At 34.9% G+C, this 71057-nt stretch overlaps 7 protein-coding genes and 4 long non-coding RNA genes across 21 annotated transcripts; 6 read left to right on the top strand and 5 right to left on the bottom strand.

Annotated features, from left to right (window-relative positions):
- Positions 1-16926: 16926 nt before the first annotated feature.
- LOC141046156 (uncharacterized) lies at positions 16927-18052 on the bottom strand. Its single transcript, XR_012218883.2, has 2 exons — positions 17579-18052; positions 16927-17360 (listed from the first exon to the last, which is right to left on the bottom strand). It is a non-coding gene; the product is annotated as an uncharacterized LOC141046156 (long non-coding RNA).
- Positions 18053-18646: 594 nt separating this feature from the next.
- Positions 18647-19289, top strand: LOC149987876 (uncharacterized). The gene is made up of 2 exons (XR_016506419.1): positions 18647-18788; positions 18879-19289. It is a non-coding gene; the product is annotated as an uncharacterized LOC149987876 (long non-coding RNA).
- Positions 19290-21263: 1974 nt separating this feature from the next.
- Positions 21264-23107, bottom strand: LOC149987875 (uncharacterized). Its single transcript, XR_016506418.1, has 3 exons — positions 22939-23107; positions 22717-22802; positions 21264-22215 (listed from the first exon to the last, which is right to left on the bottom strand). It is a non-coding gene; the product is annotated as an uncharacterized LOC149987875 (long non-coding RNA).
- A 4557-nt stretch (positions 23108-27664) lies between these two features.
- Positions 27665-31134, top strand: LOC112291428 (protein DETOXIFICATION 54). The gene is made up of 2 exons (XM_024538791.3): positions 27665-29013; positions 29138-31134. The coding sequence occupies exons 1-2, from the start codon at positions 28903-28905 to the stop codon at positions 30665-30667; spliced, it is 1641 nt and encodes a 546-aa protein (XP_024394559.1). The 5' UTR covers positions 27665-28902; the 3' UTR covers positions 30668-31134.
- Positions 31135-31626: 492 nt separating this feature from the next.
- Positions 31627-34615, bottom strand: LOC141046190 (uncharacterized). 3 transcript variants are annotated; one of them, XM_073538810.1, is made up of 4 exons: positions 34474-34615; positions 33839-34101; positions 33151-33579; positions 31627-32953 (listed from the first exon to the last, which is right to left on the bottom strand). In XM_073538810.1, exon 4 carries the CDS (start codon positions 32503-32505, stop codon positions 31969-31971), a length of 537 nt encoding a protein of 178 aa, XP_073394911.1. In that variant the 5' UTR covers positions 32506-32953; positions 33151-33579; positions 33839-34101; positions 34474-34615; the 3' UTR covers positions 31627-31968. The 3 variants fall into 3 exon arrangements, with proteins under 3 accessions (XP_073394911.1, XP_073394912.1, XP_073394913.1); XM_073538811.1 differs by having other exon boundaries at positions 33151-33583; positions 33927-34101; XM_073538812.1 differs by having other exon boundaries at positions 33151-33583; positions 34036-34101.
- A 979-nt stretch (positions 34616-35594) lies between these two features.
- Positions 35595-38201, top strand: LOC112291430 (uncharacterized). Of its 9 annotated transcripts, none has more exons than XM_024538801.3 (3): positions 36636-36778; positions 36983-37068; positions 37166-38201. In XM_024538801.3, the coding sequence occupies exon 3, from the start codon at positions 37169-37171 to the stop codon at positions 37859-37861; it is 693 nt and encodes a 230-aa protein (XP_024394569.1). In that variant the 5' UTR covers positions 36636-36778; positions 36983-37068; positions 37166-37168; the 3' UTR covers positions 37862-38201. The 9 variants fall into 9 exon arrangements, with proteins under 9 accessions (XP_024394572.1, XP_024394569.1, XP_024394564.1 ...); XM_024538796.3 differs by having other exon boundaries at positions 36638-36778; positions 36969-37068; XM_024538800.3 differs by having other exon boundaries at positions 36640-36778; positions 36980-37068.
- A 133-nt stretch (positions 38202-38334) lies between these two features.
- LOC141046191 (uncharacterized) lies at positions 38335-40140 on the bottom strand. The gene is made up of 5 exons (XR_012218942.2): positions 39931-40140; positions 39464-39620; positions 38994-39047; positions 38866-38902; positions 38335-38448 (listed from the first exon to the last, which is right to left on the bottom strand). It is a non-coding gene; the product is annotated as an uncharacterized LOC141046191 (long non-coding RNA).
- A 29-nt stretch (positions 40141-40169) lies between these two features.
- On the top strand, positions 40170-43303 carry LOC112291196 (proteasome subunit alpha type-5-A). The gene is made up of 8 exons (XM_024538306.3): positions 40170-40800; positions 41366-41447; positions 41812-41892; positions 42008-42121; positions 42245-42343; positions 42540-42598; positions 42745-42847; positions 42962-43303. Exons 1-8 carry the CDS (start codon positions 40787-40789, stop codon positions 43118-43120), a joined length of 711 nt encoding a protein of 236 aa, XP_024394074.1. The 5' UTR covers positions 40170-40786; the 3' UTR covers positions 43121-43303.
- Positions 43304-44978: 1675 nt separating this feature from the next.
- LOC112291467 (large ribosomal subunit protein eL15z) lies at positions 44979-47280 on the top strand. Its single transcript, XM_024538893.3, has 4 exons — positions 44979-45027; positions 45344-45510; positions 46319-46516; positions 46953-47280. Exons 1-4 carry the CDS (start codon positions 45024-45026, stop codon positions 47196-47198), a joined length of 615 nt encoding a protein of 204 aa, XP_024394661.1. The 5' UTR covers positions 44979-45023; the 3' UTR covers positions 47199-47280.
- A 943-nt stretch (positions 47281-48223) lies between these two features.
- On the top strand, positions 48224-50650 carry LOC112291466 (uncharacterized). Its single transcript, XM_024538892.3, has 4 exons — positions 48224-48583; positions 48936-49124; positions 49279-49354; positions 49515-50650. Exons 1-4 carry the CDS (start codon positions 48566-48568, stop codon positions 50282-50284), a joined length of 1053 nt encoding a protein of 350 aa, XP_024394660.1. The 5' UTR covers positions 48224-48565; the 3' UTR covers positions 50285-50650.
- A 3993-nt stretch (positions 50651-54643) lies between these two features.
- Positions 54644-57404, bottom strand: LOC112291798 (NADPH--cytochrome P450 reductase 1). Its single transcript, XM_024539700.3, has one exon. It carries the CDS (start codon positions 57036-57038, stop codon positions 55017-55019), a length of 2022 nt encoding a protein of 673 aa, XP_024395468.1. The 5' UTR covers positions 57039-57404; the 3' UTR covers positions 54644-55016.
- Positions 57405-71057: the final 13653 nt, after the last annotated feature.

The raw sequence follows: 71057 nt of genomic DNA, 5'->3' as shown, positions 1-71057 counted from the left end.
ACAACAACCAGGTTCCTTTCGTTCCGCTCAACCTGCCCTTTGTTTTACAATCCCTTTGCTTATTGGCCCTCAGAAACTGAGAACCTTAGCATTATTAGATTCAGGAGCATCTGCTTGTTTTTTAGACAAAGAATTTGCAAAGCGTCATAAGATCCCTTTAGTACAAAAATCCAAACCTATTCACGTTGAGGTCATAGATGGACGACCTTTATTGTCTGGTAGTGTCATCCATGAATCAGAACCTATAGAAGTGACGTTTAAGGACCATAGTAGTCATATTATTTTCAATATTATTAGAACTCCATCAAATCTTGTTATTCTTGGTCTTTCCTGGTTGGAAAAGCATAACCCATCCATAGATTGGAAGTTGCGGAAGATGACCTTTCCCACAAAACCACCCAAGAGCAAGCCTAGTAGAAAACCCCGAATAGAGAAATCCTTATTTATTGGAGCAAGAGTATTTATAAGATTGTCCAAGGGAGGCACACCGTTTGTCATTTATGCGACTCCAACTACCGGGGAGAAGATCTCGACAGCAAGTATACTGGAGTAATATAAGGATTTTAAAGACGTGTTTCAAAAGAAAAATGCCGACATGCTACCGGAACACAGACCATATAATTGCTCCATAGACTTATAGGAAGGAGCATAACCGCCTTTTGGCCCAATCTACAATCTATCGCAGATGGAGTTGGCGGAGTTGCGGAAGTACATCGACAAGAATCTAGCCAAGAACTTCATCCGTCATTCAAAATCATCAGTTGGAGCACCCATCTTATTTGTGAAGAAGAAAGATGGCTCGTTGCGGATGTGCGTGGACTATCGAGGCCTCAACAAGGTAACAAAGAAGAATCATTATCCCGTATCCTTGATTTTTGATCTCTTAGAACAACTTGGACGTGCAAGGATCTTTACAAAAATTGATCTAAGGGGAGCTTAAAACCTCATACGAATCAAGGAAGGAGATGAGTGGAAGACAGCGTTCCGTATAAGGTATGGCCATTTTGAGTATAATGTCATGCCCTTTGGTCTTACCAATGCTCCAGCGGTCTTTCAACATATGATGAATGACATTTTTTGAGATCACCTTGATGATTTTGTTATCATCTATTTGGATGATATTTTGATATTCTCCAAAAATGAGGAAGAGCATAAAAAGCATGTTCGTTTGGTCTTAGAGAAACTATGCGAGCGAGGACTATATGCCAAGTTGGAGAAGTGTTTATTTCACCAAATAGAGATAGAGTTTCTGGGATTCGTTGCGACTACAGAAGGCTTGAAGATGGACCCCAAGAAGGTGGAAGCAATCGTGTCCTGGGAGGTTTCGAAGACGGTTAGAGACATGCAATGCTTTCTTAGTTTTGTCAACTTTTATCAGATCTTCATCAAGAATTACTCTCAAGTTGCTGCTCCTCTCACTCGATTGACATGCAAGGATAAGCTGGAATGGAGACTTCTAGCGGAGAAGGCATTTCAAGACCTGAAGATCGCATTTACTACGGCTCCAATCTTGGTACATCCAGACTTTACAAAGGCCTTTTATTTAGAAATTGATACTTCGGATTTTGCTTTGAGAGTTGTACTTTCACAAATGGGAGAAGACAAGGAGCTCCATCTGGTTGCACTCTATTCTCGAAAGTTCTCTGCTGCTGAAATCAATTATGAGATCCACGATAAAGAACTTCTTGCTATAGTGGATTCTTTCCAAGAATGGTGTCACTTTCTTGAAGGAGCTGCATATCCAGTGACCGTATACACAGATCACAAGAATTTGGAGTATTTCATGTCGGCTTGAGTTCTAAATCGACGTCAAGCTCGATGGAGTATGTTGCTATCTAGGTTCGATTTTATTATCACTTATCGACCTGAAAAGCAGCAAGGACTATCTGATGCCTTATCAAGGAGATCGTATCTTGTACCAAAGGCTAGAGAAGCAGCGTTTGATCAACAATGTACGACATTGTTGAAGCCAGAGCAATTTCAGCTTTGCGCTACTATTATGCCAATTGATGCTGACTTCCTGAATCAGGTATGTGTCGTAACCATTGAAGATTCAGTAGCCATTGATATTAAGCAGCATGCCAATGACGACAAGTTCAAGGTAGAGGCAGATATTTTATACTTTGAAGAGTGGTTATATATCCCAAAAGAACCGGCACGACTTCGAGTTCTTCAATCTCGCCATGATTTTCCAGCTGTGGGACATTTTGGATTCAACAAGACCTTGGAGCTTATTTCTCGAGATTTTTGGTGGTCCCAAATGTGGAAGGATGTGAAAGATTTTGTCCTCTCCTACGACATCTGTTCAAGATCCAAGAATCCTCAACATCGCCCTTATGGACTCCTACAGCCATTGCCGATTCCACGTCGACCATGGTCTTCAATTTCCATGGACTTCATGACGGACCTGCCATCATCGAACTCATTTGACAGCATCTTTGTCGTGGTAGATCGGCTTACAAAAATGACACACTTTGTCCCTTGCAAGAAGACATCGTCCTGTGAAGTCACAGCAAGGCTCTTTCTCGATAATGTGTATTGATTTCATGGACTACCAGATGATATCCTATCAGATCAAAGAACCCAGTTTGTATCAAAGTTTTGGAGATCTCTCTTTGAGATACTAAAGGTGGATATCAAGCTTTCTTCGACTTTTCATCCTCAAACTGACAACCAAACGGAACGGGTGAACCAAATCTTGGAACAATACTTATGATGCAGCATCAACTATCAGCAAGACGATTGAACCACATATCTATCGCTAGCCGAGTTTACATATAACAACACCCTCCATGCGTCGACTCAATACACACCATTCTTTTCCAACTATGGGTATCATCCAAAGCTTGATTTATTGAGTCCGTCAACAAATAACAATCCAGCAACTGAAGGATTTGCAAAACAACTATCAGAGCTTCAAAATACATTGAAGCTTCAATTACAATCCGCTCAAGAATCCTACAAGGCATCTGCAAATAGATTTCGGAATCAAGCACCTACTTTCAAAATTGGAGATAAAGCATGGCTTCTTCGACGGAATATCAAGACCAAGCGACTATGTGATAAGTTGGACTATCGAAGATTGGGACTATTTATCATCCAGAAGTAAATCAATCCAGTGGCGTACCGTCTAGAATTACCGGCTTCTATGAAGGTACATCTAGTCTTTCATATTTCTCTGTTGGAGACTTATCGAGAGTCGTCTTTTCCTGGAAGAGTGCAATGTCCGCCACCTATTATTGAGATCGAGAACCACAAGGAATACGAGATTGAAAAGGTGCTAAATTCACGATGAAGATAGGGCAAGTTGGAGTATCTTGTTCATTGGTGCGGCTACGATATTAATGAGCGAACGTGAAAGCCAGCTGAAAATCTCACCAATGCGTTGCAAAAGGTACAGGAATTTCATCAACAACATCCTCATAAACCTAAGCCGGTTTGACGATAACTTCCTTTTGAAGCTTGTTCACCCAAGAATATAAGAAAAGGGAAGAGCACGAGCAAAATTCGTAGTTGATGTAGTTATTTTTTCCAAGATAATATAGAATTTTTTCAATAGCCATAGTTTGGTCTTCTGATATGGATAGCCAAGAGATAGATACTATGCCAGTCAGATTATCTCAACTGACTAGCTCACGAAGGTGACCCCAAGATAAAGAATCGCCTATACCACGATGACGACGGAGGATACCGAATAACCGATGACTGGTGATTGTATTTGAGTCCGAGCCTGCTTACGATGGTCAGCCAGAAGACTTGTTTGCTAGACAATTTCACAATGAGGATACGAAAGTTCATGCTTGGTCAGAAGTTGAAGGAGTGGGCCACTACCGTTGGCTTCAAGGGCCGATGAACCACTTGCCTCATGAACAACAGTTGAAGTTCATAGCAGACGTTATGCGACAGATCTTCATTTTCTTGCGTTGGTACTGATTAACAACAACATTGCTTCTCAGAGACCTCGAAGCTAAAGGAGAGGGTGATGTTAGGGACATAGTCCTTAGAACCTTCTAGAGACAAGTTTCTAGAACCTTCTAGAAGCCAGTCTTTGGAACCTTTTAGAAGCTTCTTAGTTGGTAGAAGATGTTAGGGACATAGTCCTTAGAACCTTCTAGAGATAAGTTTCTAGAACCTTCTAGAAGCAAGTCTCTGGAACCTTCTAGAAGCTTTCTAGTTAGTAGAAGTTGCTTAAGAAGCTTCCTAAATAGGAGTATATATTAGAATCGAGGCTGAAGAGTTCTTCAATCTCGACAACACATCTCTTGAAGCTCTAGCTCACCTCTCTGGTGTTGTTCTTATATTCATCTGATTAATCTAGTTCTTGCCAGTTCTTTTTGAACTTCTTGTTAGATCTCAAGTCTGTATTTCTGTATCCGTGACACCTTGTTGGATATTATCATTATTTTATTCAATAATTTGCTTACATTGCTACTTCATTGATAAACCTATTAGAAAGTGATATTTGATTTGAATAGAAATTTAAGTAGCAAAGCACTTTTGATAGATTGAAGGAAGTACTCATTACTGCTTTAATACTACAATTGTATAATCTCAACCTTCCTTGTATGCTTGACATTGATACTTCTAACTTTGCTATTAGAAGGGTCCTTCAACAAGACTTTGGTAGGAACTTTCAACTTATGGCGTATAAATTATGCAAGCTTAGAAGGGCAAAGCATAATTATTCTATATGTATTTGAGAGCAATTAGTGATTGTATATGTCACAAAGGTGTAGTGATACTATTTGTTGGAGAAACTAGTAGTTGTTCGAATTGACCATCAACCCTTATTACAAAATTTGCATTTAAAAAATATGAAATCACAACATCATTATTGAAAAGAATAGTTGCAACATTTTTATATTCAGCTTGAGTACAAGCAAGGGCAACAACATACTGTGCCATATAACTTATTGTAGAGACCAGACTTGAAGAACAAATTGAAAGATAAGACATAGGTCGCTACCATTACTAGTGTCATTTCAAATCTAACCAAAGAGGCAGAATAAAAAAAAACTATGTATCGGGATGCTTATTTTAAGATGATTAGCAATTGATTGAAGATGAGAAATATACAATATCAAGTTTACAATGTTAGTGATGGCTTGCTCTATTTCAAAAAGAAAATTTATATATCCAACAATGCTATATTCTGAACGCACATACTTCAAGAGGAACATGACATTCCAATATCTAGATATCTATGGTGAGAGAAGACTGTAGAACGGATCTCAAAGACATGATTTTGGGCAAATTTGGATTATAATTTTTGAGCTTTTATATACTCCTATAAATCATTTCAACATATTAAAGCATGCAATACAATGTCTCCTAGATTATTGTAGCCAATTCTATTACTTACGGTACATTAGAAGTAAGTGACTATGAATCTCATTACATATTTGTTATAAATGCCTAATAATCAAATTGCAATCGCTGTCATTATGGATCAAGTCTTGAAGCAACTTCATTTGGCTATGGTGCATTTGGATATTGATGCTTCAATGCTAGCACAAGTACTCTTTGATATTATCTTTTGTCACCATGGATTACCTTAAGTCATTGTTTTAGATCAAGATTCATGCTTCATGAGAAGTTTTTGGCAAGCCTTATTCAAACTTCCATGCACACGACTTGCCATCTCTATAGTCTTCTATTTCCAAACAAATGGACAAACAAAGCATGAAAATCGGACCTTGGAAGATATGTTGTGGGCATTTGTGGTGGTTCATCATAATAATTGAGATGAATATTTGACGTCCTTGGAGTTTGCTTACAATGATAGTATTCAAGCAAATACCGATCATTCGCCATTTTTTTTAATATTAGTTAGTATTCAATTATGCTACTAATTTTTTATTGTCTTATTAACACCAACAACCTAATCATGGAGGAATTTATACAAAAACTTACAACGACCTTACAAGAGACATGGCACCACCTTCTTGCCACATAAATTTGATAGAAGCAGTATATGGATAACCACTAGCAACATAAGATCTTTCGGGAGGGTGATTAGGTGTTACTCTCCAATGCCAACTTGCCACTTGCTACATTAATCAAAATCCATAAACTAACACCTCAGTGGCTTGGACCTTTTTGCATTTCTATAATAATTTTTGATATCGAATACCACCTCTGCTTTTGCCACATATTTGAGTCCATCTAGTCTTCTATGTTTTGCAACTGAAGAAATTTCATACTTAGCCGAAGCGCTTTTCAAATTGATATCAACCACCATGACTACCAATAGTAGTTGATGACCAACAAGAGTATGAAGTGGACAACATTTTGGAGCATTGCTACCTTCACCATGGCAGTGGACGTCCATAACTTCAGTACAAAGTTTTTTGGAAAGATTATCTCATCCATGATACAACATAAAAACCTGCACAAAACCTCACCCATTGCCAAGAGATGATTTGAAGATATCATTGGGAGCAAAATGAGGACGTTCCACATTAGTAGAAGAAGATTAACTATAACAGAGTAGAAATAAGATGTTTATATTATTGATACATAGGGATAGATAATTAGAATCATGTTTGAGAAGTTATAGAAGTTTCTAAAATTGGAGTTAGGTTAGTGGATCAAGTAGGATCCATCATAGAACATTCTAAAAAGAGTTTAAGGCACTTATACAGGTGGACCTACCATAGAACCTTCTAAAAAAAACTTAAGATGATTATCTAGATAGGGCCTATCATAGAACCTTTTAGAAGGAGTTTAAGGCGGTTATGTAAGTAAGGTCCATCATCTAGGAATATTCTATAAAGTTTAAGGTAGAAAACAAAGTATAAATAGGACTAGCCAGGGCCTTTTGAGGTATTTGGTCACATACAGCTTTAGACCTTCTTTCTTAATATAATTTGATTTTATATCTTCTTGTTTTGTTTTGTTCTTTTTTAATTTTGATTGCTCACTTTTGTCTTCCGTGTCCCATTCTGTTTAGTTTTGTTCAGTTTTGTTTTGGTTCAGGTTGTCTTATCTTATGATGAGATTTTATGTTGTTGTAAATTAGAAGGGTCTTACACTATTGAGACAAACCAATCCTATTTCATTATCTTCACAACTTCAAATACAACTTCAATTTTTTTTCCACATAATTTTGTCTTTGTAAGTCAAAAATATAAGTAAAGTTACAATTTGAAAAACAAATTGACAAAAATCCAATAATAATTAATTTTTCAAAAATATATTAGACATATTTTATTATTTATAAAATCTTCTAATATATAATAGTTTAATCTTTTTTAGGATCTATTATAAGATCATTATTTGTAATAATATATTTTAAAAAATTAACTTCAATTTCATAAAATATATATTTTTTTATCTTAGTATATTGTCTTACATTTCTAAGTTTTTTTAACACATAACAAATATAAAGTTTATATTATTTTATTTTCTTAAATTAGATTAAAATTATTTTTAGATAATAAACAATAAAATCTCTTAAAATTTCTTTAAAAATATTTTTTATTAAATATTAAATATTTATTGATATATTTGTAAGTTCAAAAAGTATGACATTATATTCAAAATACCTATATTTGATTCAAAACATAGCTTTTTTAGTTATTTCCTTCTTTAATACATGTAAAGTTGTATACTATTCATAGTTTTATTTTTATATAGTTATTTATTTTATTTAATTGTTAAATAAATTTTAAAATAAAAAATAGAAGATTCTTATTTTTTATGGTGATTTTATTGAATCCTTCATACTTGATATACATTCATATTAATCCGTCATTTTTTTCACAAACAAAATAAAAATTTATGTTAAAACTTTTGAATGACATATGAACTATTTGACAAGGTTTTTATTGATGTACTTATATAATACAATTAATTTATTTTACAATAAGCTATAGATTGATCCAAATGGTGGTTGAGTTACTTCTTAAAGATCAATTGAGCAATTATAAAAACAATACTTTGAAGAATTATCCACATTTTTCTTCTCTAAGATATTTTAATAATCTTTATATTGACTTGGAATGTTTTTTGAAGTCTTTTCACCATCAAAAATAAGTATGGCATAAATATCAAAAATTGATTCTACTTTTGAAATATATATAAAAGCTCTTGTACGTATCAATAAGAATTTTGATGAATCGGACTTATAACTTTCAATTTGAATAACAAAAGTTTAGATTTTACTATAGGAAAAATTTAAAATTTAATTTATTTGAAAATTATACTTTTTTAATAAAAATTAATCTAAAATGATTAGATTTGAAGAAGATTTAATAATATTAAATATTATCAAGCTATTATGACCATTAATTGTTATATCTATAAGAATAGATTTGTAGATAATATCTCTAAATGATAACAAATAACTATCTATGATTTCTATATGCGCAAGCTTATTTTTCTTTATTAAAAATATTTTATATTTTCTAATTAAGTCTTTATCTATAAAACAAGCTAAGGCCTCTAAATTTAATAAAGCAAAAACTTTGTAATTTTTTGATCCTAAACAAACATCTATTGTAAAATAAAGTAAAGGATCTAAAGAAAGAATAAGATCTTTACAAGGTATTATATAAGATTTCAATTGCATAGTTCTTATTATAATTGGATCAACTTGTTTTTGGACATATTATCTTCTTTTGCAATCATACTCCTCATTGTATTATTATGTTGCTTCTTTGGATGATGTATAATAGTGTGATTAGGTTTATTTCAATATAAGCACAATCCTTCCTCATGATATTAAGTTTTTTTATTGCTTAGATTTCTCACAATACAAGAACAATCCTTCTTAATAATATTAAATTTTTTATTGTTTAATAAGAAATTTAAAACATATTATATTAATTTGCTTAGGTTTTAGTCTTGATAAAAAAAAATAATAATTTATGAGTTATTTTCATGACTTGATTTGCTCCTTTCAAATCAAATCTTTTTTTTTGCTATTTTTTAAAAAATCAATTATTGCTTGTAATAGCATGAATAATAAAACTATTTTAATGATTTTTTTTAGCTTTGTCAATAATAATTCTATGATATTATCTATATATTTAAATAAAATTTCATTTATAAAGATTTTATTATTTCAATCTATATTACAAGCAAGATTTTAGAACTTAATAATAAAAATGGTAGCTGAATATCATTTTTTTAGTAAAGATAGAAATTTGAACTTTGCTATTATTTTTTTATTAATTTCTCCAAATGTGGCCATAAACACTTTTAAAAATATATATATAGATTATAAAAGAATTGTAAATCTTTTTCTATCAAATGTGCAAATCAAGAGAAAACACTTTCAAATATAAATGCATTCATGAATCCAACTTAAGTTAATCTATGAAGGTATTAGGAAAGATACAACCTTTGATAGAGCTTAACTTATTGTAAAAATCCTAAAAATATTGATTTTGTTCCATCAAACTTCTCTAACATATTAATCCTTACCTTTCTCATATAAAACCTTCAATACATGTCTATTTTAAAAAAACATGCATACAGCCTGAAAGCCAAGTTTTTTATATATGCATCATATGGCCAACATATACAATATGTGGCCAACTTATTGGCTAAGTTTTTAATCTACCAATCACCTATAAACATATATGAAATCAAATTTGTGTCTGTAAAACTTTTAAAAAGTTCTTTCATAAATTATTATTAAATTTATTTACTTCTACTTTATTCTATCTAATTTCTCTAATCTAGGTAAATATAAATATTTGTGGTATTATATTTTTATAAGCCTTGTCTTATAATTTTATTCGAATTTGACCTAGATTAATTTTTAAAAAATTAGTATTTTTTTAACATTTTATTAATATTTTTCTAAAAACTTAAAATTTCTATAGAATTTTCTTGGAATTTTTTAGGATTTAAAAGAGTTTAGATTTTTAGATGATGTAATATAGGTTCTAAGATTTATAGAAAAGAGGATTTAGAAATAATAGGATTTAGGATACAAGATAAACGATTATTTAGAATTAAGTTTTTTGAAAGAATTAAAGTTTTTAATAAGTTTATTTCTCAACACTTCATTCATTTTATTATAAGAAAATTACAAGATATACATGGTTTTTATTCTACAATTAGATGCATGAATTATTTTTATAAAAAATTGAATAAAATAATGAAGATAAAAATTCATTTCATAAAAAATTGATTTTGTATCAATTAATAAATATAAGAAGAAAAAAACCTATATATTTACAGTATTACGATTCAAAGATATTTTTATAAAAAAAATAATAAATTTATATTTATATTTAAAAAATTATGGATTTGAATTATATAAAATATTCAGATATAAAATATCAACATACATTTTTATTTTTTATATTAATATACCAATTTTTAATATTTTGCAAAAAAAAAATTCTAACTTAAAATTGTAATCTGAAAAAAAAATTAAAATATCAATAAAAAAATACGTATAAATTTTAATATCTAAAATAATTAAAAATATATATATTATCTAGAACTCTGATTTAAAAGGTTTTTTTAAAAATAAAACTAAAAAACTAACTAATATTTAATTAGAAAAATAATAGAAGATATAATGATTATTATAAAATACAACTTTTAAAGCTCCAACTAGCTATAATTGTGACAAAACATCCATAAATATTAAATTTAGATAGAATAAAATAGCCCATATTATTCTTGTAAAGATAAAATCATAAAAATATGGATAAAGAAATAAAATTTTAGTCAAAGAACTTTGTTCTTTTCTTTTACTATAGTCAATTAGATTTAGATTTTTGTGAAAGTTAATATACATACTTTCTTTTGAATTAATCAGTTTTTTTCTAAATTTTAAAATATAAATTTTATCTATTATAAAAAATTACTATATTAACAAAAAAATATAAAGTAAAAAAATTAAATTTATAAAAAAAATGCTACAAATCTTATTTCTATTTAATTCTACCAAAAATGAATCCAAGTTATCTAATATATGATTTTATTTTTCTAAAAATAATGAGAAAGAAGAAAGAAAAAATCTATTGAATAATATTACAATATACTTAAGAAACCATTGTTGTATTACATAAAGCCTTGCTTAAGAAGCAACAGGAACTTAGTTGTAGAAGATAAATTGGAAATTGTAATAACAAGGTTCTAACAACTATGATAAAATCCAAAATAAATCCCAATTAAAGCTTAAAAATCTTAATAAAACTTTAATCAAATCCAAAAGAAATATTAAATAAATTATAAAAGAAATATAAAGAATTCCTGAAGATTTTTAAAACAAATTATAAAGAATTTTATAAAATTCTAAAGAAACATCAAAAATAAAAATCCTAAATAAATACTAAAAATAAAAATCATAAGAGAATTCTAACCAAATTCTAATCAAACCTTAATAAAATCTTAAATAAATCTTAAACCATATCCTAAATAAACCATAAATCAAATCTTAATCAAATCTAAATCAAATTCTAATCAATTCTTAAATTTAAATTAAATACTAATAAAACCCTAATAAAATTCTAATAAAATCCTGATAAAATCTTAAATCCTAAACCGAATCCTTATCAAATCTTAATCAAACCTTAAATCCTAAACAAAATCTAAATCAATCCTATAACAAATTAAATCCTCAATAATTAATAATTGAACCATAAATTTGAACTCTAAATTTACACACTTTTTATTTATTTAATCAACAAAAAGTGAAAATAATTTGAAGATGATCAAATTTACTATATAGAAGAGAATTCCTATAATATGCTCAAGTATTGACTAGTCTCTTTCTTTAAACTTGATGCTAATATTTTAATATAAATATCTCTTGATTCTATTGTTTATTTGCTCTTAAACTTTGCATAGTTGTTAAAAAACAAGTTTATTACTTGTATACAAAATTTTAATTCAATCCACCAAGCAAATTGTTGCAAATCTTAGAAATCCTTGCTAGTCCTCTAAATTTTAATTTTCTAGACTTAATAATTTTGAACTTTATTAGCCTTAAAATAAAAAATTCAATCAAGCTCAAACTTATAACACACATTCAATATAAAAATAATTATTAAATTTTTAAAACAATCCTTGTAAATTACCTACCAATCTTATAAAAACTTTTAAAGTATTAACTCTTTATGTTTCTCAAAAACCTAAAGTCATCTCTAAATATTTTTGACCTTGTAAAGCCTTTACAAATTCATTGTAAACTCAAATCACTTAAAATCAACTCCCAAAGAACTTTTTCTTAGTCTGCAATCAAATCCCATTCTTTGATTAATCAAGAAACTTGTGAATTGTCATAGGTGCACAATATTATGCCTTGGGATTTGATTTTCATTCATGTTTACAATTGGTCTTTTTGAGGTATAAATTTTTACTTTTTCAAAGTAATTTTTACTTTTTCAAAGTAATTTTTATTACAAACTACTCTTAGTTCTTTTAAAAAGATATATATATATATAAATTTTCTTATTTATTTAATTTTTGTCTCGTTTATAGCCATACAAAGTAAGTAGAAGCCCATTTTGCAAAGAGGCAATATTAGCACTTATTAGTTTTATTATCTTCTTGACTATTATCTACACTTTGAAAATAAGTTGCTACAATATTTTTAATTGAGCTCTTCTATAATATTATCTTTTATTTATTTATTTTACCTAATAGTTGTATTATAATATAATATTGTTAAAACAAATTAATATATAATAATTACATAAAAATTATATAAATTTTTGTTACATTTAATTTAAAAAAGAGAAAATATAAAAAAATAAAAATTTCATAATCCATTATATATGAATCTTTCATTATAAATTTATTCTAATTATTTTTAATATAAATAAATATTTTTTTGTATGCAAAGAAGTATATGGCTTAAAAAGATATCTATGCAATATATATATATATATATATATATATATATATATATCCACCTTGTTTGAATAAAACATTGTACCATAATATTTGTTGTGGTGGTAAATTTAATTGATGTATTACAAAAAAAAAGAAAGAGGGAAAAAAAAAAAAAAAAAAAAAAAAAAAACATTTTTAAAAAAGATAATCTATAATTTCAAAAGCATTTTGATGCCTTTAAGAAAAAAAATAAAATCTATTGTTTATTCAAAAAGATTAAGCTTTGATATTATAAATATTAATTTTCTTAAATTTTTGAAGATATAAATCTTAACAAAACTCTAAAAATATTAAATTTTTAACTTATTTTAAAAATAAAAAATAAATAAAGAGAAAAGAAATAGTTATAATATAAAGAAGAACTAGAATGTCTTTTGCCAAATACAAAGAAGCTAAGGAGTTATAAATTGAAGACTAGAAAATATATATATATATATATATATATATATAAGGATAAAGATGACTTCACTTTTATTTCTATACATATTAGGTAGCAAGAAAGCCTTGTAAAAGCTTTCTACAAACCATAAGATATGTAGGTTAAGTGTCAAGTTGTAGGTTCCTTCAAACACAATTTTTTAAAAAATAAGAAAATTAAAAAATAAGTTTCAATAGCCATAAGACATATCTATATAAATCTAAGTATTTAATTTATGTCTATGAAACTTCTTCAAAGCTTTTTGATGAAGATATCATCTATTTAACATGTTCTACCTACTTCTACTCCTATTTACTTAAATAATATAAACATCTGCTACAAAAACAATTTAAAGTACATTGACAACCTAAGTAAAAAATATCAAATTTTTAGAAACATCCACAAAATGTGTGTAAAACAAATTTAAGACAATGATATTAAAAATTAACAAAAGACTATAGAAATGAAACAAAATAAAAAAGAAAAAGAATCATAAACTATCAATGTACAAAACCTCTACCCAATATATGTCAAATATTGACTCAAAAAAGGGATACATGAAAAACTCCTATCATAGTGATACTAGTTGAATAATTTCTACAAACTATATAAAAGACAAAAGAATCATAAACTAGAAAGAATTTGCAGCATGCTGACTACAATTTACCTTCTGGAGATGAATTCAGCTCTTCACCATTGACGACGCCCACCCAAGAGGAAGTTATGCATGCTTCTCGAAGTCATGCAAATTTGTTTTCATGTGGGCACTGAATAATCTGTAAAACCTTTATACCGAGGTCCGGATCTTGAAAGTTTTGAAGAAACAACCTTTGAGGAAATATCGAGTGATTACACTTCTTTGTTTCAGACTATTTTATGTCTTAAATGTGACACCTTCATGTTTAAGTTCCGGGATGTGACCTCGATCGTTACGAGGTATTACCCAATGAAGAGTAAGACGGCGATAGTTTGCAGGTAAAGATTGAAAGAACAAGGAATTCACTGGCAGATGCTATTGACGGGTTGTAAGCTTTTTGCATTGTTGAAATGTGTTGCAAAGAATGCAAGGAAAGGAGTGTTGCGGTTGTAAGGGTGCCAGATGTTACTGTAGGGGTGATGAAGGTCTTAGCTAGCAAACAACGATGTGACGGAATGAGTTTCCACGACACTTGAAGTGGGTATCGTCTTTGAGCCTTAGTAGCGATCGAAATGTAACGTTCATTCTTGTGTGGATCTCTTGCATCTACATTTCTAGAAGTAATGGAAGACAAGGCATGAACTACATCAACTAATCGGAAAGTTTTAAGGTGTATTTGTTTGGCAGCGACAGGAATCGAGCGAGAGTGAAAAATGTGCAAGCAGTATTCGAGACCTCTACAGTGGTCATGGAAGATGGGGGTATCTTGGAAGTTGATAACAGGGGGGGGGGGGGGGGGGGGGAGCTATTTCGCAGCTGGGTCTGTGCACTCTGGTATCAACATTCCTGCCTCTTATCAAGGTTAGAATCTGGCTTTAACCTCCAAAATAATCACAGGAATGAGAGGATTCGCACTATCTGCACATTAAGCTTTCACTTCATCTTGTGAGGTGCATAATATTCGTTCATCAACCAGACAAAGAGGATTTAAGCTTTGGGAACTGATCTCTATGAACCCTAACACAGATTATAAAATCTGAATAGATACGATGAAAGATCATAAAAGAGACATCTATAGAATATGTAAAGCAGAGAAACCGCAGATATTGTTGCGTAAACTAATTTGGCATTGCCAGCCGATCCAAAGCAGAATCCAATCTGCCGGAGGTATTCTCACCAACCGATTAGATTTAATCGGCACTGAATGGAGTGCAACACAATCTATGTATTGTGTTGAATTCAGGTAAGTAAACAAGGAAACTGAGTGTGGCCAAGGCTGTTGTGCAAGTCATGCTCTGACAATCTATGTATTGTGTTGAATTCAGGTAAGTAAACAAGGAAACTGAGTGTGGCCAAGGCTGTTGTGCAAGTCATGCTCTGTTGTGTGCTCTTCATTTCATTACTCGAGGTTAAACAGATTTCCATGTTCCTTGTTCACCCTACAGAATATTCATAGCAGAACTGCAGAAATTGAGAAGGCTGCAAATTACGTGCGACATCATGCGTGAGCATCGCGTTTATCCAACTCGAAAAGCAGTGTTGCAGGGGTGCGGACGATCACAATTTGCAACATCACCATAAGGGAGAATAGATAATCCATCGCGTGTTTCCAAATCCGGTTCTGGTGGACTGGAGGAGAATCCATCTTTATTAATCGCTAAGAGCTTGAAGTATTTGTAACCCAATTGCTAAAGTCATCGTTCAAAATCATTACAAGTCTCAATGTGTAAGGTTCATGAGAATAGATGATAATCCCGTTGGGTGCTTCGTAACCATCACCCAGATTCCTAAGATGTGTATCTTGGACCTCATGATTTGCTTTTCGAGTCACGGTAACTTCGGAAGCCTGAATCATGTGACTGAGGGCTTCTACGATCGTCAGGGAGAACCTATGAACCAGCTTTAGTACCGAGGAAACTTATGGATTCATTGTCTGTGTGTGTCAAAGGCGCAGAAATGTGGCCACACGAGGAGTTGCAGAATCCAGCAAAGTGGGTGAAATGGTTGCTTTACGTGAGTGACCTTCAGAACAGGGTGAGGATCACCCATACGCAAACTAAACTGTTGTTTCTGGTGCTATAACGCATATCAGTTCGATGTCAACGATAGTCTCATTCAAGGTGCATCGAGTTCGTCAGTCTACTATTGGGGCAATGCGATCACCTTTTCGTTCACCATTTGCTGGAAACTTCACGATTCTTTGGGTATACTTCTTGGTGTTGGCCGCACGGTCCTAAGGGATATTCTTGCCACTCACAGGTTCTGGTTTGTCAAGAGATGGTAGTCCTCTATACGGGAAGAGTGAGGATGATTCTGAAGGTAATACTCCCTGTCTCGATCAAGGTAAGGCATCAAGAGGACGCACTAAATGTACAATGCGTGGTCACAGCCAATGCCAAGCAGCGAAGCTCCTGTGCACTAACTGAGGGGTTCAATTCAGTGGGCAGTTCAGAGCTCGAGTAGGACAACAATGGGCCATGCTCAGGAAGAATGTTAGACAGGGCAGCAGGTTGGGGACTGATCTGCACGCGAATAAAGCTTGCAGACATATCATTTTTTCTTAAAAAACTGTATGTTTATACAGGGGTTTGTCATCGTGTTCCATTTTGTGGCGTGAGATGGTAAGATTTTCACGTTAAGAAAACCATAAGATGACTTTGGTATGTTTTATATCTGTTCCTTTTGGCAACGTGAATGTTGAAGGCATGGAATAGGAGAACGAACGACGCAGTCGACAAGGCTACAGACCTCACCTTGGTGGACTTGCAAATCACATGCTTCACGTTGTACATATCGCGCCGTAATCGTGATGGAGATAAGTGTTCATTTGATGGGAAGTATTCAGGAAGAGCAGGCTGTATTTCAGTGACTAATGGAGATGTCAATGCAGATTGGAATGGCTCCATCTCATAAGGCTGCGATGGAATTGGAGAGCATGGAGGTCAGGAAGGTTGAATCCCATCTTCAATGACAAACGAGTTGATATACGATTTGCTGAAAAAAATAATTCATAACGTGTTGTTTTATTACAGTATTAGTAACGAATTTATTTACATGTTTATGTCAACAACGAAGTTGTTACTGGAAGATCGAAGGCACTCGTAGACATACTTAGATTCATTGTAGGTAAATCTAGCTTGAAGAGGACAATGCATGTACAAGACCTAGTCAATTTTGTCGCCTTGCCCACTCTAATCCCTCTATGTGGGCTACTTGATCGTTCAATACCCTTTAAATTTGAGCTACATATATACATTCTACCCCTTGTGTAGTAGCATCTGAAAATGATAGCACATGCTTATGTTTATGAATCACTCGTTTGAGCTTCTTCAATTTTGTACAGTGAACAGTTAAACTTTCATTATCTACCTAATTGGAGTTGACACCTCTGTGCCCTCAACAAAAGCTCTTGGCTGCAACAAGCGGAGTGCCTCTACATACCTGAAACACTATTTGGAAAAATCACAAACTAGAGAACACCTGACCCTGATGACTAGGGAGCCAAAAACGAGCCTTTCTAAAGCCTTGTGCAAACTTCAACATTGTATGGTGATTTAAAATAAGCAAGGAAAAAGACAAAACAGCACAGTAACACACCTCTTTGGAAATGCACTTAAATAACAAAGAACTTGAAATACAATAACCTCATGTGTATGTACCTCTGGAAACAAAATCATGGGCCCATGTATTGCAAGCACCTCTTTTCAGTAATCCTCTTGGAATTGTTCAAACCCTCTATTTTTGAATCAAGTGCCTTCATTAGGGTTCTGTGGCAAACCATAAACAACACAGTGACAAGTTTTTGAAGCACACAGCGAGGCACAATTGATTCTGCCTTGAGAGAGAGAGCACTGACTGAGCTTGTGGTAGGGTTTTGGTTGCAAAAACACACAACTGGCAAACACTAATTCTTGTGTTCTAATTTTATTTTTTTTAAATAATCTTAGGAAAATCAAATCGCCACTGCACTACTGAATCTATGCTAGCAACATGGGCTAGTTCCGCTTCTTCAACGTCTAGTGGGGGCAATGCGCCAACCAAAGAGGATTGTGAGTTTGTTAGGGCACACAAAACAGACAGAGGATCACGTCCTGGAGATCAACTGTCTGCAGTCAGGATTTGAACAGTTTTCAAGCCACCTCCTGTATTGTGTTACAATGTCTCTCTAGCTATCTCTCTGAGGTATCCAAAACCTTAGTGCCCCTTCAGCAACATTAGCACACTCCTGGCAAACTCTGCACAACTCAGCTGTACAACTCTGCAGTAAGTTAAATAGGAAAGTACTTGGAAACATGGGAAAGCTCTGAAGCCGACCACAGGGGCTTGTTTCTGTCTTATACTGTCCATGTGAAGACTGCTAAGCTCTGCTCAGTGCCGTTTTTCCAAGAGCCCAAATATTTTGAAATTTTTTATACTATCCTTTTTTCTTGTTTGCTTCTGCTTCTGTTTGTATTTTATTTTTAATTTTGCATTTTTTTCCTTCTCCCTTCTGGAAAGTGCAAACTGAGCCCTCTACAGCACAATCAGCTACATTCCAACAACTCCAACATTGGATTCTCAGGAGGTCAAGACTGAGTTGGACAGAGCCTAGTTTGGTAAAACGCGGTCCACCGTGTTCAAATGAGAGCTATTTTTTGTATTCGTGAGAAGAAAGCCAGCAAAGCTCTGGTGAAAAGCTGCACTTCCTAGTGTTGTCTGAAACTTAGGCCTGTCTATGCACACAGTGAGCTCATAGCTCCCAACCCTAAAACTCAGCAAGACTTTTACATCACTTTTCGTGCTGCAGCTCAAGCAGCTCAACAAGACAGTTGCTCCGTGGAGATGATCAATGCCAGCATCTATCACCCATTCTGTGCTTCTTAACAAATGGTAAGCAGGAAGTGTGTTTTATTTTAGGGTTGAAATTGGTTGAATTACAAGTACCTTAATTTTGCAACTACTGGAACTGGAGGGGGGCAGTTGTAGGGAGACAGAGCATTGAAATAGGGCAACAAGGAGGGGGAAGCTACCTGGTGAAAGATCATCAAAAGCTGCAATGCCCTAATAAATACAAAACTGAATAAACAATTTGGCAATTTGAGTAGAAGTTGAAGCTGAAGCAGTACTTGGTTTCACTGCAATCAGATTTACCCAAATTTATGGGGAACAGGCTGTTTCAGATCTGATTCAACATATCAACTTAGATGTTTGCCAAATTGCCAAATCTTGAACAATCAAAACCCTAAAAGCCAGAAGAAAAAAATATACATATGTATAAAAATATACGATGCACTAAACAATTGTGTCAGTGCAAACTGTCACCCATTCTTCTTCTTTATTTTTTTTTATGTGTGCTTCGTTTTTATTCATTTGGTCCTCACAAGCAAGCACGACTTTGCCTCAGATCTGTCTCCAAGGCCTGTGATACAATCCATATCATTTTTTCAAATGGTGTTTCTAAACCCTAAACCCCAGGCAATGCTGCCCTCTGCCATGTCTACAGCCGCCTCCTTTCAATAAAGAGGAGTTTTTATTTTATTTTTTCGAGTTGTTGGTTTGTTTTATTTTATTTTTCGTATGGATTTCCGTCTTTTGTTAGTTTCTGAAATATGGGTTGTATATATATATAGAGATATATCCTGATGGCTCAACTCTCAAATGGTGGTGACAGAGCTGGTCTGGTCTGGTTGTGTACATCCCATGCAAGGGACATTCTCATTTGTGAGGCTGCAAAGCAGGGTACCTGTACCAAATTCATGGCTTCAAAGCTTCAAAGACTCTATGCCTATGAGAGCACTAAGTTAGAGAATACCAAAGATCCTTGGGAGGGAGGGTCCTTGTTTGTGCAGACAGACACTGAATCTCAAAAGACAGGTTTGCTAGATACTTATTTTGTGTCACTACCCACACAGATAGATGGATATGGGCTTCTATAGGACAATAAATATATATATATTTATTTATTTATTTATTTATTTATTTTTATTTTGAGAAATTAATTAATAACAAAAGCCAAAAGCAGAAACATGACAGGGTCAGCACCCAAATTCAATTATAGCCCTGAAGGAACAAAGTTTTTTTTTTTTTTTTTTTTTTTTTTTTTGTTTTTCGTTTTGAATGGATATGTCAAGATACAAAATGCTGAGATATGAATTTTTAAAACCAACAATAATAATTTAAAGTAAGATTTGAGAACAGTTAACAAAACTGGGCTATGTTGGTGTTTTGTGGCTTAGTTCAAAGATGACTTAAACATGTTATACAAATGCATTAAAAAAAATTCACAAAAAACTTAGAAATAACATATGTATACACATGCCAACTTAGTACCAATTCATAGATGTCAATCTTAGTACCAATCTATGCATGCCAACTTGGTATCAACCCACACATGCTTTGCACATGCTTTTTCAGTACTCTAAACTAATTTTGGTTGCTATAAGATGTTTTCATTGAAAAAATTATAATTTTTTTCAAAGGCCATAAATATTTTTATATACATGTGTAAGGCCCTATAATGAAAAGAAAAGAAAAGAAACTTTATTAGAATTATATTTTTCTAAGTATTGTTTCTATCCAAACATTTTTTTTTTCAAGTAGCAATGCTACTTCTGTATGACTCTCTATGATCCTTTGATTATTTTTCTTAATATGAATCATTGACCTTTCTTAGATATGTGGAGGAACTTTCAGGTTATTTTTAAAACTTCTTCACAGTATCATAAAATATCATCAAACACTTCTAACATTCTACTTTTAGACTCCAAAAATTGCCATAGGGAGTTTTTCCTACAAGTACTCTATAAAAACACAACAAAATTTTGGTTTACAACCTTCTCCAAAGTCACCAGTAAAAACCATATTTTTTTATTTATTCTAATGTAAATAAAAATATTATCTAATATATTTAGACTCGAGATAAAAAAAAATTGGTCTATTTCATGGCCTCTTCTTATTTTATCTATATTCAAAACCCAAAGATTCTAAAAGAAGACTTTTCTTTACCAAGTAGAAAACCTTGGTAAGACTTTTGAATTATGAATTTTTAAAGTAGGCTTCTCACACAAAGACTTGTTAATACCCAAAAAGTTTACAAACATATTTTTGCAACTCTTCTATGCATATATAGATACCAAACTATATATATATATATATTCTCTTGTCTATGCAAAATCAAATAATTAAATGGACCATAATAAGAATTGGATATTTATTAATAAAGACATATTTAGTTTAATATTCATAATTATGATTTTTTCATTGATATTCATAATTTAAAATAAATAATTCAAATTTCTTCTATTGAAGCTTTAAAATTATTCTTGTGGTTTTATAATTCATAGGTATTCTGAATTTGTTACCATGTCTAACAGATTGTTAAATATAATTGTCACACCATTGGTAGTTGATAAGACATATAAACAAGCCTATACGAATGGTATATGATTGCATCAAAGACATAAAAGTATATAAATATATTTTATTTATCTATTTAAATTTATTCTTGATACACATTTCAATTGTATGTGTGCATATATATATATATATATATATATATAATTTCATTCATACACAACCAATAGAATCTTCTTGAGTTAAAAATAAATGTTTTTAATTACATCAACAACAAGATTTTGCATATTCTAATATTCATTGAACTCTAATATTTTCAAGTTACTTCAGAACATATTAATTTTAATTTTTAATATTTAAATTTGAAATTCTATTAAACATACACTCTTTAGTCATGTGTGATCTTTCACCTCATGCAAGCATTTTTTTGATTTTTTATTTTGCACATATAAATTTGTTATTTACATACACATTTTTTTCGCTTCCATGCATTAATGACTATTTTTAGTTTGACTCATTATTGTTTATCTTTCCAATCCAAAATATCCAAAATACCCAAATTTTCATAAAAACTCCTATGTATGTAAATGACATTGAATTTTGTTACCCATCCAAAGAGTCTATACCCGCCCATAGATAATATCTGCCAAAGTACTCCGACTGCGTGGTTTCAAAGAAACATTAAGCAAGTAGATAAGGTGCTATTACAAGGCTGCCAAAATTAACAAGAACGTAATAAGGTAGAAGGATATTTAAGGGTTGAGAAAGTACAATAAGGTAGTTGAGAATTAGCATAATACTTAGTGGATCCTGAGCAGTAATACCATGAATTAGGATAGTGTTAAGCCAGAAGTTGTGTGATTTTGACTAAGAAATTAAGAATGCCTTGCTTTCTTTTCAATCATGGTGTGATGCATTTGGTCTCATAGGGTCTTGTCTCATGCTTGCTTGTAATCCGGAAAGCCTGAGTAACAAATTTATTTAGAGTTGAAGCACAATTTTAAGGTTCAAATGTATATGCAATCATGAATAGAAATCATTTTAGCATTAGAAAACAAAGAATCTAAGTGAAATTTCAAAAGAATAGGTTTGCAGTTGTAAGATGAAAACACAATTTTTTTTTAGTGAAAATAATAAACAAGAGGAAACTAAGAACCTTGAAAACCAATCAATAATTATTTGATTATTCGATTATTTTGAAATTCAAGGATTTAATTCATATTCATCTTCTCATTTTGTAAACAAGTTCATGACAAAATAAAAAAATACTTATTCATAACTGCAACTTAATATGTTCATGCCAAATGGATCACATACAGAAAGATAAAAGCTTGCATGAATGCACATATGTATGCTCTAGTTACACATTTTGTACTCAATTTTCATTTCAATATCTACAGTTCCTCTTTCTTGTTTACTTGAAGAATACAACAAATAGATTGATTTGTGACACACAACAAATCACCTTCTGACAATATAACTTTCAAACATCCTCTCAAAGAGCATCTGCTTCTTTGGCCTCTGATTCTCTTCCCTCTCAACTATGAATCCCTGTACATTCCACGCTGTAAAGCATTCTATTTTCAAAATTTTACATGAGAAGATGTTTTTTGGTTATAAATCACAAAACCTCATTTTGAAAAGAAATCAAATAAATTTATGTAGGCTTGAGTTTAAAGAATCTTACATGTCCAAACATTATCATCAAAATTTGATTATTATTATTTTTTAAATCAACATAATTAGCAGTATTTTTATTTTTTTTATTTTTTGCTAAATATAAAAAAGATAAATTTTAACATTTCTGTAATTGGTTTAATGTGACCAATGTTTTAAGTTGCCATAGCCAATCGTACATATATGAATCTACATATATATATATATATATATATATATGTACACTTTACAGTGTTATTACCTCATGATAGACTTAATTACTTTGTGTTGCATTTTTAATTCAAAAATTTAAAAAACATGTTATAAAGTGACTTTCTATTAACCTCAACAATTAATCTTTAGAAACCAAGGTCCATTGCCTGGTCAAGATGGCAAGGTTCAATTGAACCCTATGCCAAAAAGATCCTATACCAAAACCAACACTTTGCTCTAATTTTTGTAGTTTATTTTATTCAACATTTATTTTTCTCTCTCTTGCTCTCCTATGCCCACTACTAATGAATGTTTTAAACACTTTTTTTTTTTTTTTTTTTTTTTTCCTTCTTTTCTTTTCTTTGAGAAAAATCATCCACTTTTCCTAATAGATTCTTTTTTGAAGAATTAAGTGTATATATAAATATATTTAAAAAAGGGGGCACGCCATTAAAGCTCTCCACTGCACATTCACTTGGACAGCACCAGAACTGACACAATCCAGTTGGGGACCGGTCAGTCTTCCATGCATCGATCGATCCATGCCCGCACTCAGTCTCACATACACACCCACAAATACACACTCAATCAATCAATCAATCAATCACTGTGCCATTATAAACCCCGCACCATTAGATAAATTCACGCTAGGAGGGGACCCCAAGTGTTAGGAATTAGAATGTAGTAGCAGCAGCAGCAGAAGCATGGAGCCTCGCTGATGAGCATTGATGATTGCGGAATGATCAGAAGGAGCAGCAGAGCGGACCCAGACCGGCAACGGCGCAGGAGGAGAAAAGGGAAAGAGAGTTAAAGCTGATGGCTAATCAGGAACTGAAGCCCATTCCACGCGGTCAGCCACGGTTTCAACGCGGCATGAGGAACGACGCCTTGCTTGCTTGGGTTGGAGAAAGGAAGCAAGAGCCGCCGGATCCACTCAAACAAGAAAAAAATGTCGCCTCATGAATGAATGAACGAATGAATGCATGAATGGTGCATTCCGCCGCATGGCTGCGAGTCCCGCATGTCCAGCCAGGAAGGATCATAGCAAATGGGTGCATCGTCGTCTTTGTGGTGGTGGTGGGTGTCGGTTGTGGGCCCTGTTCGGTATGCCGCCAGTTTGTTTGTTGCAGTTTGAGTCTCGCAGGATCTCATCTCATCTCGGTGTTGTTGTTGCTGTTGTTGTTGTTCCCACGCTCTCCGTCGCTGCAACTCGACTCATAAGTACTTCGTAACCCTTAACCAACCCCCCATTTTGCAAATCCCCTTCTCCTCCATCGCGAGCAAATTCCCCGCTCGTCGCTCCCACTTTTTCCGGTTCATCGCCGTCTCTTGACGAGTCCTCCATCGCAGTCCTCCGACGCTTCCTTAGACCATAAGAGGGACTCCCCTTGCAGCACAAGAGTGAGTGTGTGTGAGTGAGTGAGGGGATTCCAACAACGCATGTGAGTGTTTTGCCATTGTGTTTACAGTATAAAAATATATATACTTGTATTTTAAATTCAATGTTGAATTGCTTGTACTGGATTTTACATTAAAGTTATATTGATGATAAATATATTATTCATAAGTGCCTTCACTTACCAAAGATTAAAGAGTTTTTTTTTTTTTTTTTTTTTTTTTTTTAATGAATAGATGGGTAAGAAGAATGGTTATGAATACAACGTTGAGAATTGTTTCATTAATTAAGTGAGCTAGACTAAGGTGCATTTCAAGCTTGTAATGTTTTTAGTAATTTAAAACATAAATCCTATTGAGTTCCCTCTAAAAGGTCTTGATACTTCATCCTCTAATACTTTGCACTACTTGCAACATGTAATTGTTTATCAAACATCAAACAATGATTCAATTCCTGGAAGTGTAATATCATATATTTTATAATTTTCTTGTATTCATGCTATTCCCAGAACTAATATTGTGTTGTTTCAAATGCAATTCATTTTTTAAAGCTACACCACCATCTTATCTAAGAAAAGCCCATTTCTATAGGGATTTTTGTGATGTCAACTACTCCACCTTCAATCCCTAAATCTCCTTATTTTGTATCCAAGTTCTATTATAAAAACTACATAAGGTATTCCATGGTGATTTCAATGCTATATTACTTTTACCCCCCTGTATTTAAACAAAAATTGATCTCAGAATTTGTGTATATTGCTTGTTTTTTGAAAGTCTGTTTTTTCCAAAAGACTAGATTATTTTTTTTAATTCACCATGGTTCATATAAATGAGCTATGTTAACTCTTTCTTGTAGAAATCAATCAACTTTACCAAATTACCACCTGACATAAATATATAAAAAAAATAAAAAAATAAAAACTTAGAAACAATTTTTTTTTTTTTTTTTTTTTTTTTTTTTAAATTTAAACAAATCAACAACCATGGATGACTGCAAAATTATAGGCTTCCATTCTGAGAAAAAAGATAACGCAATATCTTCATCGATTGGAATTGTCTGCATAAGCAGTTAAGAATAAATGCAACAAACAACCCTAAAAAAAACCCCCCAAAAAAGTGGCCATTATGAATGAATAGGTTCCGAGCTTTGTTGGGTTATTTCCAGTGAAGATATACCTGGCCACACATGATTTGACTCTCATCAGTGTTTAATTTTGTCAAAAAAATCAGTTCGGATATTTTTCTAAATAATATTAAATGCAATTTCTTAAATGATTTCGAAAGTTTTAATTTTAATTAATCAATTGTTTATTTTTAATGTTTTTCCTTCTCTGATAACTCTTTCCAATCTTCTGGAACTGGATCCATTGGATTGGATTCCATCGAGCTCCAAAATGAAACTCTCCGTGGAAGTAAAATCCAATCTGCAGAGTACAAAATATGTTCTGTCCCTATTGGATGAATGTGTATGCTAGAAGAAGGAAATTTGGAGGCCACACCAGCCACATTCATCCATTGCCTCCACATCAGCACCAGGTGGCATGACCAACACAAACACACAAAGGGGGGGGGTCAATTTTATTTATTTATTTATATATATATATGTAATAGGTATGTGTGTGTATGTGTGTGTGTATTCAACACACATGGAATGTATGCATACACATGCAAATGGGTTTTTATAACTAAAAATTTCCTTTAGAAAGTTCAGGGTCCATGTTTGGTCTGAAAAATGGTATTGTTTATAAACCTTGGCTTTTAAAATAGTATGAAGTAAAAAGATGTCATAAAATACATCAATTCATTTTCTTGTTACAATTTTAAGTATAAAAATAATATATTTTTTTTAATATATAGTTTGGTAATTGTAAAAGATAAAAATAAAAAACCATTTACTTTTTTACACATGTTTAGCAAATTTAAACACAACTTCTCATTTTTTTTGTAAACCAGCTCTTCATGAAAGCATTATGCAAATTTTAGAAGATGACACTGTTCATGGCATATATGTATATATATATATAGATATATATAGAAATATATATATATGTAGATATATATATAGATATATATACCCATAAAAATTAATTTCACCTTATTTTTCCTCTTATAAAATTTTGGTTGATTTTCCTAAAAACGAGGCCAGCTAATTACCAACTCTGAAAGTTGCAGCTTCTTGCCACCTTTCTAAAAATAAAAATAAAACCCATATTTTTGTATTATTTACGTTGTGATTTTTCTGTCTTTAATGTCAAATAAATAAATACAAATGTTCCACACGCATGGGTTGGAAGCACACACATCCAACAACTGTAATCAATAATAAACCTGAAGGTTTTAAGATTAAAGCAAACACTTCATCACTACAATGACCCCAATTTCAAATCAATTCTTCATAAATATGTGAAATGAAGCAGTAGACACTGATCTGTTAAAAGGCTGTTCCATACACACTTTTAAGAATATAATATTTATAAAAGGAATTGTGTATATATCTAAACAAAGACATAAAGTCACACACACACACAAACTTGTTTGATACTTCAAATTATATCTTTTGTGTACACAAATCCAAATCACAGTACCTCATTTAAAAAACGTTACCATGGATTGCAGGTACTCAATAAGTTTTAAAATCCTGAAGCTCTCTCTCTACCTATGCTCGTGATCAAGCATTGATTTGAAACTGGAATAATTACATGTATCAAATCAGTTCTAAATCCTTCAACAGTATCAACAACAACCATTCATTTATAAGTATGTATATATATATATATATCCACACACCCAGCTTGCAAATCTTATCAATTATCTCACTGTCTCCTCGAGCATGTCGGAAGCATCATAAAACTAATAAACTCTCCCCAAAGGGGTTTTAAAAATAAGCTACTCCCTACTCTCTACTAAACCACCTTCATCAAAACGGGGTCAAGCGTCACCGGAAACATCCGGTGACTAGTGCATCTCCGTCACCGCACACAGCATGTAACGGGAGCAGGGCAGGGCAAGGCAGGGCAAGGCAGTTACCGACAACGGACGGTGACAGGGCGTCTCGGCGACCGGCAACAGAAGGTGAACCGGGACCTTATCTTCAGGCCACCGCCGCGACGCAACGGCAGGTTGCGAGAAAGGGAAGTGACGCGGATGCGTCCAGAGTGTGAATTGCGAGTGTGGATCAATGCTTTTTCCGCTCTAGTGTTGAGCTGTGTGTTTGTGTGCAAACACACCGAGAATCAGTGGGATAGATTTGCAGCCTATTCAAGTTGCAACAGAGAGTCTAGAAGTAGGTGGATTTGGGTTACTATGGTGCAACGAGGAGGAGGGATTCTAGTGCAGCACCAGTGTCAGTGAGACAGTCAGTGCAGTCAGTGAGTGTGTGACTGGCTTTACTGCATCGAAGTATGAAGAGGGTGGGGGGAGCCGCTGCTGGAATATATTACACTGTGGCGGCTTTCTGTAAGCCTTCGAGTCAACTTTACATCGCAAGCTGGGGACTCGTCTCCTTTCGCAGATAGATAGGTAGACAGACAGATCCCATTTGCTAATCTTGCGAATACTGCTCGCGATCGGATGATCGATCGATCGATCGATCGATCAGCAGGGATTCTGGTATCGTTGCAGTGGGGCCCTGGGTTGGCGATCGTGCTTTGTTCCAGTCCACTTGTGTGGCGGCGCTATGTAGTAGCAGCGGTAGCAACCAACTACGCTCTTGGTGGCTGCTTGCTCAAATGATGTCCAGTTGTAAGGTTACATTGGCTCGCAGGCTCTCGATTCATTCCCAGCTAGCTGCTCCCTGGCAACGTAGTCGCATCCTCTAGTTGGGCTTGAAGTTGGTGCTTGAGTTTAAAGTTTTGGTGGTTGGAGACCAAGGTGGACTGGAAGGGGCTAGTTATTGTGAGGTTTAGTACTTTAGAGCATCCATGTGCTGCTGCTGCTGCCTCCGGCGTAGTGTTTGATAGTGTGGGTGTTCAGTCTTTGGTTTGCAGCTCGGAAGTTGAACGTAGGGGTGGAGTTGCGGCCTCCGTTGAGCTTCAGAGTGGGCTTTTGTCACCGCCACGGGTCTGTTCACTATGATTGTTGTTGCCCGTCGTCTGCCTAGCATCCGAGGGTGCCTCCGTGTGCTCCCGCCTCCGATCCCTTGTTTAAATTGTCAGTTGCCGTTTAATACAAGTAGTGTGTGAGCCGAATGAGCCGAGTGAGCGAGTGACTGTGAGAGTGAGTGTGTGAGTTCATTCACCCGGTGACCGCTTGCAGTTGTGGGTTAGATCGGCGTTAGCGTCGTCGTAAGCTGTGTTTGAATTCTAATCACTGAAGCATTCACCTTGAAGTGGACTGGTTAGAGCGTCAAGTGTCCAGCGAGAGCTTGTTATCCACCAGGGAGTGCACCATGTGTATCGCCAATACCACGTTGCAGGTTCACCCTGCGTTGAATTCGGACGATGAGTCGGATATCGACATGCGGGAATGTCCGCTCCAGTCTTGGCCTTCTCCACAAGAGGTAGGCTCCTGACTAAAGATCAGTTGTTGGCGTCCGTCCAGGAGTCTGGATGTTTTATTGTGCAATTCTGAGCTTAGGAGTTGGAGGCTTAATGATCAATCCGCAATTACTGTTTCCCCTACAGGTTGTGCTAGAGTTCAAGGAATCGATGCGAATTGCCGGTCCACTCGCAGTGGCTAATGGAATTGCGTACGCGAGGCTCATGGTGTCCGTTCTCTGTCTGGGCCGACTAGGCGGGCTGGAGCTAGCGGGGGGTGCGCTCTCAATCGGTTTCACTAACATCACGGGTTACTCTGTTCTCTATGGGCTTGCGTCCGGAATGGACCCGATTTGCAGCCAAGCGGTGGGCTCAAAGAACTGGCATCTTGTAGGGCTGACCCTCCAGCGCACGGTGGCCATTCTGCTCACCGCCTGCCTTCCCATCGGTATGCTGTGGGTTAATTTGGAACCCATCATGCTCTTTCTGGGCCAAGACGCGGGCATCACCTCGGTAGCAAGCGTCTACTGCTGGTACTCGCTTCCTGACCTCGTGGCGAATTGCTTTCTGCAGCCGCTGCGGAATTACTTCCGGTGCCACGGATTTCAGACTCCTATGATGTACTGTTCCGCGCTCGGGGTGGTGCTCCACATCCCCCTCAGCATTGTTTTCACGTTTGTCTTCCACCTTGGAGTGCCAGGAGTAGCTATTGCCGCTTCGATGACGAATATCAATGTTGTTGTTTTCATGCTACTGTACGTGAAATTCTCTGGGGCGTTTAAGAATACTTGGGGCGGAGTCTCGCCCGCATGCGTGCGTGAGTGGTGGCCTGTGCTATCTCTCGCCCTGCCAAGCTGCCTGCAAATTTGCCTAGAATGGTGGTGGTATGAGATCATGACCATCTTAGCTGGGTATCTTTCGAATCCACAAGTGGCGGTTGCAGCGACGGCAATTCTGATTCAGACCACCGCGCTCATGTACACTATTCCCATGTCACTAGGGTCAGCCGTCTCTACCCGTGTTGGCAACGAGCTTGGAGCCAACCGACCCCAGCAAGCCAGAAATGCGAGCCTGGTGGCACTGGCGACTGCATTTCTCGTTGCAATTGTCAGTGTAATTTGGACGAGTGTTTTTAATAACCAATGGGGCACTCTCTACACCGCTGACACAAGCGTGCTCGCATTGACAGCCGCTGCCTTGCCCTTAGTCGGCATCTGTGAGCTCGGAAACTGTCCGCAGACGGCAGGGTGTGGAATTCTGCGCGGCAGCGCTCGCCCCACTATTACCGCCATTATCATGTTCATTTCATTCTACATGGTGGGCACCCCCGTTGCTGTAATTTCCGCTTTTTGGTTGAAGATTGGATTCCAAGGGCTTTGGTATGGGCTTCTTGCAGCGCAAATCTGCTGCGCATGTGCCATTTTGTTCATCACGTTGCGCATCAACTGGATTGAGGAGTGCTCGAGAGCGAAGAAACTCACGGGCTCTGAAAATTCCGCAGGCGAGATGAGCAAACTTGTGAGTCACAAGGTTGTCCCAATTCTGGACGCGGACGATGACGAGCTCTCACCATTCAAGCTGGAACTGAACTCTATTGTCACTATTGCCGAAGAGAAGGCCGGGCTGCTTGTTGACGGAAACCCTAACGAAAAATTTTACGCGTTGCAGATCACGTGACCTTCGCACCTAGTTTGTGAGAACCAACTTTCAGCATGAACTGCGGATGGTTCGGCATAGTGTTGGTGATCAATCCCTGTTGTGGCTTGCCCGGTCCAACAAGTTGTACCATATTTGTTACTCCACATCAATAGAACCGGAGTTCCTCCTTGTCGAGGAAAGCTTGTGGTAGCGGGAAGATTAGGTGACGGGGGCCGGTGGCACATTGCCACAAGTTAGAATCCTTTGATGGTAGCCCTCTAGAGATTTCAAATGATACTCACACCTCGCTACAAATTTTTTAATGAGCAAATATACCTTTGGGTGTATTCATCTCTGCCGAGTGGTGGCATGTAATTGATCCATGTTTGTAATCAAACGAAGGTCACAGGCAGGCGTGGAATGGGGACATCATGAGGAGGCATATTACTTTTGACACATTCCTTTCTCCTTTCCCGAAACATTCGTTGCGTGCTTGAGTGAATGTACGACTGATATCTCGTGACGCTTCTAAATAGCAGCACTCAGTATTCTTCACGTGGTGCTGTTGTCTTTCTGCTTTCAAGGAGTGAAGGAAGAGTTAGCTCCTGCAAGTCCATCTGGGGAGGTTGTTTCAGAAATTGCAGTAAAGTGTTCACGAAAAGTGAAACATGGGCGGTTTGGTTCCTATGGAAACACCTCACAAGTCTCTGCTTAGTTTTTGTAGTTCATCAAGTCGTTGAAGAAAGCATTTGGTCAAGTCATGATGATGATAAAACTGGCAGAGGGTATGGAGATACTCACATGGATATGCTTTATCATCCTTGAACATGGCAAAATCAAGAAGTTGCAGAATGTAAGGTTGTTCGAAATAGAAGATTCCAATGTGATTCTATGTGCCAAGGGGTGTATGGCTTATGAAATTACATAGGATATACAACTGACCTTCGAAATGCACAATGTGTAAGCATCACGTAAATCGATGCACACTGCTAGAAAAATGATAACTAACACGGCTTTACTTGTCAAAAGAATTTTCACATCTTTGCATATTTTCTGTTTCTAATCTACAAAAGTCTACTCTAAATGTCACTGCTTCTCAGCAAGGTTTTCATATTACCAAGGTCGCTGGCGAATTCCACAACTTGGCTTGTGAAGGCCCTACCTTGCCAATCTAGTAACAGCAGAAGGATTAGCATTAGAAGTGAACAATCTGTTCCTCGTAAATAAGTGGGATAAATTTTTAGCAGAAGGTGAAGGAGCCCCAAGTTCAGATACAATGTCTGATTATTGCCTATTTCTGCCAAGCAGGAAACTCCTTGAACCAACTAGTTTCTTCTCATCTAGATCCTTAAACCAACTAGTTTTTCTGAATCTAGAGCCATGGTGCGGCGTGTTTTCTTCTGCTTTCGCCTGCGACAAGCATCTCCACAAGCAGTCTTCACACCGTCCTTTAGTGGAGAGGGCTCTGTCGAACCTGGTTCTTGTGCCAAATTGAGAGTCCCTCGAACCCGCCTCTCGCTTTTACCAGAGTACAGAAGGGAGCTGGTTTTAGCCCCTTCATCACTAACCTCGATGAACTTTATCCCACTTAAGGGGTTTTCATAAGATTGAGACTTAAGTTTTTGAAAATTATTTCTCTTGTCCGTCATCGAAGATGGGCTATTTGGGTCACTGTTAGTCCCGTCTGATACTGGATCTTGTTGACGATCATTATGCAAATCGCTATCACTATCACTCGATGTTGCAGACGAATCAAGTGGCAAGCGAAGCGTCTCATTCACAAATCTTTGACGTCTATGCATAACGGCACTATCATAATGCGGGGGTGACGCTGGTAATTCATCATTGTTATCCTCTCTTGCTTGCCATGAACTCATACCACTCTTGATAAAGAGTGGCTTATCCTCAATACCAGATCTTGCTATGGACTCGAGTCCATGTTCAGCTTCTCGAAGGTCTGTAGGAATGGCTGAATTCTCTAACCTTCTTCTAGCATCTTCCTTGCCTCGCCTCCTCCGTTGCGACCAACTCCCGCTACTACTGTTACCTATAATTTTGCCATCACAACTTGGGATGTGAGCTTCGCACTACCGGAATCCAACCAGGTCTTCCAGCCAGATGCTCGGAGCCGTCCTTTTTCATGATTTCAATTTGTTGCATCAGCTGGGCTACCTCAGAATCCACCTCTTACACTTCTTATCCTGACGGAGCAGTTTCAGGCACTGAACAGGCTGCTTGCACATCCTGTTGAACACTGTCAACGGCTCCAACTAGCTTGAACCCACCCGTGCGATCATCGATTGATGCCAGTCGTGAGGTCTCTTTCTGTTATTCAGCATGCCACAGTGAGCTACACAGATTATCCGAGGTACACAGGCCACAAAATAGCAACTTCAAGGTCCATCGCATTGCAGAGAGGATTGGTAATGAGACCTTTGGTAAATAAAATATTACCACTCAGCTATAGTTGCTTAAGGTGAGTGATACAATCAAATTTCATAAATAACTATACAAATTCTTACCAATCTATACGTAGACAGAACGAAACGCAGGTTGTACAACTGCATATTCTCCTTCATCAAGGCGAGCGGAACAGAGTTTCAAAGTCTAATTTTACCCATGAAGGTAAAGGACAAATCAGACGACACTCACAAACGGATCAAGTTAGAGCTGCAATGTAGACCCCTACAAGTTCACTATGTACGAACGCGTCCCTTACTAGGGTCATTGAAATAGCTGAAAACCTATTGACGATAATGTGAGCTGACACAAATAGGGTTGCCATTCAACCACAACGCCTGAAGTGCAGGCAGGAAGCCAAGAGTCCACCTCATGCAAGTTGGAAATTAAATTATGAGGAAGGTCAAGAGTTTCAAGAGAACGAAGCGCCTCTATTCCTTGTGTTGAGACTAGCGCATTGTTTCTTAAGTCTAGCTTGGTGATAGGACACACTACCTGCATGGATTACATTCTCCAACTTAGGCATCAAGAAGTAGGTGGATGAACTCACTTCAAACAGTTCATCTGATGAGCAATATGGCTTCTCCTGTAAAAACATGCTGCAATGCATGACCTAGAAGTACTATCTATGAGGCAGGAAAATGCTCGAGAGGTATTTAACTTACAACACTACTGTTTCTGTTCTTTAAAACTAACCATAAATCAAATAAAAAATGATCAACTTAAAAATAATGAAAGAGAAAGTCCAACATGCCTGGCTAAATGAAGACACAGATGGAATGCGATTAAATCCAAGGTTAAGGAACTTGAGCCCGGTTCAACTTTGAAGATTGGCTACTTTTGCGAAATTGTTTCTGCTAAGATCAAGAGCATCTTGGACAGGTAGAAGCTGCAAGGATTCATCCATCAGGGACAACCCATTGCAAGGACATGCTACAGCTGCCAACCTGATCCACTTCATCCTAGACATTAATCTCGACAGTTTGCTCCGCGAGAATATGCCGTCACGCATTCTGCATGCCACAATGTCCACAGACCACAAAATCATAACGCAATCGAGACAGAATCTCAAAGACTAATGTCTTGTCCTTTTTGATGCTACGTACTTTTGAGCTTTCACAATTGACGGACAGATGCATGGATTATAAATCAGGGCATTCCACTCGAAAGTTTGGGCACCTTGATTCAACAAAGCACTCAACACCTAAAGTTCACCACCTACTCCATCCTTCCACACTCGCCAACCAAGTGTTACCCTAAAATGAGGAAGAAAATAATGAAAAGGAGCACAAAAAAATCGTTCAATTCTTCACTAGGGCAGAACAATCCTTCACTAGGGCAGAACTAATCCACGAATTGCTCGATTGTTCAAACGAAATACTTACGGCGGAATTGTGACATATGAGCTTCTCTAGAATAGGCTGCAATTCGAGAAGCCCTCGCGCAGCCGAAGTGGACAAGTCACATCCTCAAAGCTGCAGGCTCTTCAACCTCGCAAACGGGAGCAGGGTGATGGGGGTGGGGTCGCGTGAGGGCGACGGCAGCATCGCTACGACTCGCAGGCTCCCCAGAAGCCGCTACACGCGCCTGAGCTTCTCCAGCGAGCGGTGGTCGCCCAAATCAGCCACGAAGGCGCGCAGGTAATCAACGGGCGCCTCGCTGCGCAACTGCTCTAGCTCCTGCAGCGCCTCAAGTCGCGTCTGCATGTAGCATAATCCCACGGGGTTGAGCTTGAGCAGATTCCCAACCTGCTGCTCGATAAAGCAGAGCCAGCAGCTCCAGATAACGATCTCCAGTCACTATTACCATTCATGCTGCCTTCTCTCTGACAATCCCTCGCTGAATTCCTCACTGTCATCCCCTCGCCATAATCCTCCTCCCCGCTTCGCCTCTCCCCAAATTGCTCAGCTTCTGCCTGCGTAGTTTAGCATCGCCATAGCTTCCCGCTTCACCCTCTCTGACAGAATCCTTGCATCTGGCATTAGGATATGGACCAGTTGCACATCACAAGCCTAACGGCAGAATATCAACGCCAAATTGTCAATGACCTGTCGTGGGTTTTGCATCCGACGCTTCGTCCATGTCAACTCATGTGTGGTGTCGGTACACAGAGATCAGATAGTGCTTGAGGTTGATTTTGCGAAAATCTGTTGTCAACATTTAAACAATGTAGAAGAGACGAATTCGTGTTGAGGAGAAGCAGCATTTTGTTGTCTACACGCAATGTTAAAGATGTGACACTGGAGAGAGTGCTCAATGACAATGCAGATACCAGATTCCCTGGCAGTATCTAATTTTCACTGGCTCTAACGTTTCTTAGTAACCGATGTAACACTTTACTGAGGTATTTGTCCAATACATTGCTAATATTCCATATTAAATTTGTAGTGGAAGAGTGAGAGAGTTGGAGCTGCAGGCTAGGACCCAAGAGTCCAACAACGATGTTGTCGTTTGAAAGGGAAGGGACGCACCGCTGCAGGGAAGAAACCCAGTTTTGGCGCTTGAGGCCTTCTTCTCCCTCTCTTACTTTCCATTCATCTCTACCCCTCAGGCTTGTTTTCCTAGCCCTACCTCAACGCTTGGGGTTCCGGGCTCTTGAGGGTGCTCTGCAGCTGCTGGGTCACACTAAGTAGCCGTCGTCACAGGTAACTTCCTCTCTCGTTTACTTGCAGTCAGGTATGTCGTTTTTACAGACAACAATCAGGATGCTTATTAGGGTCTGTCACCTCGAATGTAATTCAAACTCTGGGTGCTTCAATGCAAACCTAGACTGGAGGTGATGTGGAGGTTTGTCTACGTTACCGACTCTATTCTATGCCGAGCATGGTAACATAGTTATTTAGAGCTTGAGATGTTTAGCAAGATGCCAGAAAGTAGGAATCGATACAAGAGAGGCTGCGTGTTTATTGTTCTACCTCTTCCTTCGATCTGCCTGTATGTTCGGCAAGAACCTGGACGAGGCAATCCATAAGACCTGCATCGTAATGTTGTAAGGCGTGGAATCTTTATCTTTTGGGAAATTCCTATGTGAAAAAGGAAAAATGCTCTGGCAAATTTGCAATGAGTTGAGTGTGGTGGATAAACTGGATCCATGGTAGATGTCTTGATGAGAGGAGAGGAGTGAAACGTGTTTTTATTTCACATGGTTGATTTGATTCCAACTCCGTCTTTGTGGCGCTTTGTTTCATCCTTGTGAGCTCTCCACTTGAATTGCAAAGTTGGTGAAGGTCCAGGACTTGTGCACGATTGCAGCAATATTGATGATGCGCAACGCTTCTTTGCAGGTAATTGTCCCAGCTGATTATGTCCTTCACTGATGCTCAATCTGCCGCATCGTAGTTGATGACGCAGTTTTTGCAGTGTGAAATGGCCCTCTGAGCAACATCTGTCCCACATGTTCGCTATGGCTATTCGAATATTGGGATTAACAGAATCCCAATATACCGTTATTCACATTTCTTCTGTTTTATTCGAGCAAACCTAATTGTTTTGATTACTGCTCACATTTCTCGTTACTGTATATCCTCCTGCGACACCGATGTAAACTCACTGAATGTGCTCCTCTGAGGAAGTTGCAACGAAAGTCACCATTCAACATCTTCTCGCAAAGAGATGAACTTCACATTCATAGAATCCTACGAACTTGTATACGACTCTCCTATCGTGGCGTTGTGAAGGGCCCAGGCGAAGGTGGTAATACTCTTCCCATTTAAAGATTCAAATTCGCCAAATAGCTTCGCTTATCAGATACCTTTGTTTTCTCACAAAATATCTGATTTTGACTTGAGAGCTTATTTTTATGTCAAAATACTCGGCCACTAATTGCGAAGGACCAAAGGTTCAAAAGCTTGGTCACGCCTTTGACTTATGCTTTGAGCAGTTTATTCCCAGAAGTTAGTGGCTGAGGAATGGTTCGGCTGACTACTTGAGACCACTTCTTTGACCATTTCTTATCTCATGAGACTGATCTTCACGAAGAGGTAACGACGCTGCAACGTGATGGCTTATGGTTATCGAAAGTTGAGAAACCCTAGTCAACCAACTGCTGACACATAGTTTCGTGTGCCGATGATGCAGGGGATGAAGAGAAGAAACGATAACAAGGATCAACAACTGGGCAACATTTGGGACGTTGTATCGTCGTTGGCACACGCTCTCACTGATGCACGAAACCAGCTGGTGGGCCTCATACACTACCAGAGGAAACAAAACTCAAATGCATTTAGACAGTCTCGTGGGAGGGAAAGTGGCATATCTCGTGGTAGTGAGGTGAGAGAATGCATCCCGCGCACCACCAACAATATATCACGCTTTAGGGGTGGCGGTAACTGTGGCCCATACTACCGAAGTCTCACATCAAGCAACCGGAAAGCAATCAAGCAACATCGCCAGAATGAACCGAACCATGTTACATTCGAGAACCAGTCGAAGTTCCAACCTCTCATGCCCAGCCAAGGCAAGCCTGGAGACAAAAAAGAAATCCAAGCCGGGTTAAACGCGAACCCCACCCCCAATGGCTTGCGAATCAACAACAGCTGTAACAAAGGTGGCAATCCTGTGAGCATTAACTTACACCCGAAGCCATGTCCAAGCCCACCTCAGATCATCTGCTCCAAGGATGTCAACTGCAGGCCCCCTTCCCCCGATCGCAAGAGGCACTGCATAGGCACCCAATACGCGGCCTTGCTGAGGGAGGAAGCTTTCCGGATTCGAGAGCGCAGACTCGCGGAGGAGTGTGTATCAAGTTCCAAACCGAAGTGGACACGCTGCTAACAACAGGATTAGCAGTGGCAGTTGTATAACATGGTTCCTTAGAAAGTACACCACTCGAATTTCATAAAGGATACAACGTGTTCTTGTCGTTATAGTTTTCATGAAAGACTGTGATAGCATTGTAATTTACATGCTTTGGGTTCTAGAGAGTAGTGATATAGTATCCAGAAATCAACTATTGAAGAAGCAGCTACAAACTAGCTGCAGCATGCGAAACATCAAGTAACATTGAGTCCCTTAACTTTATCACAGGAAGTCAGAATTGTGCAGAGAATGTGTCAAGTACCAGGGACCTAAAAATATGCAATATCCACATCGGGAGATATTAGAATTCATCCAACACTTCCACTACTGCGGAATGACGGTTTAGACTTTGAAGAGCCTTTGAAATATAGTATAGAAATAGTTTCGCCTCAGAACTGTTTCAAAATACATGATACCCAGTTGCTAAATGCGATCTCCCCACGTTAAGAAACCCAATCTAGTAGTTGCGACAGGTGTGCAATAGTTTGCTCCTAGAACTTGCCGGTGGATCACTTCATGCAAAGGACCATAGATGATCATTCTTATCCTTCAAAGACCAAAACCTGACCCAAGCACCATGACATCGAGTAACCGTTTAAGTGTAAATCATGGAATGCAAAAATGATTTACACTTCAGCTCATTTGGTCTAGCCTCAATACAGCTTCGGATCATGTATGTGGTCTGATCTACGAATGGCTCCCACGACATTTTGTCATCATAAATTGCATCGCGGCCCTTATTCAAAACAGACACAAGCAATGAATTCGTTGCTTCAGTGGGGCACTGATATACCCTCATATTGGATTCAACACTCTGATGCAGTGACGACTGTAATTCAACTTTTCCTAACAAAACCTTTTCCTAAACAAGTGTCTCTACTCAAATTCAAGTAACAATTTTAAATATATATCATCTCAGGTAATCTTGCCGACTCTCTGCAGAACAAAAAGAAGTACAAACGGCGATGTTTTCAACTCACAAGTACCGCACCTTGGCGAGCAGGTCGTCATCCAACTCTGCAAAGGAAAATAAATAAATAAATATATATATATATATATATATATATATATTTATATGTACTTGGCAAAAGACATAGTTTGTTCATACCTGGAAAGAATATATGTTCTACGACGGTGGATTTAGAGAAGAAAAATAATAGTTCTGATAAGAAAGGTGGAAATTTACTTTGAGGTTATCTTGTTCAGAAAATTTTGAATGCACCTTAAAAGGAAACTTGTTTTTATATAATTATTTTAATTGATTAATTTTAAAATCAAAGTATATACTTTCCATCTTAATTACTCATATTTAATAAAATTAGCATGAAAATCAAACTTAATGTATTTCATGCTTTCTTATTTATCATTTTTTAGATAAAAAATACATTAAAAAAACTATATACTTATACTAGCTCATAGTATTTTTATTTTGTAGTTTGAAATTTCAAGTGTTTATTTGTATGCTAAATAATTTAATGTTAGAAAAAAATTATACTTTGAACAAGCATTTCTAGTTCCACTAATATTGATACAATCAATTAGTGCTATGTAGTATTGATAGATATGGTAATAACTTACAATATTAATAATATAGTGTCATTTTATTAAAATAACTTGTAAATCATTTTGATGTTTCAAAATATGTCTTAAAGTGCAACATCTTGAATAAAAACATATTTTTGTTTCTCATTGGTATTTCATAATATTTTTAGAGAATTGTTAGGTGAACACCTCTCTGCCACACATCAAGCTCAGATATAAACTCAATTTAAGCTATAAATAAAAAAATAAAAAAATAAAAAAATAAGAATAATGCATGTAGAGAAAAACTATACTTTTATGATTATAAAGGATAGATCTTAATGTTTATGAAGAATAGATCCTTGATTTACAAAAAAAAGATGAACATTTCAAAGCAATGCTTGATACATTTTACAAATCATAGTATTCCTTATAGAAAATTGAGAGAGAATATATATATATATATATATATATATATATATATACATACATTTGAAAACTATAAAAGAGTAGTATTTTCTTACTTTAATTGTTTCTGTTGTTTAAACATATTTTGTTTAGCTTGAATTGGGTTCATATCTAGGCTTTGTGCATGGCATGAGGGTGTTTATGCAATAATAGGGGTGTCCACCTTACAGTTTTCTATTTCTAATAAGTAATTTTACCAAAGTGAGAAAATTATATCATACTGGACAAATAACTACAATATTTACAGTCGAATTTACATGTAAACTGTCTGATTCCTTAACTTTTTGATGTTTTGAAGATGTATGGTTGGGAAATAGAAGTAGTAAAAAATTGCCGCAATTGATGTCAGGACTCATTATACTTGAAACCTATTATTTACTATATATATAATTTTGAAATTTATATTTGAGTGGGTGAGAAAGCTTCGTACAAACATCCGACATTCTTGTGCTTATTACTATTCATTTTTTCAATTTTAAAGTAGTTATTTAGTTTAAAAATCAATAATACTCAAATCACAAACACCACCTTAGTTGCTTGAGTCTGTGGACAAATACACCACAGGGTTTTGAACAAGCACACTCATTGTTGAAATTTTTCAAACAAGCACATTGTGGAATAACTTATCATGTTAGTGTGCAATTGAAATCCATGCACACAGGTATAAGAAAATTCCTAATTGATAATTTCTTCCATTCTTTTCAATCTTAACAAAACAAAAAAAAAAAAATACACACTTGCCGAAGATTGATAATTTCACACAATTCATAATGTTGATAAGAGAAACACCAGCATAGAATAAGACCTTTCCCAAAGAAAAAGAAAAAGAAAATTGCATTAATGTATTCCTTGCTTTGCCTCAACTCAATCCTCAATTCACAAGCCTTGCAACTTATTTGAGCAACATCACCCATGTTTCTCACAAGGTATGGATCATTCTGAAGCGTTGCCCTCAGAATATGGTGGTTTATAAGAACGAAGCAATGACCCACATTGTTGAATCATAAATTGCTTGCATTGAATTAACATCAAGCCTTCAATGTTGATGCAAAAACACCACACATGCATATCAGTATTGCCTTCAAACGATAGCAATGTTGTGTGTTTTGTATATAGAATTTAAGGGTACAAATGGCAGACAAATAGGTCAATAATTATGCTCTGGTCAAGCTTTGGTTATTCATCAAAAGTACACGCATTCATAGAAGCAAAGGAACTGGACTTGTTGAATGCATGATCTTCTTCACAAACAAGCACAGAAGGATGTGTGTCAAGTGCACATTGTGAGGCAGCTGGGTTACTTTACACAAAACTGCAGAAGAGTTAAGTCCACATTTGTGTAATCAGATGTCCGGTATGTTCCACAATTTAACTGCAGTCTATGTCGTTGAGGAAGAAGAAGTAGAAGTCTGGTGATGTGAGAAGTTTCTGGCAACTGGGCAACAAATGTGTTTTGACTATTGAAGAATGCTCATGTTTGTGTGTGTGCAGAAGTGAGTATGACAGAGGCGTTAATACGTTCTCGCCTGAAGGTCGTCTCTTCCAGGTTGAATATGCCATTGAAGCCAGCAAGGTAACTTACCGTGTGCACAATTATTTAATCAGGAAATCGAAGTCGATTCTTAGAAACCGTCGCACATCAAACGCATTACTTGCTCATTCTGCTGTTTGCATATTTGACCTAACACGAAACTTTGCGGCACCTTGATGTATTCCTGTTACTGTATTAGGAAGCCCTAATCTCCTGCTGACCAGGTATTGAAATTGACCTCCACGGTGAGCGTGTTGCAAAAGCGAATTTATGAAGAAATTAGAAGAAGAAGAAGAAGAAGAAAAAAAAAAAAAAAATGTAACAATTGTGCATTGTTCTGTTGCATTGAATACTCACAACATTTATTTATTTATTTATTGTTCTGTGCTTCTGATAAATGCGGCAGCTGGGTTCAACGGCAATAGGGCTGTTGACGAGAGAGGGTGTCATTCTTGCAGTGGAGAAAGTAGTCACTTCCCCTCTACTGGTGAGGTTTTTGTCTATTTTGCCCCATCGCCAAATTCTGGAAAGTATTCTATCACAGATTGCGTTGTTACTCATAGCCATCAGCAACATGACTTGTGCTTTGCTGTTGATTGCAGGAAACAAAGAGCATAGAGAAGATAGTGATGATTGACGACTGCATTGGTTGTGCCATGAGTGGGTTAACTGCTGATGCTCGAACCCTAATGGAACACGGCCGCGTGGAAACACAGGTTTCAAAATCTAGATGTACAACTTTTGTAAGAGAGTGTTTTTATGAATGTGGATTCGCAGCTGGCTGCGAACAAGGCATCTAACGAGGTGCATTGTGTGCTGTTCACATGGAATTAATTTAGAATCATAGGTTCTCATACAACGAAGCCATGAGTGTTGAATCAACTACTCAAGCCTTGTGCAACTTGGCTCTCAAATTCGGTGAAGGAGATGAATCTATGGTCAGTTCTCGAAGTAACAAATCCTCTGTTGCTTATGTTGTGTATGAGCAATAAACATGATCCGCAAAATTCTACAAAACTTTGAGAGCTTACCACGGGCAAGTCATCCAGAAGTCGAGTTATTTGTCAATGGAAGATACACACATCAACTTGTGTTCAAATTTTAAAGCAACATACAATTTTTCATCTTGTGCAGTCGCGTCCGTTTGGAGCATCTCTTCTGATCGCTGGTCACGACGATCATGGTCCAGCCCTGTATGTATCCAACACTTTCTCGAAAGTTCTGTATATTCCACAAAGTGTGTGCCCATGTTAGAAAAAGAATATACAACCCTAGAATTTAAGCAATTAGATTCTCTAAACTAGAAAAGAAAATCACCACTAACCCACAGACTGGGCAGATTTCACACGGATCCATCAGGATCATATTGGGAGACCAGTGCCAAAGCGATAGGATCAGGCTCTGAAGGAGCAGACCAAGCTCTCATAGACCAATATGATCGGGTATTGCTGCAACCAAGTCTTCCATAGCTTCATCTATTCTAATGCATGAGGTGATTTTAATGAATTATGCCATAAAAGATACTGAGGATACAACAAAGGGTATTTTTGTTGCAGAATATGTCGCTTGTTGAGGCCGAGACATTAGCATTGTCGATTCTGAAGCAAGTAATGGAGGAAACTCTGACATCCTCTAATGTGGACGTTGCACGAGTTGCTCCTGAGTTTCATATTTATTCTGCAGAGGAAGTGGAGGCAGTCATTGGGAGACTTTAACCCATTTCTATTGTCTTCTAAAAATGCATTTTCTGCTCTTAGATCCTCATGTGTGTGCTCCAACAACTCTTTCAAGGTTAGTAAATGAATCTGGTTGAAAACAAACCTGAATATATGTTAGAACCTGCAAACTTGATCCTGTAGCATGGTTTATTAACGAGCAATATATTATTATTTTGTCTTGATCTGGATCACAAAAAAATTCTACAGACAGAAACTTAACTTTTTTCTGTGCATGATTGGCATTGTCTTCTCTCTTCGATTAAGAGATTTCTAGAAGCCTGCACATTCTATAATTGTCAGGTAGTAAGGCTTGTTTTTTTTTGGGTTCTGAAACAAGAAAGTCAAACACTTTTGAGTTAAATGGTTCAAGCAACCATACTTCCCTGTACAAATCTTTGTGACGCATTGAATCAGTTCTTCAGTTGCATAGAAAAGGTTGCATCAAGGAAGAAAGATGCCTTGGTGGATGAACAATTGTAACATCCTTGTAGTCTCCAAGTAAGCTCATTAGGGGTATCAAAGTTGGATGGTGTGGAGGAGTATGTCACGTGGAGAATTAATTTAGGAACAATAATTTGGCAAATTGTGAATTAATTGGGTGATGCACTTTGTTGGATAGAGAATTGGTAGAAATTAACCATTCGTAAAATGTAGTATTATAAAAATAGATAAACATTATAAGGTATTTTTTTTATACATATTATTATCAATTTGATCTATCCCCCATCCCTTGTCTTCAACCTCCCATCTCTATTCCTAGTCCCATGTCTTCAACCTCCCACTCTTGTTCCCAATTTCCTCATCTCTTGTTTAAAGGCTGGAGATAAGGGATGGGAGATAGAGTAAATTAATTATGAGATGGCAAGTGGGGGTGTAGCATTAACAAAATGAAAGTGTGGTTTTAACAACTCCCAATAAATCTCTCTCTCTCTCTCTATATATATATATATATATATATATATGGTGCTGCTAATGCCACTATAATTTTGGATATTGCTACTACAATCTACTATCCAATTGACATTATAATTAATTATTATTATTATTATAAGAATTTATTTTTAGTATTTTATTTTATTTATTTATTTATATGAAAGTAAACTTAAATTTAATAAAAAGTAATTTAATAGTTAATAAAAATAAAGTTGTTGTAGCGATATCAAAAATTATGGTAGCATATAGTAGATAGAAAATTGTAGTGGTTGAAGCAAAATTATGGTGGCATTAGCAATGCTATATATACATACATACATTCAAACAGATAAAATATGAATAAGCAAAAAAATCATAATAAATAAAATCTTAAAACATTGAAAGAATTGTATAGAAACTTTAAAAAAAAAAAAAAAAAAAAATGTAATTGCAACCCATTAATGCTCCATTTATATTCCTATATATGCTTTTAAAAAAGGTAATGGTAAAAAATCACCTTTTAAGCATGAAAATAAATTATTATATTTAAAGGAAAAAAAAAAGAAAAGAAAAACATTCTCTTTTTAATTTACTACAACATATTCTTTTATTCAACTCACCCATATCATGAAACGGAGAAATTCAAAATTTTATTCTTTCTCCCTAAAACGAGGTAATCCTTACAAATGTATGTTAGAATCATATAAGAATGGAATATATAAACAAACAAATACACATACAACTGGGCCACAACAAACCAGGCTCTCCCCGGATAGGATATGTACCCAGGGCCCAACATTTCCTCGCTAATCTCTCCTATCACGTAGATTTCCAGAAACTAAGCGGAGGGAACAGGAGAGGACAGTTAGGGTTTGGCGCTGGACGAGGCGGCTCCCTGCTTTGAACGCCAGGGGCTTCACTGCGCTCGCTCTCTTCTGTTTGCGCCATCGCCATCCCGTCTTTGCGTCCCCCTGCGCTATCCTTCATCATGGGTACTCTCCTCTGCCCTGATTCTCTCCACACTTTGCACTTTGTAGCATCCTGTCCTGCTGATATGCACAAATTCTCATGGAAATTGACTTCACTTTGATTTGTCGAGGAAGGATTATGTACGTTGCCTTAGGGTTTAACAACTTTCTCTCAGAGTGGGACGTACAATGTCTATATTGGACGTAGCTCCGTTGATATGCTCATTGAGTGGTGTAGGTTTGGTGCAATGCTGTTCAATTTTCACAATTAGAGTTCCGTCGGTTCGGAGTTTTAGGTGTTGATTGTCTGATTGTTGGTATTTATTGATTTTGCTCTCAGGCGCCTACAAGTACATTGAGGAGTTGTGGCGGAAGAAGCAGTCTGATGTGCTGCGGTTTTTGCTGCGTGTGCGCTGCTGGGAGTACAGGCAGCTCCCCGGCATCGTCCGCGTCACTCGCCCTTCTCGGCCTGACAAGGCTCGCCGTCTAGGTTACAAGGCCAAGCAGGTACGTGTTGAGACTTCAATTTGGCTATTTTCTTGCACCCTTTGCATTTGGAAAAATTGTAGCATTTGAATTGTTTTGATGGCGTGGCGTGAAGTGGCGTAGAAAAGCATCTACTATATAGTTCTGTCCAGTAGGTTGCTTGCAAGCCCCGATAACCCATTTTTTTTGGGTTGCCTCTCTCACTCACATACCATCGTGCCGAATAATTGTTGAACTTCTGAATGGTCTTAAACGTAAATGAAACTGCATCTGCATTCTGTGGTTACCACCCGTTTTTCTATTCTAGTCCTGCTTAATTCATCAGGAGTTGCGTCGCGATGTTAGAAATCTCAATGTTACTAGCCAAAACTGAGTATGTCTTTCCTAGTTGTTTTATGTCTAAGATGGCGTCGATGATGTGGTGTGCTAGCTACATGGTTTCAGTGGATTTCCTTTAGATGGCAGTTGAGGAGACACATTCGTGCATGTTTTGACAATAACCTTTATAAAATTTATCGTCCTCCTGATGTCATGGATTGGGACTTGCTCTTCTCTTGTATTTTATTTGTGTACTTGCTCATCGGAATTATTCATGCTATTTTGTGAACTTCTGGAGAACTCTGATCTTCTTACCTCGCGAGCCTGTGGTTTTGATTTTATCTGTTTTTGCATCTGAGTCTCATTCGATACCTATTCTTGAACTTAATGTAGAAATACTCAATTTGCATGTCAACATCAGCTCGCCAAGGTTAAATATTTACTTAACATGGTATTTGTTGATTCCATGCGATTCTAATTCTGACATATCATCGTTGTGGTCTTGTTTTAGGGTTATGTGGTGTATCGCGTCCGCGTGCGCCGTGGAGGCAGGAAGAGGCCAGTTGCCAAGGGTATTGTGTATGGAAAGCCTAAGAACCAAGGTATTACACAGCTTAAGTTCCAGCGTAACTTGCGATCAGTAGCTGAGGAGCGGGCAGGAAGGAAGCTTGGAGGCCTTAGGGTCCTCAACTCTTACTGGATCAACCAGGTATGTCCATATTTATGGATCTGTTTGGTTTTTGTAATAAACACAATCGAGGGTCTGATCGTTTTGAATACTGCCAATTAGGTGCGAGTTGCTAATTAATAATGTCGTGAATTGTGATTTTTGTACACGTCACGAGTTCTGTAGCATTTGGATATTTTTTTTACCCTATCTCTGATAATGTTTTATTTTTTTATTTTATTTATCTCTCTCTCTCTCTCAAGACTTGGTCGGTTACTTTCTGTCCAGAATGCTCACCAAGTTGAATTCCAGTGGTCCGAGAAGTTTTGTAGGTTTAGCTGAACTGGGCTAAGTTCTTTATTCCTTATCGTGATCTATTGCCTTCTATTTGTTGGGTTGCTATTAGTAATCCCCACGCCATGTGGGATCTGCGGAAGTGGTCTGTGAGGGTTTACCTATCAAAATGGTTTCGGTGCAGGACTCTACATACAAGTACTTTGAGATCATTCTGGTTGATCCGCAACATACAGTTATCCGTAAGGATCCAAGGATTAATTGGATTGTGAACCCCGTTCACAAGCACCGTGAGTTGCGTGGACTAACATCTGCTGGCAAGAAGTATCGTGGTCTCCGCGGCAGAGGTCACTTGTATACCAAAGCTCGTCCTTCGATTCGTGCTACATGGAAGCGCAACAACACACTTTCTCTCAAGCGCTACCGATAGAGCTCTTAGAGCTTGCGCTATCTCTGTATTCCCGTGGGGCACTGGTGCTATTTTATATGAGAATCCGTCACAATTCTGGACATACCGTCGCATGCGTTGAGTTGCATACATTCGCATCTGATATCTTACCATTTTTCCTATGTGCGCCATTTTATGATTGAGTTGAAGTTTTGTTACTCGAAATTTGTGATTTGCCCCGTCCTCATGGTGTTTGGAGCAATTGCTCTGTCCAACCGAGAGGAAAATTTAAAATGCTTTTAAGTTGCGCATTCTGTATTTCTTCGATGCAGCCCAAAATAATGGTTCTGTACGTCGATGTGAACCTCGTGTGTCACCTACGTTTTTAACTATTATATCTCACTTCACCATATAATGAGCTTACCATATTAGTCCCCTGTGGGTCTGCTGATTGGTACTCTTGCAATATTTTTTTACAATATTTCATTACATTAAATATTCTATCTTCTATTCACGAGGAATGTTCACTTAATAATATCACTATCTTCGACAAATCAGGGAGGACTGCATCAATACCCGCATCATGACCTGCGCTTCACGACAAGCCCTATCCTGCGCGGCGGCCCATTTACACAGTCTACGGAAGAGTTTGACCTCCAGATTTCAACATGCAGTTGGATATGCAATCCTTCCGTTGGATTCACTTGCACGAACTACCAGATCGGAGTCACGTAGCCAGCCTCGGAATGCGATGTTTGGGCCGCTAAAATTCTCGTCGACTAACAGTCTGTCTCTCTCGTCCCTCGCAGTTGATTAATCTCTTGATGTTGGTAATTAATTAACTTTTAACTGCTGCAGGTCTACCTTCAATCGCCGTCATAGTCTGCACACAAGCTCAAATCATTGACTGTTTCTCACCCATAATTTGATTCCCCTGTGAATAGTGATCCGTCTCCCCTGGTTTTACTGTATCACCATCGTCCTAGGGTAGGGACTATAGCCCCTGCCTGACAGTGGCAGAGCTAGGCATTTGTCTTGAACGGACATATCTCGTTCCTCGAAATCTCCCCCCCCCCCAGCGTCGCTCACAAGTTATGCTGCCATTAGCGCTACCTCCGGCCCCGGCTAAGTTCCCACCACCTCTGCTCTCTTCACCCAGCTGGCTCTCGCTAATTCTGAGATTGCAATTGTGCCATTATTACTATCTGAGGGTGGTGTCGATTTTTACAGCAGACGGGAACCTTAGTGGGAAAGAGATCTCTTGTTTGAGCTGAGTCTGGAGGGTGGAGGGTGGAGGGTGCTGGGAGTGATTGATCATCAGTCGGCGATGTGCATGCTTGGTATATTGTAAAGGCGCTGCTTTCTTTAGGACTTCCAGAGTTGCGCGTTGCAGAAGTGTGTCTGTCAACATGGCCAACATGAATGAGGTGCGTCGATCGTTGTTGACTCGATGTTTTAACAAACTCTTTGAGTCTAGACGGAGTGTGGCGAGAAGTTTAACGAGTGTGGTGTTGTATCTTCTTTGGTTTCAGTTGAACGATCTGCCATTTGGGTGTCTTCAGATATGGAGTTTTTGAGTGGTTCTGTTGGTGTGTTTCTGACGCACCAAGTTTGAAGCATCGGCGTGTGGTATCTGTCTAGAGAAGGAAGAAGCGTTCGCTTTCTTTTGTGCTGATAGAACAGTGAGGGTGTGTTGTAGCTTTAGACGATCTATTGAAGATGAGCAACTAGGGTTCTTCCATCGAGTCTTTGTTGACATTTGGAATTGGCTTTGTTCAGGTCATGAACATGAACAGAGATCCCGAGTGGATGACAGAGAACGAGAATGGGAATGAAGGTGGAGGTAAGCAGGGCAAGAAGGGTAAGGGTGGTGGCGGCGGCGGCGGCGGCGGCGGCGACACCAACAACCACAGTAACAATAATAACCAGCAGAATAATAACAACAAACCCAAAGGACCTGTGGTTCCGGTAAGCTGTGACATTGGTATTCACCGTAATTCATCCATTGTGAGTTTTTTTTTTTTTTTCTTCTTTTCTTTTCATGACGACAATTATGCTTGATTGAGACCATGTCGAAAGGTTATCTGTTTCGGCTGAAGAATTGATGTCGTTTGTGCTGAAGAAATATGAATACAAAGTGAAGATGTGCTGCCCCAAGTGTGAGGAGAAGGTTCTGGAGGAAGCTCATTACGTCTATGGTAAGATCATTGCCCCCGGTATCGACTCCTTGAATTTTACACGTTTCTTGTAGTGAATATGCAGAGATTACTTTGAACGTTCACGTGATGTTTCGTAAGCTGCCTCTTTTTGAATGTTGTATTAGCACTTACAAGAGGACGTTTTGGTTGAAATATTCAGGTGTGCAGTCAGTGAGCATCGACCGTGGGCACAGCAAAGTCACCGTGGTTGGGAATGTCGATCCCACGATTTTATTGAAGAAGTTCAAGAAGAATGTCGATAAGAAGGCGTACTTCTGGCCTCAGGAGACCAAGAAAGATTCAGGTGGTGGCGGAAAAGGTGGGAACGCTGGGCAAGGGCAAGGGAATGGTCAGAAGCAAGGAAAAGGAAATGATGGGAACAACAATGGCAATAACAGCAATAATAACGGAGGAGGTGAGAAGAAAAAAACTGGAGGTGGCGGTGGTGGCAACAATAACCAGCAGAGCAATGGTGGACATGGGGGTGACAACACTCCTAAAAATAAGAACAACAATCAAGGAGGAGGTGGAGGGGGAGGCGAAAACTCCCAGAGGAACAAGAACAACAACAACAACAACAACAATTCCAATAACAATCAGAATCAGAATCAAGGAGGTGGTAGTGGTGGTGGTGGAGGAGAAGGAAAGGGGAAAAGTAAAGGTGGTGGTGGTGGCGGCAACAACCAGGGCAACGAGTATCCGATGGTCTTTCGAGACCCTGGCTATGATTATGGAGGCTTTCCACCCATGGGAGGCTATGGCGGAGGTTACTACCCTGGTTACCACCCTCATGATATGAACTATCAGCCTAAAGCCAACTATTACAGCGATTACAGGCCCAGCCAGTCCTACCCGGCCGATTTTCGCAGCACGGACTATTCCAGCCAGCCCATCACCAATCCTAATTACATGAAGAGCATCATTTTCTGAGCAAGGTCGGAGTTGTGTTCGTGTCTCGGGTGGATTAGCTTGCTTTGGTTACTTCAGGAACATGTGACTGAAAAGCGCTGTATATATATATGAGTGTGTTTGTAGTTGTTGCGGAGTTAGTAGCTTATATAGACCGGGGAGATGAAGTTTTGACACGAATCCATTGTGACAGAAAGTACAGATATTGATGGGTTAGGCTCTCCTGTCGAGTTCATGAGGTTCAGCGAAGATGGGTCTTAATCCTCAAACTCAAGGTTATGGTGCTCGAGGCTTTCTGTTACTGGAAGTGGGGATATCTCTTTGACTTGTAGTGTTCTCGGCCCTGCAAAGCAGTAGGACCATTATAAGTTGAATTTCTTTCATATACGAGACCTAAGCTATTGCTCTTACTCTCTATCATGTATGTTCGATTGTTGAGACTGCTGAGACAATTCTTCTGCATGCTGATCAATCCGAGTATTATCAATAGTCACCTTATTTTCCCTCTTCGAATGCCGAATAACTGGTAAAGAAATCCAGGAACTTTTTCAGCATACCTGTTAGTTAAATTCTAACCTCGAAAAGCGAGGATTCAGTCGTGATGTCTGGAACCTGCCTACACTTGGTGCATATTCTGCCATCTCAAGGTAATGTTCTGCAGATTTGAAGAACAATTCCCACACATGTTGATTGGATAAAAGCTATGAACATTAAGATTAGTAAGTGTATAATATTTGTCAGGGTTTTAGTAAACTAGTCATGGAAGTGTAGATTACTTAAAATTTCGCTGGGTGGCATTTGATTTTATATTACTCTTACAAAGTTTATGTTAAGGAGTCGTCTCAGGAGCCATTCACCCAGCCAAGTATCATATGATTATTGAAGCTCTCTCATGAAAGTTTGGTCTTGCATTAAGTTCATGTTCACAATAACAAATTTGATGACCATTCTAATTTAAAATAATTTTCTAAGTTCAATTCAAACAAAACTCTTCAAGTAATATGGAATTGCTAACTTGAACAAAAATAGTAGGGGAATTTTGATTTTGCTAAACATAGCTCTTCTTCATTAAAGTATGTAGTAGTACAGTGTGATTATGTAAAATCTTTTCAAAAATCGCTATTTTATATTTTACCAGACAATCAGTGGATGTAGAAACTTTTAAAACATACTACAAAACTATTGTATGTTTTAAAAACTTCTGTCGAAGTACCATAGGGCATCACAAAGATCTTCTAATTTATTTTTTTGAGTTTGAATCATCTTGTAATTTTTTTCAATATTTTTGAAGAAAATGTACAAGGAAGCTTGGTTTGAGGCCTTATGTTTATTTACATCTCTTTTGAATTATGTTAGTATTGTGATTTCTGACATTTTGTATATTTATATATTTATATATTTTTAATTAATTAATTAAATTATTTAAATGAATTCTCTTTACTCTTAAAGATAGATAAATTTAGATTAAAAAATAATTTTTATGGATTATAAATATCACATTGCATCTTTAAAATCCAACAATAGTATTAATAATAAATTTATGCCTTGAATTTCATTGATCAAAATTTAATTCATTTTCTTATATATATATATATATATATATATAGTTGCTTTGAGATTTAATAATGATTTTGGTTATAAAGGTAGTACTAACTATAGTATATTTAAAAAATTAAGTTAAAGAAAAATTGGTTAAAATACATCAACTTTATATGCTTATAAAATAACATCGTAATTATTACAAAATTTGACAAAATTTTACTTTTAAAACCATATCAGTAGAAGAAGTTTTATTATTATTATTATTGAATTTTTTGTATATTCTTAGACTTATTAGAAATTTTCAATACCTAGAAGAAAATGAGAGAGGTCACAACTTTTAAATCTTTTAATTGTCTGATATTAAAAAGGCTCATTTAGTTGGCTCTACACTTATAAAAATTAGCCTCCAAGCCCCAAAGTAGAATACTTGTTTTTCCTACACAAGATGAAATATCATGTCTTAGAATTTGCAATAGACCAACCTATATATATATATATATATATATATATATTTTAAGAATATGTGTAAGACTTTGGAAAAAATAACTATTGAAATAAAATATTATATATATATATATATTATAATATATAGTAATATATATATTATAATATATAATATATAATATAATATATATATTATATATATATAATTATTAGAATTAAGATATGAGTTAACATATTTACTTTTATAACATAAGAATGATTTAGTCTATTTCATGGCCTCTTCTCATTTTATACTTTTTCTAAAGACCACGGCTTTTAAAAGAGAAATTTTCTTTACTAAGTGAAGAACCTTAAGAAAACTGTTGTATAATGGCTTTTCAAAATAACTACATAGATATTAAGATTCCTTTAACTCAATACAATGTAGTTTTAAGGTCCAAAGTTAGACCTTTGCAACTTTAACATATTATATCAAACTGATTAAGATCTTATTGACATAATATGTGTTAATTATATGAAGAATTCAAATTTATGTATTTGTATATATATATATATATATATATATATATATATAATTTTAAACATAAATAAATTAAAAAATAACTATTCTTCTATTATAAAATATTATCATATTTTATAAATAATAATATTGTAAAAAATAAGTCTCACAAATATTTAAAATCTTTGATAATCCAAAAATAACTTTATTTTGTGCTTCTAAGTAAAAAAAGAAAAAAAAAAGAAAAAGAAAAAAAAAATTGTTGCACAAATCTAATTGTGAAGTAGTAGAAGATACTGAAGAAATTGGTACAAGCATCTATATCCACACATTTATGATAAATTTGCTCAATTTTTATATTCTTATTACATATTCGAACAAAAAGTTCTAAAATGATTTTAACTTAAATATCTTGTGCATTTGGCATTTCTCTATTTTTTCAAAAAAAAAAAATGTAAAAAAACATAAAAAAATGCACATGCTCCTCATACACAATATTCATAACTTGGCTGCAAAAAAGACTACAATAATGAAATTGTAGCCCAATTCTCTTTTCCTTGCATGAACCCTAATGTTATTAGAGCACATGAGAAGGTGTTGTCAGAACATCAAAACTGAATTCTATCATGCTTTGATGGCCACCCATTTAAGAAGACGTGCAGCTGTTAGAGGAGGAATAATTGGAGGAAATGCACCCTCCAAGATACAAACAACTCCAATCCATAAAAAAACACCACTTTAACTCCCACCTCTGCCTCCACTTGTCTATTTCTAGTAGACTTCTCTTTAAACCCTTGCATTGTTGTACCCTAAGCCTTCATGGTAAAATCAACCCTTTCAAGTAACAACTGTAACCAAGTTCTTAGATATAATACACCTTTCCACACCATCACCATAATTTTTGCAATGAGATTGAATTCTGAGCCATTCTACAACTAGAAGTTCATGAAAAAAATCAATTCAAAAGAAAATTAAGAAAACAATCTGATATCTGAGAATAAGAATTACTATTGGGATTCATGCCATGGCACAAATAGAGTGTCAATGTAGGTAGTAATAGAACCAGGGGTGGTGATGGTGGATGTTGCATGTCAAGGAAGTTCTCTTCAATGCAAACCTCTATGAATTTTGGATGAATCAGATTGTAACTAGATGGAACGTTCTTCTAGTCTTCTTCAAGTGCTTACTCTACTCCTCACTATGATTGTCCATGGATTCACTCCAAGTGGTTAATTGGTTTTGTTAAAGTCTTGTGAATCGACAAGTTAAATTAAGTTTTGTTGAAAATAATAAAACAAAAGTTTTGATGAAAACAATGATGATTGAAAAATCCAACCAATGAGAAGGCCAATTTGTCTTCCTAGTTTATGGTATTGATTTACATCCACAAATGTGTTTTATATACATACATACATATATCTTAGCAATTTATTGATAAGATCGTTACACAATGTATCTCTCAAGCTGTCGTTAAATCGCTTGTGGTTCCGGTGACAATATGCCCCAAGTCTGCAATCTACACTAGATCTGTGATGGACAATCCAAGCACCCAGATTTTGCCGAACCATATCAATGGGATCAGGCACGTCTGAACCCATCTCATCTAATCTACTAAAACTCAGTTGTTTCATGATCGTAACAATGCATTGCTGAAGCTCAACTTGCCGTCATATAATTGATAGTGAAAACGCTCAATGGTTTAGTTTCATTTCGGTGTCGCCGTTGATCCATGTTGCCACACTTGGAATCTTCCCGCGACAGATTGTTGTCGCTTGAAACCTGAACATGCAGTAGCGGATAGAGCTCGAACTAGACATAGCTTCGAATCCACAGGGCAAAAAAAAAAAAAAAAAAAAAAAAATAATCTCAGTGGTTACGCTAAATCGAGACGCAGGTTTGTAGTTGAAACATGTGCCGGGCTGAAATGCCTTCACTTTTTTTTGGGTAGGTTTTGTCCATCGTGATTGTAAAGTGAAGATGAATCGGCCATCTTGCTCTTGACTCATCTAGTTAGATACATCCTTGAACTTGTGAACTAACATTCAACTTCATCAACTTGCTGTTGAACGGTTGTCTCTGCCGAAGGATTATGGTCGCTATGGGGTGTTCCTAACAAATACCTGAATTCGCAGCTGCTATTGCACAATGTGCGCACTGATTGTGTGAATTTCGACTAACTCTAAGCAGTGGATGTTTAAAATTATCTTTACAGTAAAACCATCGCTGAAGTTCGATTGGACTGAGAGATGGAGTTGTTTCGATGACGAGTTACCACACATCCCTCTGGTAGCGCCCATCCTGCTGCAGCTGCTTGACGATTTCTTCCGCCTTGCTGCTGTCGACGCCGTCTTCTTGCTGCACAATGCTGTGAACCACCCTGTGCACATCCCTTGCCATGCCCTTCGCGTCGCCGCACACGTACAGGTACCCATCAGCGCTCAGTAATCTCCAGATGTCGCTCGCGTGTTGCTGCATCTTGTCTTGCACGTATTCCTTTTGTGAGTTCTGCCGGGAGAATGCCACCACGATCTCGGTGATGCCGTTCTTCACGTAGTCGTTCAGCTCATCCTCGTAGATGAAGTCCTTGTCGCTCGAGCGGCATCCGAAGAAGAGCTTCGCGGGGCCTAGGGTAGCACCAGATTTCTGAAGGGCATCTCTTTCTTGCAAGAAGCCTCGGAATGGCGCCAGTCCTGTGCCAGGCCCGACCATCACAATAGGTGTTGCTGGATCGGCTGGCAGCCTGAAGCTCGATTTTCGGACGAAAATGGGAGCCGAGCTGCAATTCTTGGGGCCCGATTTCTCAATTGAATTTGCGTTCTTCATCCAGGTGGAGCAGACCCCGCGGTGAATGCGCCCGGTGGGGCTTTTGCCGTAGACCAGAGCACAAGTGACATGGATCCTGGTTGGATGAATTGCCGGAGACGAAGAGATGGAGTAAAACCGTGGCATCAATCGTGGGGCAACTCCTGCGAAGAAGACACCGAGTGGCACTTTCGCGGAGGGGAACGCAGCCAAGATTTCCAAGAGACTGCGTTGGCTTGCCACAACCCATTGTGCGTACTCATCCTTCCCATCTACTGAAGCGAGGAACTTCAAACGTTCTGCTTCCTCGGGATCCTGGGCGTACGCTGCCAGAATGCTCAGAATTGCTTTACGGGGAGGGTTCAGCAAATCTGCATATCGTCGTAATGCGGTGTCCACGGTGAGCGGGCCTGGGAATGGTTGGGGTAGATTGGATGCAGCCTTGGCATCCACATGAAGAGAGAAAATCATATCCCGATCAACGCCGAGGAGCCTTGCCGCTTCTTCCACGTCTTCGCTGCTGTTTTCCACGAACACTCCCACATGATCACCTGTCTCGTAGGTGATCCCCGTGTTTGCGATGTCGAACTCAAAGTGCGTGCATGACCTGTCTGAGAGAGCGGTGTGAAGCTCTTTTACCACTGCCACTTCAGCTTTGCAAGGGTGGCTGACGTCGAATACACCTTGGCCGTTCTTCCTAGCTTCGTATGATTCTTCGTGGACCTCAGTTCCAGCCTCGTATGTGACCAGGCGATACTCTGCAACAGCGGCGGTGTAAGTAGCTGTCGGAGTAGTTTGGCCTGTGCCCAAAATTTCATCAAGAGCAGGCCACAGCTTTAGCTTCCATGCAGCGAAATCGTCCTCGATGCAGTCGTTGTCGTCGCCTAGTCCAACTTGTACCAAGCGCTCTCCACCGTACTTCTCCAGCGCTTCGTCAATCTGCACCGCCACCTTGTTGAAATGCTCGTACTGGCGGTTTCCGAGGCCGAATACGCCGAATTTCATCCCTTTCAGCTTGAAATCGTTGTCCTCGCTGGAATCAACCAGCCACTTGTGGAACCGAGCGGCGTTATCTGTTGGCTCACCGTCGCCGTAGGTTGCCACTGCGAAGAATGCGATTCTCTCCCTTTTAAGCTTCGCCGCGTACTGATCATCGTCGGCTCCATACTCTTCCAGATCCAACACTTTAAACTCAACGCTATCGCCGTACCTAGACTGTGCTTCCTCCGCCAAAGCCTTGGCAAATCCTTCTGCTGTGCCGGTCTGAGTACCGAAAAACACCGACACATGATTCTGGATGGTGTCCTCCGGCAGTTCCTCGATCTCCTCCACCTTCTTGGCCTGCAAGGGCTGTGGCTCTGCGCCCTTGCTTCCCTGTTGCCGATACAGGAAGAACCCCACAGTCGCAAACAGCAAAACACACGCCCATATTTCGAAAATGCTAAAAAAAGGGGGCATGACCGAAATTGAAACCGCAATGAGCGCCATTTCTGTTTCTTAAATTCAACCACTATCCCTTCACTAGTTTCGTGTCCCAAGCTTGAAATTTCTGATTGAATTGGCAATCTGTAGGAATGAATTCGCTTCTTCCAGGTTCGTCGTTACCAATCCCCTGGGTCGTTGTTTTCTACAGACAGAGAATTCGATAAACCTATCAATTTCAAACCCGACTACCACGCACACTAAAATCCTTCACACAACCACCAGTTACCATCAAACTTCCTCTACAATTTTCGGCTCCGCACTGGTCGATCTCTATCCGCAGCTGAATTATGCATCTCAAGCAGTCAACTCCCGCTTGACAAGCACACAGAGCGTCTCTGATGGGTTCAGGGCTCCAAGCCACCACCTAATAAACCCAACCTCCGCAGATGAACGCTGCAGCTAAAGCTTGGCATTGACCTCTACAGTGACGGCAGTTTGCCGTTCAACTTCCTCTCCAAAATTCCATCCAAGTGTGCACGTCAAGAACGACAACTAAAGTCGCTTTGTGGCGAGTGAACCACGAGAGAACAGACGAGCTTCAGTAGAAAGTTGTAAGGAAAGAAACAAAACCCAGTAGAAAAGTCGCTGAAAGCGCCGCGCTTTTGGGAGTCCGGAGACCAGTGGGTTGACTGGACTAGACTTATGGCGTGGGATTTCACAGAATTCGGTCTGTGCTGGAAGCGCTGACGTCTTCCTTCAAATCCAGGGAAATTCCACGCAGCTTCTTGGCGAAATTACGCGAAAAGTCAAAAAGGTGTGAAGACCTTTCGTGGGTAGTCAAACAGTAGTTGAAACCAGCTTTGATTGTGTAACCAGGTCATTAAGCACTCACCACCTTACATGGTTACAAAGAATTAGTTTAAGAAAAACTCTAGTTTGACCTATCAATCATTTACAAACATTTAAAAATTCAAACTTGTGTCTGAATCTTCTCCACAAGATATTATCAAATTGACTTACTTCTACTTATTTCTATCTATCTCCTCTTATCTTTACTAATGTTGGTGTGTTTGTGACAAGAATATCTCTATTGTTTTATTTTCATAATTAAGTTTGATCTTTGGAACTTTGGAATGTCTAAAATTGAGATTTTTTTTTTAATATCAATATTTTAAATATAAATATTTATTGTTACAATTCTAAGATCAATTATAGCTATTTTATATATTAGAAATATATTTGGTATGTAAAATATTGGGAAGATTTTTGAATCTTAGTCATATTATTAAAGATTAAGATTTTTAAATCTTGCAAAAAAAAGAAAAGAAAGAAAAAAATATTTTTATATATCTCATGTCAAGCCAAGTTATTTAAATAAATCAATAAATAAAAATATTCACAATTATTAATGGTAATTAAATAGTAATTAAATAGAATTAATATGTCTATTGATTAAAGTCTAAAAAAATGAAAGTAAAATAAAAATACTAGGTGGACACTTATCTTTTATTGCATAATTCTTCTTTACATAGATATCTCTACAAAAAATAACTAGTTTTGATTTTAAATATTTTTTTATAATTTTTTTAATCTGATATTGCCAAATAAAAGTAATGAAAAAATACAATATTTTACGTTTTTATATTCAAAAAATCATTTTGACAAAGACCCACAAGAAAATAAGAATTAAGAACAAAAACATCATAGATCCATAAAATATAAATAGACAAGAATATATCAAAATTTAATAATAAAGTATAAATATAACAAGAATCATGATTTGAGAATCAAAACTAGTTATTTTTTGCAAGGATGTATGTATAAGGAAGTATCTACATAATAAAAGAATGATGTCTTTCTAACAATTTTTTAAATCAGGTCTTTGATTTCTTTTAAATATAAAGATACAAGCCTTTGAAGCATCTTACAATTTTTTTTACATAATAAGAAGTATTACCATAAATATAAATCTTATACTTTTAAAGGATTTTGTAACATCTTTAAATCTTTTAGAATCTTAAAATATTTTTTGTAGATCTTTAGAAACCATTAACACCTTACAAAATATTCTATAAACTTGTGTGAAGGTAAATTTCATCCCTCAATCCAAATTACAAGATGTCTTCAATCAATACTTACTTATAATTGGTGGTATAAAATAAGAGATGCATTTATCAAGAAAAAAAAAAGAAAGAAAAAACACAATATAAGTAAAATAAATACAATCAGATAATTTCAAACTCTTATAATTAATTATAGTGAATTTATTGGATTTTTATATAATAAAAAATAGAAATAATTTTTTTTATTTATATATATATATATATATATATATTTCTAATGACATAAAAAAATATTAATCCAAGTTACTATGAGCAAGTTATAGAGGTTTAAGGTATAAAGTCAAAAAAATAAAAAAATAAAAAAATAAAAATTATGAATATGTTTTAACTCAAGAGTAACTTACTTAAGTAATCAAGGGTTTGAGCTTTACTAAGATTAAAAAGTAATATATATGGATGTTCTACAAAGGCCACAAGGCCTTGGTCTTATACTCCTATCTACATCCAAGGTGTTACAATGCATATGAGACATGTGCACCTCCCTTCTTACAACTACTATATTAATTGTTGGTTATCTTATTTTCTATTAGTAAAATCTCTTTTTTATATTTTAAAATTCACCATAGTATTTAAAAATATCTAGTTAACTGAAAAACCTTACATTGCCTTTAATTTTTTCAAATTATTTATAATGGCATCCCAAGGTAATAAAATCATTTTTACTCAAGTCTTAAAATAATAATCTAAAAATGCCCAAATGATTCTAAATAAATTTAAAAAATAATTTTAATATTATTATAATTCTAATATAAATTTAAAGCTATTTTTTTCTACCTATTTAATATTTTATAGTAATAAAATTAGTTTAAATCAACTAAAAGTCATATTTTCTATATAAATAACTAAAAAGACATGAGGTTCTTTTTCATGCTTCTTCTATCTACTAATTAAAATTTATAGGTTTTGAATGAGTAATATATGTAGATAAGAGGCCAATTTAGAGATTGGTCTTAATAACTAATTGATAATTTTTACAATTTAGATAAAATACTAAATCAACTTGAATAATTATCTCCAAAACTTATTAAGATTCTATTTTTGTAATATGTTTTTTTAATAAAATTCTTATAATTCATAAATCCTTTTAAATTATAAAAATTATATGAATAATAATTTTTTTTTCTAATATTAATAATTTTCTATCTGAATAATTTAAAACCTTATTTTTAAGAATTCTATCAATTAAAATGCATTAATGAAACGTTCATTAATATTTATCTAATATTTATTTAGTCTTTATTAAATCTTGATCTTATCTTTATTTAGTATTTATTTGATCTTTATCTATTCTTAATCTAATTTACATGTAATCTTCATTTAATTTCCATCTAATTTCTATCTAGTCTTCATCCAATATTTTTCTAGTTTTTATTTAATATTTATCCAATTTTCATATGATCTTCATCCAATCTTTATTAAATCTTTATTTATTCTTTAATTATTCCTATTTGGTTTTGAAGTAGTTCTTACAACCTTAATATGAGATAATTTAGGAGTTGATTTAATATTTTAATAACAATGAACAATAAAAGATATAAACACTTTCATAAATATTATCTTTTTAAGAGAATATAGAGATGGATTGTTAACCTCATATAATAATATATTTGCCAAGAACTACCTCAAAAGCCTTAGTAGTTGCAAGGAGATTTTTATAACTTTCATTGATAAATTCTTCTTTTATCTTAATTTATTTTCAAGAATTTTTTGATTATTTATCATACATGGATTTATGTCAATTAAGCTCTTTGTTCAAATTTACATGTTTTTTTTATGCTTGTTAAATAAGAAATATATGATATTATTTCAATTTAAATCTGTTATCAAGCAAGAATAAGAAAGAGATACTAAATCAAGTATAGGACTTATTGAAGTAATTATAAAGAGTAGAAGGTAGGAAGAAGCATACTAAACCTAAGTGACATTAATTTAAGTGTGACTTTTTTTCTTCTTTATTAAAATCTGTTTTTTAAAAATAATTTTTATGAATAAAAATTTCTATGCAAGAAAAGATAAATAAAAAAATAAAAAAAATAAATTTTTTAGTTGTTATAGTATAACAATAATTGGAGTTATATAAAAAAAACTATAATAGAAAAAAACATCATTTTAAGATATATAGTGAATATATAGTTTTAAAATCTTAATTTTTAGTCAATTAAGATAAATGGTACAACTGACTATAATTTTAAACTAAAGATTGTAGATTTTAAATTCAAGTCATAACAATTGATGACTTCTAGCAATTTTCTTTGAAATTTTTCCAAAGATTGTAAGTAAATTTATTTTTTTTTATTTTGTAGTAAAAATATTATAATAATTTTGACTTAATAGTTACCATTGTCTAATTGCCAATACAGATGAACTATATTGCACCATAATAGTGTTGTATTGTGGTTTGGCTATCATGTGAAAATAATGCATATATATATTTAATGTATAATTTATTATATAATATAGTGAGGGCTACTATTAAGGTTGGTTTTTATATTAATAATATTTTGTGAGTGTAAATTTTATTTTTCAACTCCAATTACAAGATAGCTTCAATTAAGAGTTGCTTGTAATTGGTGGTATGAAGTGTAGTAAGCAATTGGCAAAAGACCAAAGAGGATCAAGCACAATACAAGTGAAAGAAATAAAATCAAGTAATCATAACACCCAAAATTAAGTCACAATTTATATTAATTTTTCTATTAAAAATAGAATATAAATAATAGAAAAATTAAGTGAATAATTTTTACCTCAAAGATAATTTACTTAAGAAATCAGGATTTTGAGCCTCACCAAGGCTCACAAGTAGAGTATATTGGTTGTCTAAAGACGCTTTGAGGCCTTATTCTTATCTTCCTACTTATACCCAAGGTGCTACAACCCATGTGGGAATTGTGCACCTCTCTTCCTATAAGGACTACACTAGCTGCTGGTCCTCCTATTTTCTATTAGTAAAACTACTTTTATTGCATTTTTGACTTCACCATGGTGTTCAAAAACATCCAAATAGCCTAGAACCTTGCATAGTCTTTAAATCTTGCTTCATTTCTTCATAATGGTTCTCAAAGTGGTGAAACTCAATTTTACCATGGTCTTGAATTTTTTTCTAAAATTCATAAAAAATCTTAAATAAATTCTAAATAAATTCTAAAAAACCCTATAATATTTTTATAATACTAATATCTATGTAAGACTATATCTTTCTATCTTAGTAATTTTTTATAGTAATAAAATAAATTTAAATCCACTAAAAATCTTATTTTTTATATAATTATTTAAAAAGACATGAAATTCTTTTTCATGCTTCTTCTAATTGCTAACTAATCATTGATAGGATTTTATAAGTAATACATGTGGATAAAGAGCTAATGAAGACATTGGTCTCAATAATTAATTCTTAATACTTAACAATAAAAAAAATACTAAACTAACTAAGATAATTGCCTCCAAGACTTATTAAGACTCTATTTTTATAACTTTCTTTCTAATAACATATTTTTAACTTATAAATACTTTTAAATTATAATAAATACCTTAAAAATAAAAAAGACTATCTAATCTTTACATTTTTATAATTAAATGACTTAAAACTATGTTTTTAATTAATGCACCAATTATGATCAATTTGTAGGATTCACATAGTTTTATATATTTAAAGCCATCTTTATTAAGTAATACTGAATCTTGAAGTCTTATTTTGTTTCTTTTATTTGATATTTAAGGCACATATTATATGAAACTTATTAATAAAAGAATTTGAGAAGGATTTTTGTATAAAAAAGGATAGTGAAGACATCCATATGAATGAATGGAGATGGATGATGAAAATCTCCATTCTTATTGGCCAAAAGTCATGCCCAATGGACTTCAGGGAGGTTGCTTAAAGCCTTATTAGGAATTATGGTTACTTTTTTGATTCCATTCAAACATCAAAGATTAGATTTGTACAGTTTAAGGTTTTAAATATGGATTTGATTAAAATTTTGTATGATTTGGAGTTTTGTGAAGGAAATATAAGCGTTCAAAGTTAAGGTATTTATTTTGTACCTACTAACACTTTTTGAGGCATAGTGCATGCATATAAAGTGCTTTTGAAGATTGAATTATGCAACTAGAAAGTTGGTTTAAAGTGCTACATTTTGTATGTAAAAAATAAAGGATTTGGAGCTGATTTAGAGGAGCAATAACTACTAGAAGATAGCGCTTCCAAATTGAGGTTTGTCAATGAGCCAATTTCATGAAGGATTTGGTTCTAGTCATATCTTGGGCATTTGGAAAAATATTTGGCTAAATTTTTTTAAAAATATGTGTTACTATATTATAAAGCTACATACCAAATTTTGATGCATTTGGATTCTAGATTTTTTAGATATAAAGAAACTAGTATTTCGGTGCTTAAAAATTAGGGTTTAGAGTATCTGCTAGGCTTTTTAAGATATTAAATGATTTGTAGTAGATTTACAATTTTTTATTTTATTTTATTTTATTTTTTTTGGTAAAGTTTAAAGATAAATGCTAAGTTAGATTTTTTTAAAAAAATCCATAATCTTTTTTAAAAAATCCAAATTTTTGGCAAATAGTTAGATATGATTCGGTACAACAAAATATTAGGGCATTTCTAAAGGCTTTAGAAAGCCTTATGTACAAATATTCTTTAATATAAAAGGTTTTTATTAATAGGATAATTTTTTATATTTCTGGATTTATTTATCTTTTATAATAAGTATAAATCACTTATTGGAGCTTGGCCAATAAGTTAAAGCTAAGCTCTCTACACCTAGATACCTAGTATATTTCCAAATAGAAAAACATGCCATATGACAATGATATTGTAGAAAAGAAAGCTGATTTTACCATGGTATTGTAATTTTAGTTCCATCAAATTGCATCACAATGGTTTCTTCTTCAATCTTCTTCTTCGTTTCATGTGCAGCACTTAAGCCTGTTTTTGCAAAAAAAAAAAAAAAAAAAAAAAAAAAAACCCAAAAAATAATTCTTTCTCTCACTCTAAGACTTATTCACTTGCTTCAAAAACTAAAGACTTTATAGGTCTCATTGTGATTACTAAATCAATATCCTACTATCTACTACTTAAAAATTATGAAAAAATTCTTATATAAAAAAGCAAAATATTAAATTGTTATGGCCAAAATCTCATAATATAATCTCTAAAATTACTAATATAAAGTTTAAAAGTTTGTATCAAAATTAATATGATGTGAAATTTTTTATAGTTTGTATAAAATGTAATCTTGATGATTTACAATAAATTTTTAAATTATTTATAGCTTCTTATTTTAGAAGAATATTTTTTATTATATTATTTTTATATAATATATTTTTTTAACTATCTAAAAGTGGTTCTAATTGCTATGTATATTTAAGATTAAATCTATAAAAAAATGATTTAGAAAATTAAAAAAACATATGATTATATTAATAATTAAAAATGGAGTATAGTTAAGATAAAAAAAGAATATAATCTAAGGATAAATCATATCTACATCAACCAATCAGGAGAAAAAACAACCTATATTACAGATGAAATGGCCAATTGTACAATGAGTGCAACATATAATACTAGATTGGATTACAAATGTGCACACAAAGAATACATAGAATTTAATAAAAAAAACATACAATATAAGTATTTTATTTAAAAATTAAAGTTATATCCAATAAAAAATACATACAAAAATTTGATTTTACTAGTGAGTATATTTATTATACAACATAGTGATGTTCATATGAAGTTTTCACAAAATTCTAAAAACAAAAAAATAATTTTAATCATAGCCCCTATATCTACAAAGGTATTGCCTTCACAACCTTTATAAGCTAAATAAAAACTCCATTAATTGGTAGCTTATTTTAATCAAGAAAATTTAACTAACTTATAAACTCAATTAATTGCCACTATTTTTTTAATCTTTGTTAAGTACCTCATTAATTATTTTTATTTAATCCAACTTGATTCAAAAAGCTTAATAAAAACTCATACATATAATCTCAATTAAATCTAAAAATTTCCATATATTAACAAAATTCATCTTCTAATCATGTTTCATTTGTAAAAAATATTTCATCAATCCTAAATTCATATAGGCTTTAATTTTCATCCATCATAAACTTCATCAAAGCATGACTCTTTATAATATCATCTCAATAAATTTTGTCTAATTACTTAATTTTGGCTTTAATGTACTTTATTCAAAGTATTGAAAAGAATTAAGGATCACATTTTCAACACATTGCTTGATTGAAATTCATGTAGATGTTGGTTACCTTAAGAAGATGTGCATAGATAGTAAGAAATGATAAGAAAAGGTTCAAAAATTTAGATTGTAGCTTATTGCCAAATTTGATTAATAATGCTAAAATTTTAATGGCTTCCATATAGTAGAATCTATCCAAAATATTGATGTTAAAAATAGGAGCCTTGCTACTACATCCTCTCAACATCAATATTGGTCATATTAAATAATCAATTGTCATATTTTGTGAATTTAGCTTGAGAATACATTAGGTACTTGGCTATAGAAAATAAAAAAGAAATTGCAACAACAAGGTTTTAAAAACTCTAATAGAAACCTAAAAAAACTCCAATTAAATTTTAAAAATGTTAATCAAATTTTAATCAAATCTAAAAGAAGTCTTAAAGAAATTACTTAAGAAACATAAAAAAATCATAAATTAATCTTAAACAAATATTTATATAAAAATGATCTTAAGAAATATCAAAGAAATCTTAAGTAAATATTAAAAATATAAATCCAAAACAAAATTTAAATAAATTTTAATATAATTCTAAATAATTCTTAATCAAATTATAAATTATAAATTAAATCTTGATAAAATTATTAAATCTTAAATCAAATTCTAATTAAATCCAAAATTCAAAACCAAATCTTAATCAAATCCTAAATACTCTTAAATTCTAAATCAAATCTAAATCAAATCTTAAATCCTAAATCAAATCTTAATAAAATCCTAATCAAAATTTAAACCTTAAATAAATTCTTAACCAATGCTAAAACAAATTAAAACCTCAATAACTAAAAATCTAGTTATTTTTCTAAACTCAAAAATTTCACACCTTTTAATTACTAAGTTGAAAATAAGCATAAAAACTTTGAAAAATTCCAAATTTGAATTTTCCAAATAAAAGATAAATCCTAAAATCTCCTTGGATGTTGATTGGTTTCTTCTTTCAATCTTGATGCCAATGTCTTAGCACAAATATCTCTAAATTGAACTATTTAATTTCTTTTAAACTTTAAAAAGTTATTTAAAATCAAATCAAATAATAATATACAAAATTTTAACTCAATCGAGCTAGAAAATTATTGTATATTGCAAAAATGCTCACTAATCTTTTAAACATTAATTTTCAAGATTCTAGTATGTTTGAATTTCAATAACCTTTGAATAAATCATTAGATCAAGCTCAAACTTACAACACAAATTTAAAATACTATTAGTAATACAATCACAAAATTTTACTTGTAGATTAATAACCAATCTTAGAATTTTTTTAAAAATATGACTCTTTATATCTCTCAAAATCCAAAGTAATTCCAAAACAATCTTGACTTTGTAAAGTCTTTAAAAAGTCAATAAAAATTCAAATCATTCAAAATAAATACTCAAAGAACTTATCTTTAGTCTATTATCAAATGTTATTCTATAAAAAATAAAATTACATTAACAACCACAATATGTTGACTTGCACTCAACTAGTTGTAAAATGTACTAAATTATGATTAGCCTCACCTTCAAAATAGCAACAAAAGAAACCATAGCAAAAAAAAAAGATTTAAAACTACTATTGTTATGACTACAAAGTACTAGCTACTAGAAGCGCCACCTAATAGAACTACAACAAGATTACAACAGAGCAAAAAATCTAGCAATACATTATAGAATCTTAGAGCAGAGTAATGTATGATGTGTTCTCTTCTTTGAGAATGCATCAAGAACTTGGTTGTGAAAGATAAATTCTAAATTGCAACAATAAAGTCTTTGTAATTCCAATAGAATCTTAAATAAATTCTAATTAAATCTTTAAGAAAATTATAAAGAAATTCTAAAAAGAATCATAAAGAAATCATAAGAACTTCTTGAAGCAAATATAAATAAATCATAAAAAGAGCTTAAAAAATAATCCAATAAAAAGAATAAAAAAATTCTAGTAAATAATAATAAAATATTAAAGAAATACTATAAATATAAATTCTAAAGAAATATTTTAAAAATACTTTAAAAAACTCTTAAAAATCTTTAATAAATTCTAAGAAAATTCTAAACAAATTTTAATTAAATCTTAATCAAACCTTAAATAAATCTTAATAATTTTCTAACAAAATCCTATTCAAATAATAATCAAATTTTAATTAATTTCTAAATAAATCGAAATAAAATCTTAATGAAAATTTAAATGTATTATAACCAAATCTTAATTGAATTTTAATCGAATCTTTAAAATATCATAACCAAATCTTAAATAAATCCTAATCAAATTATTATAATATTTTTAAAATTCCAATAACTATCAGTTAAAATGTTAATCTTAATTAAAAGTTTTTATACATTTCAAACTTTAAAACAAAAATAAGTAAACAAAATTTTAAAAAAATCAAAATTATTAATTAAGAAAAAGGGCTTTTAATTCTTTTAGATGTTAACTATCTTTCTTCTTCAACCTTGATGTCAATGTTTTAGTAGTAATTACTCTTCATTAAACTTTCAAAATTAGCAAAATTATAGAAGCCTAAACTCACTATGCTCTATCAAAATTTTACTTCAATCAAATTGATAGATTTTTCAAGATCATAAAAAATCTTGGGTGATCCCAAAAATTACATATTTGAAATCCTAATCCAATAAAATTTCAATATTCTTTAATATAATTAATTTATTGGTCTTAAATTTATAGTTTGTATTTAAAACAAGCACATTTATATACTCACAAGTTGCTACTACGATAAGATCCACCTTTATCAATACCATATTTTTAATCTAATTTTGTTTAATTGAAATTTTTAGTTCCATGTAATTGAAAAAAGAATGTCTTAGTTGAGAATGCCACTTTAATATATATACTTTAATATATGGAAAAATATACTAATTCAATTTTTTTCGATCTTAAGTTAGAAAATTAAGTGAGTATCTATCAAGCATAAGAACATGATAAAGACAAATAAACAAGTGAGACTTCTCTCATAGAAAGATGATAAAATAGAAATAACTTGATACACATATATATATATATATATATATATATATATTAAGAAAAAAACCGGAATGGCTATTACCAAAAGCCAAAAAAAATAGAGACCCTTGAAACTAAACTGGAAGTAAGAAAGGAGTTGACAAGAGTGAAGAAGGCTTCACTCTTATCTCTACATATACTATCTAATTAGGAGTTACGTGACGATGTTCTATAGGACCTCTAATATGTGTTGACTTTGTAGGGCACATGCTTTGACTTATAAGGCAAGTTTTTTTATGTATAGGCCACATAATTAGCTTGGTCTTCAAGCTAACAACATGTGTGGCACATGATTAACTTGTTGACTACATTTTTAATCCCAAAAAGTCAATTAAAGACACCTATAAAGTCAAAGCAGTATCTATGAAGCTTTTAGGAAGCTTCTATATCAAATACTGTAGAATTAACTTACTTTTATTTACTTTTACTTACTTCTACCTATTTATATATGTAATTATTGGCTTACATGTATATGTCCGTGACATTGCCCCCCCTTCTAGGGACGAGTTCCACGAGGAGTGGTAATCATATGTTGAAAAAATCTATGATGTGACAAATTAAATTCGCCACATACTCTGATCTTTGTTCTCTTCGAAGATGATTGATAGGGCCTCTCAACCATCGGTAATATCCCATATCAGGGCGGAAAGACCACCCAATTATTTGATCATTGTTGAAGCCTTCATAACTTCCTTCGAATAAAACATTTGGAACACCATCAGGAATTGTTCTTACCTCTAATAAAATCATCATACATCAGGAGTCCCTTTCAAGGTCGTAATACCAAACGCATTATATCTCGCCATCTATTCAAGGAAGAACATGTCATTCTTGAAGATCTTCATCTCGATTACATCATCTTGAAGATTGTGACAATCGTAATATCTCATCTGACAGATCAACAAACGAAGGTTCTTGAGTCAAATCTGTTGGTTGATGGTTCTCCATTTCTTGAGCATCACAACTACAAAGAAGCTACAAAAAAGGATTGAAAATAGAATGTTATCTTGCTTAGATCTTGTTTCTTTTATAAAAAAGATTTTTATCTTGATTTTGATGGATGTCATCAATGAAAAGACTCCACTGGCTTTGCTGCATTTGTAAGATTCTTTACTAGCTTCCATGTGCATTCACTAATAACATATCTGCGCCAATGGACAAGATATTCCAATTTTTTTCGAGGCCGCCTTGAATCTAAGACTTCTTCTACTTGAAATTCTTCATTATTGTCCTGTTTTATAGGAAGAGGTGGAACTTGTCTTCTTCTTGATATGTCCAATATCTTGTATGGTTCAAGAAGAGACACGTGAAATACTGCATGGATTTTCATTGACTTCGATTGATGTAAACGATATGCAACTGGATTGATTTATATAGAAATAGAAAATGGTCCAAGCCTTTGATAGTCCAACTTGTCACAAGGATGAGTGGTCTTGATATTATGATGAAGTAACCATACCTTATCACCCATGTGGAATGATGGCTATTTATTTCAATAGACATTCGCATTGACCTTTTCTTGTTCTTGAGCTTCTTTTAATTGCACCTTCATCGTTGCATGTAGCTCTGACAAATGAATTGCCAAATCTTTTGCAACAAAATTATCAACTTTTGAAAAGTCAAAAGTATCAAGTCGTGGATGATAAACATAATTAACAAAAAAAGGTATTTATTTTGTAGAAGAATGTACCGTATTATTGTAAGCAAACTTTGCCAATGGCAAAAGAGTTGTCCAATCATCTTGTTGGTAGTTAATGGTACATCTTAAATATTGCTCCAAAACTTGATTAACACGCTCTGTTTGTCCATCACTTTGAGGATGGAATACCAAAGATAGTTTTATATCCACTTTTAGAATCTTGAAAAAAATCTGCCAAAATCTTGATACAAATTGAATTCCCTTATCTGATATAATATCCTTGGATAATCCATAATAGAAATAAATATTGTCAAGAAAGAGCTTAGCTGTTTCTTTACTTATGATAGATTTTGTACATGGTACAAAATGTGCCATCTTAGTAAAACGATCTACTATCACGAATATAGAGTCATAAGAACCTGAGATTGAAAGATTTGTAATGAAATCCATAGAAATAGAAGACCATGGTTGTTCTAGAATGGGTAATGGCTGAAGAAGTCTATAAGGTCGATAACGAGGAGTTTTTGATCTTGAGCAAACATCACAAGTTTGTACAAAATCTTTGACTGCTTTCCACATTTGTAGCCACCAAAAATCCTTTGATATTAGTTCCAAAGTTTTATTATATCCAAAATGTCCTGTTATTGAAAAGTCATGACAAGCTTGAAGAACACGTAATCAAGCTTCACCTTCTGGAATATATAGGCGTCTCTCAAAATATAGTAGATTCTTCTTGAATTCAAACTTGGAAGTATGATGAGACTTTAAAGGATTTCTCTTCATATCATGAATAAGAAGATAAGAAAACATACTTCACTGAACTTGCTTAATGAAAGTTGAATTAATAGTTAATATTGATTTCATTGCTTAAAGATGAAATTGCTCAGGCTTCACGAGAACTGTTCTTTGCTGCTCAAAAGCTGCATCTCTTTCTTTTGGTGCAAGATAAGAACATCTGGACAAGGCATCAGACAAATCTTGTTGTTTTCTTAGCCAATAAGTGATGATGAACTCGAATCTTGATAAAGACATGCTCCGACAAGCTTGACGATGAT

Source organism: Physcomitrium patens, chromosome 14, assembly GCF_059467195.1.
Source record: "Physcomitrium patens ecotype Gransden chromosome 14, ASM5946719v1, whole genome shotgun sequence".
In the NCBI taxonomy this organism is placed as follows: Eukaryota; Viridiplantae; Streptophyta; class Bryopsida; order Funariales; family Funariaceae; genus Physcomitrium; species Physcomitrium patens.
This window is presented reverse-complemented; position numbering and strand designations above follow the sequence as displayed.

Excerpts from the sequence above, each read along its gene's own strand:
- LOC112291428 (XM_024538791.3), top strand. The coding sequence starts at position 28,903 with ATGTGTATCGCCAATACCACGTTGCAGGTTCACCCTGCGTTGAATTCG. Across the intron at positions 29,014-29,137 it reads CTTGGCCTTCTCCACAAGAG|GTTGTGCTAGAGTTCAAGGA; the intron begins GTAGGCTCCTGA and ends TTTCCCCTACAG.
- LOC141046190 (XM_073538810.1), bottom strand. The coding sequence starts at position 32,505 with ATGAGTTCATGGCAAGCAAGAGAGGATAACAATGATGAATTACCAGCG.
- LOC112291430 (XM_024538804.3), top strand. The coding sequence starts at position 37,169 with ATGAAGAGAAGAAACGATAACAAGGATCAACAACTGGGCAACATTTGG.
- LOC112291196 (XM_024538306.3), top strand. Across the intron at positions 42,122-42,244 it reads ACGGCCGCGTGGAAACACAG|AATCATAGGTTCTCATACAA; the intron begins GTTTCAAAATCT and ends GAATTAATTTAG. Across the intron at positions 42,848-42,961 it reads TCATAGACCAATATGATCGG|AATATGTCGCTTGTTGAGGC; the intron begins GTATTGCTGCAA and ends TTTTTGTTGCAG.
- LOC112291467 (XM_024538893.3), top strand. Across the intron at positions 45,511-46,318 it reads TAGGTTACAAGGCCAAGCAG|GGTTATGTGGTGTATCGCGT; the intron begins GTACGTGTTGAG and ends GTCTTGTTTTAG. Across the intron at positions 46,517-46,952 it reads ACTCTTACTGGATCAACCAG|GACTCTACATACAAGTACTT; the intron begins GTATGTCCATAT and ends GTTTCGGTGCAG.
- LOC112291466 (XM_024538892.3), top strand. Across the intron at positions 49,125-49,278 it reads CCAAAGGACCTGTGGTTCCG|AAATATGAATACAAAGTGAA; the intron begins GTAAGCTGTGAC and ends TTTGTGCTGAAG. Across the intron at positions 49,355-49,514 it reads GGAAGCTCATTACGTCTATG|GTGTGCAGTCAGTGAGCATC; the intron begins GTAAGATCATTG and ends TGAAATATTCAG.
- LOC112291798 (XM_024539700.3), bottom strand. The coding sequence starts at position 57,038 with ATGGCGCTCATTGCGGTTTCAATTTCGGTCATGCCCCCTTTTTTTAGC.